We start from the raw sequence: 72,089 nt of genomic DNA on the forward strand, positions 1-72,089 counted from the left end.
TCTCCATAGCTATGTAGAATGTGAGGCAGTTGTGGTCACTATCACCAAAATGCTCTCCCACCACAAGATCTGATACCTGCCCCGGCTCGTTTCCGAGCACTAAGTCTAGAATGGCCTCTCCCCTCGTCGACCTGTCAACGTACTGAGTTAGGAAACCCTCCTGAACACACCTTACAAAAACAGCTCCATTCAAATCTTCTGCTCGAAGGAGGTTCCAATCAATATTGGGAAAGTTAAAGTCACCCATTACAACAACCCTACTAGGTCCACACTTTTCCAAAATCTGCCGAGCTATGCTTTCTTCCATCTCCCTGCTGCTATTGGGGGGCCTGTAGTAAACCCCTAAAGAGGTGACTGCTCCCTTGCTGTTCCTAATTTCCACCCATACTGACTCGGTAGGCAGATCTTCCTCGACAATGGAGCTTCTGTAGCTGTGATACCCTCTCTGATTCGTAGTGCTACACCCCTTCCTCTTTCCTCCCCGCACCCCCCCCACCCCATTCTTTTTAAACCCTGGAACATCCAGCAACCATTCCTGCCCCTGAGAAACCCATGTCTCTGTTATGGCCACAACACCATAGCACCAGGTACTGATCCTTGCTCTAAGTTCATCACTTTTATTCCTGATACTCCTTGCCTTAAAGCAAACAAACTTTAACTGATACCTTGGTTCCTTGCCAGGAAAACTCCTTCCCACTAGCTGGTCTACCTCTTGCTACTGCCTCATCTGCATCAACTCTCATCTCCGGTTTACAGCTCAGGTTCCCAGCCCCCTGCCAGAGTAGTTTAAACCCTCTCGAACTACTCGTGCAAAACTTCCACCCAGGAGATTGGTCCCCTTCCAGTTCAGATGCAACCCGTCCTTCTTGTACAGGTCCCACCTTCCCCAGAAGGCATCTCAATTATCTACATATCTGAAGCCCTCCCTCCTACACCAGCTGCGCAGCCACGTATTAAGCTGTGCCCTCTCCCTGTTCCTCACCTTGCTATCTCGTGGCACCGATAGTAAACTAGAGAACACTACTCTGTTCGTCCTGCTTTGCAGCTTCCATCCTAACTTCCTGAAATCACTTTTTATATCTTCGATCCTTTTCCTGCCTATATCATTAGTGCCAATATGTAACACGATTTCTGGCTGTTCGCCCTCCTCTTTAGAACCTTATACACCCGATCGGAGACGTCCTGGACCCTGGCACCAGGGAGGCAACATACCTTCCGGGAGTCCCGATCCTGACCACAAAATCTCCTGTCGATTCCCCTAACTATCGAGTCCCCTACCACGAGTATTTCTATTCTGCCCCCCTCCTTCTTTGCCACAGTGTCAGGCTCAGTGCCAGAGAACTGACTGCTATGGCTTTCCTCTGGTTGGCCATCCCCCCCCAGCAATATCCAAAACGGTATACTTATTGCTAACGGGAATATCCATAGGGGATCTCTGCACTGTCTGACTGTCCCCTTTCCTCCCCCTAACTGTAACCCATTTATCCTTGTCTTGAGCCTTCGGAGTGACCAACTCCCAGTAACTCCTCTCAATTACCCCCTCAGCCTCCCGAATGATCTGTAGTTCATCCAGCTCCAGCTCCAATTCCCTAACATGGTTTTCAAGGAGCTGGAGTTGGGTGCACTTCCCACAGATGTCACCAGCGGAGACATGTGCCATGTCTTCCACCTGCCACATTCTGCAGGAGGAGCAAGCAACTGCCCTAGCATCCATACCTGACTTATCTGAACACCCACTCAGTACTAAAGTAGAAAGCTTAGTTCAAGTTGCTATAAAATTAAGAACAAATTTATATTCAATAGAGGAAGTTTAGAATGAATGTTACCTTATTAACTAAGTTAGAGGAGGAGGGCGGGTGGGAGACTCTACAGTAGTCGAGTCTCGGGTTTAGCCGCCTTGCTGATATATATGTTCACTGGTTATATATGCTTATTCTATCAAGAAGATCTTGGTGACTGGAGTATCTCATTTTACTCCTTCTTAATTCTCCACAGCCACTGTCTTTTATTCCTTTCCATTTCTCATACATATTATAAATGCAACATTTACTTTTGGGTTAAGGTAAGAATATCTGACAAAAGAAAAGGCATCTGAATTGTGCAATAAGATGTCTGCAACTTTAGAAACAAATCATTGAAGTGCATTGTATTCGAGATAAAACATTGTCTAATTTAAGTAATGAGAAGGAAGTCCAGAGAAATCCACACTTCCTGTATATGTTCAGTGCAGTTGTGCCCAGAGACAGCTTTTAGATTGGCAGTTGTTGTGGTGGAGAAGATGTCAGTGGAGTAGCAATCAGGAACGCAGTGACATTGAGCATTGTCTGTGGATAACACAGCAGCGGCATTGAGCCTGTGAAGAGAAACCATCGCCTTTCTCCTTCACCTCTAACATTGTTAGATTAATTGGAGATGAGCTATCAGAAAAATAGTAGGCGATGTCAACATCCCATCCAGACCCATTATTGATATTACATTAAACATGAAGGCAGTTATCTGGAGCTATTTGTTCAGGAACTGTGGTTGATCTTTACCTCCATAGATCCTAAGTATGACACTGGAGGGTTTCCCTCGCCTTTCAATAAGGGGTTTATTTCAGTGTGTTGTCCCATAGTATCAGCAGCAGCAGCGTCCTTCACAGGATTGGGAACAGCAGCTCCAGAGAGAGGGAGAGATCAGAATCTGAGAAAGTTTGACTAAAATGTTACAACGGTGTATCGGAATCTCAGAGTGATAGATTGGAATGTCACAACCACGGACAAGAGTTTATACTCTGATCTTTACTATCTTTCTGTGGATGAGAAATATAGAGAGCATGATTAGCAGGTTCGTGAATGACACCGAATGATGGAAATGGAGTAATCAAAAAGTCAGGGCAGGCAGGAACATAGCAGAGAACAAGGTGAGACTCATCAATTAAACTTCATTTATTTCAATGCAAGAGGGCAAACAAGGAAGGCAGGTGAACTCAGGGGTTGTTGAGGAACATGGGACTCGGATATCATAACAATTACAGAGACGTGGATCAAGGACAGAAAGCACGGGAAGTTTAATTTTCCAGGATATAAATGCCAAAGGAGTGGTAGAAAGATAGGCAAGGGAGGTGTTTTTGATAAGGGATAGCATTACAGTTGTATATTCCTGGGAATATATTCAGGGAAGATATTTGGGTGGAAGTGAGAAATAAGAAAGGATGATCACCTAGTTGGGAATTGTATTATAAACCACCTAATAGTCAGCGGGAAATTGAGAAGCATATTTGTAAGGGGATTTCAGTTATCTGTAAAAAGAATTGGGCGGCTATCGTAGTGGATTTTAACTTCCAAATATAGTTTGGAATGACCATAGTGTTTGGCTTAGATGGAGAGGAAATTATTAAGTGTTTACAATAACATTTTCTGATTCAGTATGTGGATGTACCGACAAGAGAAGGTGCAATGCTAAACCAACAATGGGAAACAATGCAGTGCAAGTGACTGAGGTGTCAGTGGGGAAGCACTTTGGGGCCACTAACCATAATTAATTTTAAAATAGTGTTGAAAAAGGGTAGTGCGAATCTCAAATTTGATCTTCTAAATTGAAGGAAGGTTAATTTTGATAGTGTTAGGCAAGAACTTTCAAAAGCTAATTGGGGGCAGATTTTCGCAGGTGAAGGGGTGAATGGGAAGCCTTCAAAAGATAATGAGAGTCCAGAGATAGTAATATTCCTGTTAGGGTGAAAGGAAAGTCTGGTAGGTTTAGGGAATGCTGGATCACAAGAGAAAGTGAGGTTTCAGTTAACAAAAAGAAGGATGCATGTATCAGGTACAGGCAGGAGAGATTGAGTGAATTCTTAGAAGACTTTAAAGGCAGGAGAAGTATACTTAAGAGGGAAATCAGGACAGCAAAAAGGGGGTATGAGATTTTTTGGCAAATAGGGTTAAGGAAAAGCCAAATAATTTTTATAAATACATTTGAGACAAAAGGGTAACTAGGGAGAGAATAGGGTCCTTCTAAGATCAGCAAGGCAACCTTTGTGTCGAGCCACAGGCAATGGGGAGATACTGAGCATGTGTTTTGCATCAGTGTTTACTGTGGAGAAAGTCATGGAAGATGTAGAATGCGACGTAATAATGGTGATATCTTGAAAAATGTCCATATAACAGAGAATGATGTGCTGGATGCCTTGAAACGCATAAAAGTGGATAAATCCCCAGGACCTGATCAGATGTACTCTAGAACTCTGTGGGAAGCTGGGGAAACAATTGCTGGGCCCCACATTGAGATATTTGCATCATGGCTAGTTACAGGTAAGGTGCTGGAAGACTGGTGGTTGGCCAACGTGGTACCACCAAGAAAGGTGGTAAGGCAAAGCCAGGGAACTACAGACTGGTGAGCCTGAATTCAGTGTTGGGCAAATTAATGGAGGGAATCCAGAGGAACAGGATTTACATGTATTTGAAAAGACAAGGACAGAGTCAGGATTTTCGGCATGGTTTTGTGCGTGGGAAATCATGTCTCATGAACTTGATAAAGTTTTTAGAAGAAGTAACAAAGAGGATTGATGAGGGCAGAGCGGTTGACATGATCTATATGGACTTCAATAAGGCATTTGACAAAGTTCCCGATTGGGTAACCGGTTAGCAAGATTAGATCCCATGGAATACAGGGAGAACTAGCCATTTGGATACAGAACTAACTCGAAGGTAGAAGACAGTGAATGGTGATGGAGGGTTGCTTTTCAGACTGGAGACCAGTGACCTGTGGTATGCTACAAGGATCAGTGCTCGGTCCACTACTTTTTGCAATTTATATATATATGAGTTGTGAATATTATGAACACAGGAGGTACAATTAGTAAGTTAGCAGGTGAAATAAAAATTGGAGGTTTCGTGGAAGCAAAAAAGGTTACCTCAGAGTGCAGCGGGATCTTGATCGGATTGGCCAATGGGCCAAGGAGTAGCAGAAGGGGGTTAATTTAGGTAAATGCAAGGTGCTGTATTTTGGGAAAAAAACATGTTAGAGCAGGACCACTTGGTGGTAATGTCCTAGGGAATGTTGCTCAACAAAGAGACCTTGGAGTGCAGGTTCATAGTTCGTTGAAAGCAGAGTCGCAGGAAGATAGTCTAGTCAAGAAGGCGTTTGATTAGTTATCTTTTATTGATCAGAGCACTGAGTATAGGGGTTGGAGTTGGGAAGTCATGTTGTAGCTGTACAGGACATTAGTGAAGCCACTTTTGGATTATTACGTTTAATTCTAGTCTCCCTGCTCGAGGAAGAGTGTTGTGAAACTTGGCTGTTCAGTAATGTTTTGCAATGATGTTGCCAGGGTTGGAGGATTTGAGATATCGGGAGTGGCTAATAGGCAGGGGCTTTTTTCTCTGGTGCATAAGAACCTGATAGAGGTTTATAACATCAAGAGAGGAATAGATAGGATAAATAGACAAAGTTTTTTTCCCTGCGATGGGTGAGTCCAGACGAGAGAGCATAGGTTTATGTTGAGAGGGGAAAAGATATAAAAGGGACATAAGGGACAACTCTGTTACACAGTGCATGGTGCGTGTTTGGACTGAGCTGACGGGGAAAGTGGTGGAGCCTGTTATAATTACAACATTTACAAAAACATCTGGATGGTACATGATTAGGAAGATTTTAGAGGGATAGGGTCCAAATGGAGTAGCTTAAGTTAGGATATCTGGTCGGCATGGACGAGTTAGATCTGTCTACAGACTGTGAAACTCTATGAACCTAGGATTCTGTAAAATTGGCTGGATAGTGCAGGGTGATGATTGAAGTTATTTTCTTGGAGTGGACGCCTGTAACGTCCATTGTGCTACAGGGATCAGTGCTGGAACCTTTGTTGTTTATTATTTACATAAATGATCTGGATGTGAATGTCCAAGCCACGATTAGCAAGTTTGTGGTGACACAAAATAAGGAGTTATCATTGATAGTGAGCAAGGTGATCAACGATTACAGAGGTATATTGATTTGATGGGGTTTTGGGCTGAAGCTTTGCAAATGGAATTCAACACAGAACTGTGAGGTCTTGCAATTTGTAAAGAAAAACAAGGTAGGATTTATGCAGTGAATGGTAAGGCGGTGAGGAGTGTCATTGAACAGAGGGAAATGCTGCACAAAGCAACCAAAGCTTCAGGTCTTTGTAAATATCAAGGCCACAGTTTGTGGGCCTCCTGAAGTGGGGAGGGTCTTTTTAAACTGAAGGGAGAAGATGAGGGGTTGGTAATATCATTCCATGGGCTGAGGGGTGGCCGATGGAATGTAGTTCAATAAATTCAAGATATTGAATTTTGGTAAAAGAAACAAGGGGAGGAAAATACAATTCGAAATCTGGCCATTGTAAGTGTTGAAGAGACCGAGGGGCTCAGCTATAATTATTTGAAGTTTGTGTCACATGTAGACAATTTGGTTAAGAAGATGTTCAGCTTGCTTGTTTTCTTTGATCACACTTTTGAAGACAGGGGTTGGGATGTTATCTTCAAGTTGTACAGGTCATTCATGAGGCCTGTTCTGGAGTACTGCATGCAGTTCTGTTAGCCCTGTTAAAGGAAGGATATTATTCAGCTGGAGAAGATTCAGAAAAGACTTGCCATCATGTGCTAGAAATGGGGCGGTTGGATCGGCTTTACACACAGTGTAGTGGGTGTCAGGAACACCTTGCCAGCAGAGGTGGTAGACACAGGCGCGGCAGATTAATTTATGATGGGTCTGGATGGATGCATGAGTGGGGGGAAGCAGAAGGATACAGATGCCTAGGGATTCAGCGACAGGTTTAAACAGTAGATTTGGATCGGCTGAGGTTCAGAGTGCCGAAGGACCGTTTCCTGGGCTGCAAAGTTTCTTTGTTCTTTGGGATTCTTTCCAATATCCTTAGAGCAAAGGAGGTTGAGATTTGACATTATGAATGTTTATAAAACAATAAGAGATAGAAGAACATAAGAGATCGGAGCAGGACTGGGCCATCTGGACTGTCGAGTCTACTCCGCCATTCAAGACGATCATAGCTGATCTTTTCATGGGCTCAGCTCCACTTTTCTGCACTCTCACAGTATCCCTTGATTCCTTTATTTAGTTCCTTCAGTTCAACAACAACGATCTTAGCTTCAAAATGTTCACTGAACAAGCATCAACTCTGGCAAGGAATTCCATAGATTGACCCTCTTAATTCTGTTCCTTCTCAGTTTCTTCTCAATTCTGTCCTAAATTTGCTCCCTCTAATCTTGACGGGATGGCGTCTTGTCCCAGTTTCACCTGCCAATGGAAACATCCTGTCTTCATCTATCTTATCTGTTCCATCCATAATTTTATATGCTTCTGTAAAATTTCTCCCTTCATTTTTCTAAAGTTAAATGATTGAAGCTGCCGATTACGCTGCAGCTCAGTAGTGTCCTGGTTAGGCCAGACTTGGAATATTCCATTCATTTCTGGTCACAGTGCTACATATAAAACTCTGACAGGGTGAGAAAAATTGGAAGCAGGGATGATAATTCCCCTGTCTGGACATCTAAAAGAAAGGGCCACAGTATTGGGTAGAGGCAGGCCACCCTACATCGTAATAAGAATCTGCACTCAGAGTCTGCACTCAACCTGTAGAATACTTTAGTACATAAGTCTGTGGATGCCAAGGCAATTAGTTAAAGGGGAGCAAGACTGATGAAGCATTTTCCAATGATAATCAGGTGGAGGGAAGTGTACATACCATAGTAAAAGTGCATTTAGATGGTCATCAGCCATGAATGAGAATGGGGAGGCTCACTGATCTGAATGTCCTACTTTTTTCCCGATGTTTTTTACGCAGTCTGCAGGATAGCTCTGTAAATGTTGTCAGAAGCTCACTTGCATTATAAAGGAGACCTCTTCAGGTTGATATGACTGTCTTTCCATTTTCCGATAGGGAGACCAGATGTTCTGTCTTATATTTTCCATTAAAACTTTGGAGCAGATTGATAAACTTGAGTGTCTTGCTTCGTCGTTTCAAAGACCATTGAAGAGTTCATCACATGTCTGTGTGTCTGGAGTCACTTTTAAGGAATAAAGAAGAAGAAAGACTAATACAGCACAGGCTTTCGGTCCTCCGAGCCAATGCCTTTCCATATTGAAACTCTCTTCACTTCCATGATCCGTATTCCTCTAATCCCTTCCTATTAATCCATTCGTCCAGTAGCTTCTTGAATGCTGCAACTGTGTTTGCTTCCATCACCTTTTTTGGCAATGAATTCCAGGCACTCATCGAACTTCATGTGAAAAAACATGCCTCGCACATCTCTTTTAAACTTTTCCTCTCGCGCCTTGAAAGGTCCTTGGAAAAAGCCTTATACTTTCTACTCTATCCATGCCATTCACAATTGAATAAACATTGATCAGATTTTTAACCTCCACCAGGTCATTAGCCCGGTCTGGATTAGTAACCCAGTGACATTTTCACAGCAGCACGTAAAGATTTAGCAGAATCACACTGAGTTGGTTATTCTTGTTCTGCTTGACAGCTGTGTCAAAATGTACTTCCATCTATTTGATTATCGCAATGTGACTGATGATATTGTAGTTGTCAGATTGTAATTATTCTCCGCTTATCAGACTGGACAATTGTTCACATTGCCTGAAAGCTGTCCGAGTAGATCTAGAATGAAACAGCTCCCCCAGTGTTACGTCTTGTTATGCAGCACAAGTCTTGAGTCAACAGGCCCTGACACCATTCCTGCAAGAGGACACAAGACTTGTGCTGCATAACTAGACGTAACCCTGGGGGAGCTGTTTCATTCCAGATCCACTCTGACAGCCTTCAGGCAATGTGAACTTAGAACATAGAAAAGTACAGCGAGGAGCAGGTCCTTCGGCCCACGATGTTGTGCCGAGGTTTAATCCTAATATAAGATATAATAAATTAACCTAAGCACCCCTCAACTCACTGCTATACATGTGCATGTATGTCCTGCTTGTATGTCCCTAATGACTCTGCTTCCACCAACACAGCTGGCAACGCATGCCATGCATTCACAACTCTCTGCATAACGACCAACATCTGATGTCTCCTTTATACCTTCCTCCTAATATCTTCAGACTATGACTCCTCGTACCAGTTCATCATGCCATGGGGAAAAGTCTCTGGTTATTGACTCTATCTAATCTACCCATTATCACGTATACCTCGATCTTCCTCCTTCTCTCCTGAGAGAAAAGTCTGAGATTATTCAACCTTTCTTCATAAGGCAAGCTCTCCAGTCCAGGTAGCATCCTAGTAAACCTTCTCTGCACTCTCTCCAAAGCCTCTGTATCTTTCCTATAGTAGGGCAACCAGAACTGGACACAATATTCCAAGTGTGGTCTAACCAGCGACTTGTAGAGCTGTAGCAAAACATTGCAGCTCTTAAACCCGATCACCCTGTTAATGAAAGCCAAAAGACCATATGCTTACTTAACAAATCAATCCACTTGGGTGGCAACTTTGTGTGATTTATGTACGTGTACACTCAGATCCCTCTGTTCCTCCACACTACCAAGAATCCTGTCTTTAATCCTATATTCAGCATTTGAGTTCGACCTTCCAAAACGCATTACTTCGCATTTATCCAGGTCGAACTCCATCTAACGTTTCTCAGCCCAGCTCTGCATCCTGTCCACGTCGTGCTCCAGCCTGCAGTCGCCCTCGATACTATCGGCAACACCTCCAACCTTTGTGTCATCTTCAAGTTTACTAATCCACCCCTCAACCTCCTCATCCAAGTCATTTATAAAAACTAAAAAGAGCAGAGGCCCAAGAACAGAGCCCTGTGGGACCCCAATCAACACTGATCTCCAGGCAGAATACTTTCTATCTGTCACCACCTCTCTGCCTTCTGTGAACCAGCCCATTTTGAATCCAGATAGCCAAATCTCCTGTATTCCGTACTTACTGATGTTGTGAATGAGCCTACCATGGGGACACTTACAAAATGCCTTGCTGAAGTCCATATACACCACATCCACTGGTCAACATTGGTCGACCTGTCTTGTCACCTCCTCAAAGAACTCAATATGATTTGTGAGGTATGACCTGCCCGTCACAAAGCCACGCTGACTGCCTTTAATCTCACTGTACTATGCTTAATAGTCATAAATCCTACCGCTCAGAATTCTTTCCAAAACTTTGCTGACCACAGATGTAAGACTGACTGGTCTGTAATTACCAGGGATTTCCCTATTACCCTTCTTGAAAAGAGGAACAACATTCACCCCCTTCCAATCCAATGGTACGACTCCCGTGGAGAGTGAGGAGGCAAATATCCTCATCAGCGGCTCAGCAACCTCCTTTCTCACTTCCCAGAGCAGCCTTGGATAAATCTGGTGTCATCCTGGGAACTTATCAATCTTAATGTTTTCTGAAAATTCCAGCTCATCAATTTCATCAATCTTGTTCTGGTCAAGACTGTAAACCAGCTCCTAAAAGTTTCCATTTCAAACAAGGTCCCTTTCCTTGGTGAAAACCGAAGCAAAAAACTCATTTATGGCTTCCCCTATCTGCTCAGACTCCACGCACAAGTTCCCTCCGCTATCCCTGATCGGCCCTACGTTCTCCCTGATCATTCTCATATTCCTCACGTATGAGTAAAATGCCATTTTATTCTACCTAATCCTTCTTGCCAAGCCTTCTTCCTGCCCATTCATGGCTCTTCTCAGTCCATTTCTGAGCTCCTTTCTAGCAAGGCTGTTATCCTCTAAAACTGTGCTACATCCTTGCTACCTCCACCTTACATAAGCTGCCTCCTTCCTTTTGATGAGAAGTTCCTTTGTTCTCATCATCCAAGGTCCCTTAACCTTCCCCGTTCTTACCTGTCTCAGAGGAACAAATTCATGCATCACTCGCAACAAATGTTCCTTAAGTAGCCTACACATGTTTGTTGTGCACTTTCTGTGGAACAATTGCTCCCAGTCTGTACTTCCCAACTCACAACTTATATCGTCATAATTTCCTTTTCCCCAGTTAAATATCTTCCCTCGGTAATTGCTCCACTCCCTCTCCAAGGCTATGGTAAATGTGAGGCAATTATGATCACTGTCACCAAAATATTCTCCTACCGCGAGATCTGACACCTCTCCTGGCTCATTGCTGAGCACCAAATCCAAAATGGCCTCTTCCCTCGTCGGCCTGCCGACCACTGCAGCAGACAGCTGGAACTGACAGCCCGAAACGGCAGATTCAAATCACTACAAATGCCGTAGGAAAGATCACAGAAGCGCTTCACAGGAGGCTCCCAAGCACTGAGGATGTCACCTAGACAGGGGACGAAACGTCTGCAACACAAATTCCCAGCTCGGCAAACAGAACCACAACAACGAGCACCCGAGCTACAAGTCTTCTCACAAACTTTTCCAGAATCTGCCCGCCTATGAGTTCTTCAATCTCTCTACTGCTATTATATGTCTGTAGAAAACCTTCAATTGTGGTGGTTGTTCCCTTGCCATTCCCTGTTGTTTATAAATGTTCTAAACCCTGGAGCATCAAGCAACCATTCCTGCCCCTGTGAAACATATCTCCGTTATGGCCACAACATCGTAACCCCAAGTACTCATCCATGCACTAAGTTCGTCAGTCTTATTTTGGAAACTCCTTGCATTAAAGCAGACACACTTTAACTGAGCCCTTTGTTTCATCGCATGAGAAACCTTCCTAATAGATTCAATGCATCCTGTTACTGCCCCATTTGTAACTATTACCATCTCAGACATATGGGTCTGATTCCCACCCCCTGCCAAACGGGTTTAAACCCTCGAGAATCACATGTGGAAATCTCCCACCGAGGACATTTGTGCCCCTCTGGTTCAGGTGCAATCCGTCTTTCATGTACAGGTCCCATCTTCCCCAGTAGGTATCCCAATGGTCTAGGTATCTGAAGCCCTCCCTCCTGTACCAGCCTTGCAGCTATGTTTAAGCTGCATTCGCTGACTGTTCATAATCTCACTACCTTGTGGCACCGATAGCAAACCTGAGATCACTCCTCTGCTCGTCCTGCTCTTCAGCTTCCAGCCTAATTCTCTGTAGTCACTTTTCTGATCGTCAATGCATTTCCTGGCTATATCATTGATGCCAATATGTACTACGATTTCTGGTTGCTCACACTCCTCCTTCAGAATCCTGTAACCCCGACCGTGACCCCTGACATCCCAGACCGTGGCACCAGGGAGGCTACACACCATCTGGGAGTCCCGTTCCTGACCACAAAATCTCCTGTCAATCCATCTAAATATTGAGGCCTCTATCACTAGCTCTTTTCTATTTTCTCCGCTTCCCTTCTGAGCCACAGTCCCGGGCTCAGTGTCAGAGACCTGACAACTATTGGTTTGCCCTGCAAGGCTATCCCCACCAATATATCCAAAATGGTATATTTATTGCTGAGGGGAACGGAGACAGGGGTTCGCGGCTCTGACCGTCAGTTTCCTTTCCTCCTTACCGACAGTAACCTAGCTGTCCTTGTCCTGTGTCTGGGGAGTGACCAATTCCCTGTATGTCCTCTCAATTTTCCCCTCAGACTCCCAGATGATCTGTACTTTGTCTGGCTACAGCTCCAGTTCCCTAACTCGGTTTTCGTGGAGATAGAGTTTTAGATATAGTCGGTAGAGACATATGAAGTGTCTCTCGCCTGCCACATTCTGCAGGAAGAACATGCAACTGCCCTAACCCGCTACTCTGAAAGCCCGCACAGGACTCAACAAGGAAGAGAATAAGGATACACAAAAAAAAATTTCTTACACACGATAGCAGCTCATAGTGTGGCAGGTAATGTACTAGCATAGAATGAGGATTAGTTAACATACAGAAGATGGAGAGTAGGGATTAATGTGTCTTTATCAGGTTAAAAATATCAGTCCTATGGCAACAATTATTTCCAATCTGTATTGATGGCTTGAAGGTGTGGACTGAGTGCATTGTATACACGAGTTTGCAGATGATGCTTACAAACGTGGAAGGGCATGTGCAGTAAAATGAAAGTAATCTGGAAAGGAATACAGATATGGTCAGGAAGTGGACAAATTCTTGACAGATAGCAGATATTTAGACGTTTCTTCATTGTAGTTAAAATGAATAAGGGTTGATATTACTGAAGTATAAAAGGTACAGATGGGGTTGGACAAGGTAGACGTTGAGAAGATTTCTAATCCTGGGCGGAGACTTGACATTGAAGACATTAATCAGGAATAAGGGACATTGATTTAAAAGTGAGATGCAAACAAATGTCTTCTCTCAGAAGGTCGTGAATGCTGGGAGTTCACAAACCAAGAGAGTTATATTACTAATTAGATTCCCTACAGCCTGGAAACAGGCCCTTCAGACCAACAAGTCCACACTGACCGTCTGAAGAGTAACCCACCCAGTCTCAATGCTCAACATTTACCTCACACTACGGGCAATTTAGCACGTCCAATTCACCAGGCTTGCGGGACGAAACCGAAATACCTGTAGGAAACCCATGCAGACAAATGCAGAAAGTGCAAACTCCACACACAGGCAGTCACCCGAGTCTAAAATCAAACCTAGGTCCCTGGGGCTGTGTGGCAGCACTGCTAACCACTGAGCCACCGTGCCGCTCTTGTTGGGGAAGTTTGATCACTGGATCTGTTTACAGCGGATGTGATGGGCTGTTGACATATTGGCAATTTGAGGGATGCAAGGAGTTGGCAGGAAAGTGGGGCTGAGTCTTGGAGTAGATCAGCCATGTTCTTATTAATGGGATGAATATCTACTCCTCTCTCTATTAGATGTTTTCTTACATTCTCTCAATGAAAACAAGCTGGTTATTTTCTTCAAAGTCGTTTTGTGTAATTTTGCAGTCAGGGAGAGCAGAGGATTCGGTTGAGTTAACCATGCGTGAGGTATGGGGGCTGTATTCACGGTGAATCTGAGAATGCAGCATGACCAACATCTAGAGCAGAAATTGCAGATTGGGCAATCCTGGATAGTGGGATTATTGGGTGGGAGGCTCTTCCTGACCCAGCCTAGATTTTCCAAATACATTTTCCCAACCTACATTTCACCATCAGAGTGGCCTCAATGTGCTCCTTCGGTAGCAGTTTTGAGGGGCAGAATGGAACATCAGAAGACGGGACACAGGAGCACAAATGGTACTTTCAACCCTTTGTCACAACTCCACCAGTAAATAAGTTCGTGGATCATCTCATTATGGTCCCAGCTGCACTTTATTGTCAATACCACATTATCCCTGATTCACTTGTCTATCAAAAAATAAACTAAGTCAGCTACAATATAATTTAAAGATCCGTCCAGCATAAACCTCTGGAAATGAGAATGCTGACTTGAATGAATTCCAAATTTTTCAATTTCTCCTCATCCCTGTACTGCCCATGCTTGGATGGGTCACTATTTCCTTTTCTAGTCTCACTTCTTCACTGGTCACATCAATTTCTCAATATAACCAGGTCAGTGATGTGGCCAATGGTATAGCTCTCAGACTGCATCAGGTTTTGTGATAGGAACAGTTCAGGCAGATTTCTTTGGTCAGCCACAAATAACTGGTTTATTCTTAAAATATGTTTCCTCAACACAGATGCAAAACTTGATGACAACAAGTCATGGTTGACACAGAGACCCTTCCGCTCTCCACCCGACCCACTTGTTTGATTCAAGATCTTGTTTGATTCAAAAAGCTCATCTCTCATTCCAGGGTAACTTGTTAAACCTCCAGAATACAAGACCTCCACCCCAGGAATAAATGAAGTAAAACATGTCTGAACTGCTTCCAATGTAATTATATCCTTTCTCAGGTAAGGAGACAGAAAAAATACCTTCACACACAGCCTTCCATTTCTCACTCAGACTGGGTACAGTACAGCAGAACATCCTTTCTCCAAGATTTGGAGATGCCGGTGTTGGTTTGGGGTGTACAACGTTAAAAATCACACAATACCAGGTTATAGTCCAACAGGTTTAATTAGAAGCACGCCTTCCAATTAAACCTGTTGGACTATAACCTGGTGTTGTGTGATCCTTTCTCCAAAGTTGATTCAAAGTCCTGTAGTGGGCACATTTAAGGTCTTCTGTTGTCATTTAAAATTTCTTCAATTTATTGCAAAGTTGAAGATATTTATTTTCGTAGAGTGTTGTGAGATTTTAGAATGCTCTTACTTAGAGACCATTGGGAGCAGAGATGTTGAATTCTTTTGAGGCTCATACAGGTGGAATCATTTATAAAAACAGATTCAAAGATTGTTAAGGGGTGAGCACTAACTTACGATGTGAGGGGGAAATGCTGACAGTAGCAACAATTGAAAGCATGGCTGTCTGGAACATCCGAGAACACAACAGGAAAAGAAATGTTAACGTGGAGAAAAATTTTAAAAATATTAACAGTGATAGAGTAAAACCACTGCAATCACAAAAGACATGGGGCTGCTCTCTCATTAGAGAAAAAACACTTCTGGTGTTTTATCCTCAGGGTCACTACACCTTGGGCGACATGGTTGAGATTGAGAAAGCGGGCCCTTCATGGTAACCTCCGTCAGTGTGGGGAATTGAATTTGCACTGTTGGACTTCTGCATCACAAGCAGCCACCCACGCAACTCAGTACAAGACTATGTAACTGTGACAGACAGAAATGGCCACAGACAAAGAACAACAGAAACTTTCATAAGAAGGAAGATGTTACAGTTCAGGTAATGTTCAAGGTAACGGCTAGGGATGAAAAAATGTTGTCTGCTATAAATTGCATTTTATACTGAGGCAAGTGTTTAGATGCTGGCTTTAGCTAAATACAATAAGGTGAGACAAACAAAATAACCAGAATGACTACCTGTGATTGGAAATCGAGAAGCAACTGATCATTTTTAATTGGTCTATGTAAATTGTTCTTACAAATACATGAAAGTATGAAGTTGATGGAATATATTGTTTGGAGAGTCCGTCCAGATGGGAAATGGATCCCAAACACACGCTTGAAGGAAACAGATGTAACAAGCATCTGAGTGACGTCGGTTCACTGACAGGAACCCAGGGAGCTGAATGATTGAAAGTTCCTGTAGCATGGAGCTCAGGTCACAATCAGATCAGGTCCGATCTTATTGAATGGTGGAGTGGTTTGAAGAGCTGAATAGCCGCATGATGCACTTCAATCGTGTGATTAGAAAATATAAAACTCTGCTCCCTCCCCTTATGTGCTACTCTTTGTAGGACTAATATTTTCCCGCACATGGGAGTTGTTTGGACAATCATCTGGAACATTCTCTAAATGACATCCTTCGCAACATTTGAGAAGTGGCATTCTTGGGGACATTCAATAATCGTGGGGGTATTGCATTGGTGAGAGTTTAGGAGTATTAGCCTTGTACAAGGGTACATGCTACAGTGGGTGTGAGAGAGCACACAGAATACGATGACATTTATCCTGGCAGATGGAGGAGGTTACTGACACTTGTTATTGCTGGCCATCTCTTTGGATCACAGATTCTGCACTGAGCTGGGTGGTGAGCTCAGACCATGATCAGTGGGTCTGGTGGTGTGTCTTCCTCTGGGAGGAGAATGATCTTCCTTTGTACTAGCCCATCGACGTGTACAGCCGTACCACTCTCCACAAATGGTGGTGCAGTTGCCCCTTATCTGCCATGCTTGGGGAAAATCAATCAAGGCAACTCTGAACTGAGAAAGCACAACCGTGTGCCCACTGGCTTTTTGAAGATGGTACCAGTGCGAGAGATTGCAGAATATCCAGTTGCATCCAGGCTAGATTAGATTACTTACAGTGTGGAAACAGGCCCTTCGGCCCAAAAGGTCCACACTGACCCTCTGAAGAGCAACCGACCCAGAGTCATTCCCCTACATTTACCCGTTCACCTAACACTATGGGAATTTAGCATGGCCAATTCACTTTTTTGGACTGTGGGAGGAAACCCATGCTGACATTGGGAAAATGTGCAAACTCCACGCAGACATTTACCTGAGGCAGGAATTGAACCCAGGTCTCTGGCACTGTGAGGTAGCAGTGCTAACCACTGTGCCACCATGCCGCTATGGCGGGCACCTCCAGCTGCGATGGAGGAAATTGAATGAGAGGGAAACCATGGGGTGGGGGTAGAGAGTTAATGGGGTGAGTTTGATGAGAAAACTAACTTGGCTTAATGCAGACGATCTCTCTGTCACATCCAATGACAATGACACTGAGACAGGCCTCTTCCTTTCCCTCTGTAAGAGGCTTGAGAGGCTGAATGGCCTCCATCTGTCCCTCTGTAACAGGCTAAAGAGGTTGAATGGCCTACTCCTGTTCCTCTGTAACATATTCAAGAAGCTTAATGACCTCCTCCTGAGCCGCTGTAACAGGCTTGAGTGGCTGAATGGCTTCCTGCTCGTCCTCTACACGCAGTATCGAGTGGCTAAGTCGACTCCACCTTTCCCTTTCTAACAGAATGGATAAGCTGAATGGCCACCTCTGGTCCCTCTGTAATAGGGCCTGAGACAATATGTGACAGAGCAACCCATGGATGATGAGCAGCTGGTAAATTGTGTCTGATGGAGTTCCTCATCAGTTTCAGAAACACAAATAACATAACGGACTCAAGGTGTCCTCTCAGTAACACCTTGTACAGCTGCAGTCACACTTCTGTATGCTTTGCAAAATATGCCAACAATCCAGCTTTCTACCTCTTCAAGTAATAAAAGGCTGGTGTGGGATAAATGATCTCCTCCTTACTCTCTGTAACAGGCACATGGGGATAGAACTGCATCCCGCTGTTCCTGAGCAGCAGTCTCAATGCACTGAATAACGTCTCAAGATTATGACAGGATCTGATGAAAAGGTACTTAAAACTAGGGGTAGCATTACCTAAAGTCGATGGGCAATAAATATTGTAACCTTGGTTTATAGTTTGTGGAAATTTCCCAACCAGTGAGTTTATGCAGCTCGTATATTATTTTATCACTGCATCCTTTTGTAAACAGGGTGGAACATGTACAACCATGCAGTGTTCTGGTACTACTCCCAGATAAAAGAAATAAAGGTTAACAAAATTGAAAGAGTTATGGTCCATCCCTCAGCAACTCCATCCAGACCCATTCCTTTTATTTAGATTACTTACAGTGTGGAAACAGGCCCTTCGGCCCAACAAGTCCACACCGCCCGGCCGAAGCGTAACCCACCCATACATCTACCTCTACCCCTTACCTAACACTACGGGCAATTTAGCATGGCCAATTCACCTGACCTGCACATCTTTGGACTGTGGGAGGAAAGCGGAGCACCCGGAGGAAACCCACGCAGACACGGGGAGAATGTGCAAACACCACACAGTCAGTCGCTTGAGGCGGGAATTGAACCCAGGTCTCTGGCGCTGTGAGGCAGCAGTGCTAACCACTGTGCCACCGTGCCGCCCATGATATTATTGTGATAAGAAAAGTACTGTAAGGAAGGGTTAAGTGAATCTATTTTTTTTTTCTGTGGCTATGATTAATGGATTCTAATTATCGCAATGGGAACTTTCCATCTTCAACAATAAATGGGCTCCATTTAATGTTTATCCCAATAGTATGAGCAGAAGCATCACCGACACACTAACATGGATCAGCAGCTCCAGAGAGAGGGGGAGGAGAGATGAGAATCTGAGAAAAGTAGACTCAACTTTTTCAACAATGGACAGAAGTTTAGCGTATGATGTTTGGTACCTTTCTACATATTACAATCAATTGTCATTACCACGGCGGATCAAAAATGCACTTTACATTATTCAATATTTTTATTATCCTCTCCTGGCGATCATTGGTGTCCCTGGTAAGTCTCACAGTCCAGTTACTAATTATATAAACTATGCATAAATGTATCACTGTACTTTTCATTTACTGTACACTCCTTGCATCCATTATGATTCCTGCTGAGACTCCGAATCCAGATATTCAATCTACAAATCACTGCATCCGTGAGATTGTTCATTCACTCTGGCCCTCTTTGCATCTGTCAGTGTCCCTCATGGATCTCTATGTTGACCCACTCAGTTTCAGCTGTGAACCATGATTCATTTTGTCACTGGCCTTGTTATTTAAATATTGGGAGCACGGAGGTGGTCTTCTGTTTTCGTTACAAACTCCATTTCCTTCCTCTGACTCCATCCCATTCCTGGTCAATATCTGAGGCTGAAACAGACGAATCCTAACTGTGGTGATCCTTTGGCCATGAGCTAATTCCTGACACCATACTTTAACTGTTCCAAAATTTAACTGCTGACACCTTAGGAATATACTCCACTGGCTCATCCCATTTTCATTTAACCTTGAGCTAGTAAATACAGCCTTAATGATGCCCATTATCTGCTGCTGACAGTCCCAACATCAAACCTGCATGACTAAATCTGTGTTGATATTCCATGGCTCATATCAAAACTTACATCAAACACCATCTGTCCGTCATTCCTGTGCACACTGATCTATACCGTTACTGGGTCTGGAAATATCATAATTTTAATATTCTCAAGCACATTCTCACATCTGTCTATGAAATATCTCTCAATCTCTCTCTTTCTGTTCATTACCCAAACTATTACCGTTTGAATTGATTTGCTCATTGTCATCATATATCCCTGAGTGCAGTGGAAAGCTCTGTTTTGCAAGTAGGACAGGCAACTTTTGTTTTTCGTAATTCATTCATGTGATGAGGGCATTGCCAGCTTAGCCAGCATTTATTGTCCATCCATACTTTGCTCAGAGGGCAGTTCAGAGTCAACCACATTTCTGCGGGTCTGGAGTCACATGTTAGCCAAAACAGTTTAGGATCGCATATTTCCTTCGTTAAAGGACATCGGTGAACCTGATGGGTTTTCCAACAATGGATTCATGGCATTATTAGACCGTGTATTCCAATTTTCAAATTCAATTGCATTCAAATTCTACCACCTGCCATGGCAAGATTCGAACATTCAATGATCCATTGACTGGATCTCCGGATTAACATGATGCCAGTCGGCCATTGCCTCCCCTGCTCACAGCTCACACGGATATGCAGATTATAGCATGGCCAAACACAGGGAGGTGCGACAGGTTTCAGCTGCACACGAGATGCAAAAAGCAACATCAACATTAACAAGATCAACATTAATTGAAATTGGACAGTCGAATAACATCAGGGAAGACACTGTTCCTGAAACAGCTGGTGTGCGTACTTAGGCTTCTGTAATTTCTGCCTGATGGAAGAGGATATAGGAGATCATTACGGGGATGCAATGAGTCTTTAATGATGTTGGAGCCTTTCAGTGGCAGCAAGCCATGTAGTTGGAGTCCATCAATGGAAGATTGGCTCCCATGATGGTCTGGTCTCTGCCCTCAACATTCTGTAGTTCCTTATGATCCTGGACAGAGCAGTTGCCATACCAGGCAGTAATGCACCCAGACTGTATACTTTCAAAGGTGCATCTGTAAATGTTGGTGAGTGTCTTTATGGGCACGCCAAAGTTCCTGAGCCGCCTGACGAAGATGAAGCATTGTTGTGCTTTCTTGTTCATTGCATCTACATGAGAAGTCCAGGACAGGTTGTTCATTATTGTCACTCTGAGGATTTTGACCCTCTCAACCTCTGCTCTGCTGATGCAGATGGGGACGCATTCTCCTCCTTTCTTTCTGAAGTCAATTATCAGTTCCTTAGTTTTACCTATATCTAAAGGGAGGTTATTCTTATTGCACTACATCATCAGACCCTCTATCTCCTTTCTGTATTCTGACTCCTTATTGTTCGATATCTGTCGGTATGTCGGTAGGCAAATTGTAGGAGATCGAAGCTAGCTGGGAGACTGGAATTGATGTGGGCCATGACCAGCTTCTCGAAGCACTTCATGATTATTGAGGTCAGAGCCACAGGGAGGTAATCATTCAGGCACATTTCATGTGTTTTCTCAGGTATTGGGATGATAGTCGTCTTCTTGAAGCAGGTGGGGACCTCAACTTGTTGGGGGAGTGGTTGATGATGTTTAGAATATCTCCACCAGTTGGTCTGCACAAGATCTAAGTTCTCAGTGTTGTGCCTCTCTGTGTCTGGGTCATCTCAAGGTTGTGTCTCTGTGGGTCTGGGCCTTCTCAAAGTTATATTTCTGTGGGTATGGGCCTTTTCAGGGTTGTGTCTCTGTGGACCTGGGTGTTCTCAGGGTTGAGTCTCTGTGGGACTGGGCCTTCTCAGGGTTGTCTCTTTGTTATTCCTTGCATTCTTACAGTCACTGTCAGAGCTGTTGCTGTTCTGGTTCGTGCCATAACAGAGTCAGATTTCTGCAGATTCAGAGTTCAAGCCTTTATTCTGGCAATTGTCCTGAGTCCTGCAGGAAGCTGGTAGATTTGCTCTGCGCCTGTAAATTCAGTATCAATTGTCCTATGGTGCAGACGTCCGCAGGATCTTCAGACCTGTAATTAGATTTAACCGAACATTATTTGTCATTTCTTTACACTTAGAATTTAGGTTAAAATGTTTGTAATGGTTATAAGAAATATCACAATAAGATCTGCTGTAGAGAGTGCACAAATACTCGTCCGGTTTTGGCGCCATCTTGACTCCAGTTGTTGATACTGAAACTGGTTTTCACCATGCATGTTCTCACGTAAACAATGATTCTCACATGTGCGGCCTCCAAACCACCTCTCCCCCCCACCAGACACACACACACACACACACACACACAGATGGAATTGCCCACAGCCCTTGCTTAGCACTTACCGCAGTGGATATACAGAGTTATAACTTTGTGGGAGCTCCGTATAGTGTTACTTGCAGCATGGGCTGCAGATTTCCCTGGCTAACCTTGTTACTTCATGAAAATATAGCCCTAATACACTGGCAAAGGTTTTTGATGGTCCCCATATTGGGCAAATCATGCAGATTATCGAGCAGCAAAACAGCATAGTTTGCACAGCTCTCCATGCCTAGCTGTCAACTTGTCCCAGTTTATATTCTCAGGCTGGTCCTGTCAGGTAGGTTTAGACCATAACAAACCATTTCAACTGATCTACCAATGCCTTCATTCAATGTTCTCATTCTTGTGACTTGGACCCTCCAAAGAAAATTTTCTCCAGTTAGTTCTTCCTGCCCTAATCCTCATGTTTTGACAACATGATCTCAGATGAATTACTTGCGTCTTTCTCTCTTGAATGTATTGTACAGCATGGAAACAGACTTTTGGTCCAATTCTTCCAAGTTGGCCAGATAATGTACATTGCTCTCATCGCATTTGCCAGCAGTTGACCCATATCCCTGTAAAAGTTCCTATTCATGTATGCATCCAGATGCTTTTTAAATGTTATGTTGTACCCGCCTCCATCTGGCAGATCAGTCCATTGGTGCAGTTCCCTCAGCATGAAAAAGTTGCAACTTTTCTATCTTTCCACTCTCAGCTTAAACCTACTTCCTCTAATTCTCGTCTCCCCAGCCCATGGAAAAGACCATGATCATTTAAATCATCCATGCCCCCCATCATTTTATAAAAGACTAAAATGTCACCCCCAGCCTCAAATGATCCAAAGATAACAACCTCAGCTTATTCACTCTGCCATAAACTCACCACCCTGGACAATATCCTTGCAAATGTTTTCTGAAGCCTTCCAAGTTACACCACATTTTTTCTGTAGGAGGAAGACTAGAATTGCACACAGTGTTTCAAAGTGACCAAACCAATGTTGTTTATAGCCACAATATGACCTCACAACTTTACTTACTCAATGCTCTGACCTTTAAAGGAAAGCTAATCAAACGCCTTCTTCACTGTCCTATCTCCTTGTGACTACACTTTCAAGAAAATATGAACCTGCACTCCAAGGTCTGTTTGATCAGCAACACTCTCCAGGACTTTACTATTAAGTGTGTAAGTTCTGCCCTGATTTGCCTTTCTAAATTGCAGCACCTCACATTTATCAAAATTAAACTGCGTCTGCCACTCCTTGGCCAATTGGCCCAACTGCTCAAGATCTGAATACTGTACTCTGAGGTAGCCTTCTTCGCTATCCACTACATCGCCGATTTTGGTGTCACATGCAAACTTACCAACCATGCCCACTGTGTTCACATTCAAGTCATTTGTACAAATGACAAATAACAGTGGACCCAACACTGATCCTTGAGGCTCATCACTGGTCACAGGCCTCCAGTCTGAAAATGTACTCTCTACCACCACCAACCTCTGCCTTCTACCTTCGAGATAATCCAAGTGGCATCTCCAAATCTTGAATTTGATTGCAATTGTTTGTCAATCCAGCACTGGTAATTGCGTGACTCCACAGGTTACATTCTGTCAAACTGATCATGAATGATTTATCCTGACTGTCTGTTCCTGTGTGATACCCAGTCCTCCCCATTCCAGTGTATCACATTCGAAAGGCTGAATAGGAATGAGGAACATCAGTCTGCAATGCAGCCCCTTGAGCCTACTCTACCATTATACATGACCACGACTGATGTCAACTTGACTCAGTTCCACTTTCCTGCCTGCTCTCCATAATCCTTCATTTACTCAATTCCCTAGTATCCACCGCAATCTGATGAAGTGAGTTACACAGGTCCACAAACCTTTGAGAGAAGTAGGTCCTCCTCACTCCTGTTTTTAAACAGCTCTGTCTTATTCTCAAACTGTGATCTCTTGATTTAGACTGGCCCACATGAGGAAATATTCACTCCACGTCGACATTGTCAATCAACTTTAGCATCTTACAGACCACATTTCTTATATCTTCATTGTAACCTACCTTCCTGTCTAAGATAATGTCATCTGAAAAATTGCCTGCGGTATTTTCAATCCAGTCAATCAAGTAATAATATAGATTACAAATAGTTTGAGCATGAGGGCTGAACTCTATGGTACCCCAAAGGTTGCCAATTAACAATCCACCCATCTATCCCATAACTCTGCATTTTGTTGGTTTGTCAATCCTCTATCCAAGACAATAAGTTACTCCTCACACACGTGATCTTACTTTGCAGGTTAGTATCTTGTGTAGTTTCTTATTCAATACCTTCTGGAATTCCAGATTTATTACATCTCCAGGATCCTTATTCTCCATCACGTTTGTCGCATCTTTCAAAAACCCAAGCAAGTTATTTAAAGATGATTTACCTTTTGTAAAACCATAGCAGTTCAGGCAGCATCCAAGTAGCTCGGATGCTGCCTGAACTGCTGTGCCTTTCCAGCACCGCTCTAATCTAAACTCTGGTTTCCAGCATATGCAATCATTGTTTTTACCTAAGTAAAACCATGCCGATTCTGGTGGTTTGTAGTTTGACTTTGCAAATGTCCTGTTAGTAATTCCTTAATAATGGATTTTCCAAATTTTCCTCACATCCCACTAGCTTGTTCATGACTGTGTATTCCCTACTGAAGAAGATTGTTCTAATCTCCCCTTTCTAAAACCTCCACGTTTCCTTTCAATTTCTGTGTAATGGGCGTAAGTCATTAAAAGATCTGCTCTGGTTGCTGCAGAAGGAGCATGTGTGGCTGATTGGACACATTCTGGTCCTGGTTTATGCATTCGATGGGTTGAGTGTCCTCCTGATGTTCTGACATTCTAGTATCGGTGGCCAGAATGTCTTGATCCAGTTCCTGACTAAAAGTTTGAAAGTCTACTTGTCCTCCTTCTGTTGATGTGTAAGAGGTTTGAGGACTTATGGAATTTCCTATTGCTAAGTATCAGTTTGAGGAACTGAAGAGTCTACTCATATACCTCCATAACAGACTCGAGATGCTGAACTATTTCCTCTTGTATCCGTGAAATGGGATTGATAGAGTGATTTGTCTTCAACCCTTCCCATACAACAGACATACTTCTGAATTAAATCCTCTTTTCAAATATTAAGTTTGAAATAGTTTTGTGTCATCTCCTTTTCCTGTGCTACAGGCTCAATGGAACGAATGACATCCTCTTATTCCAGGGAACTAATCTCCAGTCACTTTGTGGCCTGGGATGTTAAGCATATGACAATGCTGAATGGACTGATTCTGTTGTTGTGTAAAAGGATACTGGTGCTGCATGGCCTCTTCTGGGTAAGTATGATAGGCTCAAGTGCTGATTGGCCTCCTCCTGGAAGTGTATGTCAGTATCCAGGGGCTGAAAAGCCTCATCCTTTTCTCGTGTAACAGTATCAAACAGTATCAAAATTACTTCTTCTCTTCCTGTATAACAGGCTGGAGAAACGGAATGGATTCCTCCACTCTCCAGGGGACTGGAGAGTGGTGAATGTTGTGCCCCTGTTCAAAAAATGGAATAGGGATAACCCCGGGAATTACAGGCCAGTTAGTCTTACTTCGGTGGTAGGCAAAGTAATGGAAAGGGTACTGAGGGATAGGATTTATGAGTATCTGGAAAGACACTGGTTGATTAGGCGACAGCCAGCACGGATTTGTGAGGGGTAGGTCTTGCCTTACAAGTCTTATTGAATTCTTTGAGGAGGTGACCAAGCATGTGGATGAGGGTAGAGCAGTGGATATAGTATACATGGATTTTAGTAAGGCATTTGATAAGGTTCCCCATGGTAGGCTCATGCAGAAAGTCAGGAGGCATGGGATAGAGGGAAATTTGGCTAGTTGGATAGAAAACTGGCTAACCGGTCGAAGTCAGAGAGTGGTGGTAGATGGTAACTATTCAGCCTGGAGCCCAGTTACAAGTGGAGTTCTGCAGGGATTAGTTCTGGGTCCTCTGCTGTTTGTAATTTTTATTGATGACTTGGAAGAGGGATTCGAAGGGTGAGTCAGTAAATTTGCAGACGATACGAAGATTGGTGGAGTTGTGGATAGTGAGGAGGGCTGTTGTCGGCTGCAAAGGGACTTAGATATGATGCAGAGCTGGGCTGAGGAGTGGCAGATGGAGTTCAACCCTGTCAAGTGTGAGGTTGTCCATTTTGGAAGGACAAATAAGAATGTGGAATACAGGGTTAACGGTAGGGTTCTTAGTAAGGTGGAGGAGCAGAGGGATCTTGGGGTCTATGTTCATAGACCTTTGAAAGTTGCCACTCAGGTGGATATAGATTGCAAGAAGGCCTATGATATATTAGCATTCATTGGCAGAGGGATTGAATTCAAGAGTCGTGAAGTGATGTTGTACAGGACCTTGGTTAGGTCACATTTGGAGTACTGTGTGCAATTCTGGTCGCCTCACTTTAGGAAAGATGTGGAAGCTTTGGAGAGGGTGCAGAGAAGATTTACCAGGATGTTGCCTGGAATCGAGAATAGGTCGTATGAGGATAGGTTGAGCGTGCTTGGCCTTTTCTCATTGGAATGGCGAAGGATGAGGGGTGATTTGATAGAGGTTTATAAGGTGATCAGAGAAATAGATAGACAGTCAGAGACTTTTTCCCCGGGTACAACAGAGTGTTACAAGGGGACATAAATTTAAGATGAAGGGTGGAAGGTATGGGGGGGATGTCAGGGGTAGGTTCTTTACCCAGAGAGTGGTGGGGGCATGGAATGCGCTGACTGTGGGAGTGGCAGAGTCAGAATCATTGGTGACCTTTAAGCGGCAATTTGATGGGTGCTTAAGCTTGGACAAATGTTCGGCACAACATTGTGGGTCGAAGGGCCTGTTCTGTGCTGTATTGTTCTATGGTCTACGTTCTATTATTTGTGTTAAATAGCTTCTGATGCTGACTCCTTCCAGTGTTCAATGTAAAAATAAGATCATCTTTCATTCTTGTAAATTCCAATGGGTATTGGACCAGCCTGATCATCCTTTCCTGAGAAGTTCACACCTTTATTGCAGGAATCAGTTGAGAGGACCATCTCTGAGCTTCTTCCAATGTAACGATATTCTTTCTTCAGTCAGCAGACTAAACCTGTACACACGATTCCAGATGAGATCTCACTATGATCCTGTACAGCTGCAGGAACACTTTAAAAGCTGCTGTAAGGTTCCCACTCAGGTTAGTGCAGCCTCAGCTCTCTGAGGGAATCACAGCATTGTTGAAAGATTGTTGTCCTTCTCTACTCCACCAGCATAATGGATGATGTGGTAAAAATGTCACAATGACGCTTGTATGGAATAAATAACGTGGCGAGATAATCACAATGTCACGATATACCGGGATAGAGCTCGCCAAACATCTCTCCTGAATCTACAATTAATCTCCCCAGAGCCCAAATCACTGAGATTACACAGAATCTGGTAAGATGGAGCATAGAAACAACAATGAGAAGCATCAATTTTTACATAAACGTGAAAACTGGTATACAAATGTTGGGCATGTTTCAAAACAAGAAATGAGAGGTCTGTGGGTCGAGAAATGAGAGGTCTGTGGGTCTGCAGTAGTAATGGATATATTTAACTTGCATCTGAATTGTGTGAACTTAAGTGAGTGCTAATGTTGGGGAAAACGGATTTCATAAGTGTGTTTGAGATAGTTTGCTTTAACAGTATGTTCAGCACCTAGCCAGAGAGCAGCCTAATTTGGAATTGGTGTTGTGTGATCAGAAGTGCTAATTGACAATGTTGCTGTAAAGTCGCTTTTGGGATTAGTGATCATAATCTATTGACATTGGAGACATGGAACCGCAGATTAGTTAACTTGAAGTGGAGAACTAGAGGAAATGGTACAGTTGGATATTCAAGAGGATTTTTTTTTCATGAACTCACACATTTCGGGGCAGGTAAAATGGTAAGGTGAAAGCGAGGTAAAAGCTTCCTTATTTAAAGGGAGTCAAAATATAGATGTAAATATATCCTGTATTGATTGTGTACAGTGTTCGTGAGAATATACCTGAAATATTGTGTACAGTTTTGGTGTCTCAATCCTAAAAAAAATATACTGACCACAGAGAAAGTGCAATGTACTTTCTCCAGATTAATCCTGCAAGATAGCCTGATGAGGAAACTCAGCCCGTGTTTCAAAGAATGAGAGGTGACCGCAGTGAAACTTAGAAAATTCACACAGACATGACTGTGTAACACAGGGGTTGGAGACATGTTGACAGGCAAGGTCAACGAGAATCGTAAAATATTGTGCATGTGCATCAAGTGGAGCAGAATAACTAGGGACCAATTAGGGCCAGTTGGAAACCAGGAGAACAATCTGTGTTAAGCTGGAGAACGTTGATAGATGGTGACATGAATGCTTCATATCAGTTTTACTTGGGAGAAGGAGGATGCAGGTACAGAATTCGAGAAGATGGACTGTGAAACTCTTGAGCAGATTGATACAATGTGTAAGCAGGAATTGGTGGTTTTGGCTCTTAAAAATTGGACAAAACCCCAGGTTCAGATGAGTTTTATCCCAGGATGCTGTTGGAGACGAGGGAGGAAAGGCCCTGACCCAAATGTTTAAGTAGTATCTGTCCACAGGAGAAGTGTCAGAGGACAGGAGAACTGCTTATGTAGTTGCACATTACAGGAAGGGTGGTGGAGATAGACGAGGGGATTATAGACCTGGTCTATCAGTGTTAGGGAAACTACTGTAGAAAATAGGGAAGGAGAAAATTGATCTCCATTTGTCAATGCAAGGTTTGATCAGGGAGAGTCAGCATGATTTTATCAGAGAGATGCTATGCCTAACAAATTTGAATTAATCCTTTCAAGGAGTTTGGTTATATGGTTTTTCAGCAAGCCCTTTGGCAAAATTCCACACAGGACATTGATAAACAAAATGAAATCTTGTGGTATCAACAGTTATTTTCAAGTTACATCCAAAACTGTCTTAGTGGCAGAGACAGAGTGTGGTAGTAGAAGGCTGTTTGTGTGACTGGAGACCAGCGTCAGATGGCGTACCACAGGGGTCATTGCTGTGCCCCTTATTATTTGTGGCATGTATTAATGATACAGATGTGAATGTGGAGGGGAGTCAGTGTCGAGTGTGACAAGTAAGTTTGTGTTTCACACAAAGATTAACCGGGTTGTTGCAGTGAGGAGGACAGTCTTACGTTAAAGGAGGATACAGATGGAAAATATATATTGGAATGGTGTAGCTGAGATGGGCGTCAGATTATTTCACAGGTTGGTGCAACATTGTGTGCTGAAGGGCCTGTACTGCACTGTAATATTCTATGTTAAATGCTTTGTGAATGGTCAAATGGTCAGATCAATAGCAGATGGAATTTAAACTTGATAAATGTGAGCTGATCCCCTATGGAATGAGGAACCAGGCAATGAATGACAGCACACTAGGAGGCTCAGACAGTGCTTCTCCACAGGTCCCTAAATGTGACTGGACAGTGCAGCTGATGAGTAAAAAAGAGCACAGGGGACTGTAGGCATAGACCTTATTCATCAAGGTATAAATTATAAGACAATCACATTACAGAGAGGATGTAATTGCTCTGAAGGGGGTGCTGAGGAGATTCATGAGGATGTTCTCTGGGATGGAGCATATCAGCTACAGAAGATGCTGGAGAATTTCAGGTTTGTTTCTTTGGAACAGAAAAGGCTAATGGGGATGTAATTCTGAAATATAAGGTTACAATGGGCAAGGACAGGATGGATAGACAGCAACTGTTCCTTTTCGTCAATGTGCCAAGAACAAGGGTGCAATTTTTTAAAGCAAAAAGTTTGTTTTTGGGAGAAGATTCAAAGATTGCTTTTCAGCCAGATGGTGCTGCTTCTGGAATGCAGTTTCGCAGGGGGTAGTTGTCATGGCTAACCTCACAACCTTAAAAAGTACTTGGATGAGCACTTGTGTCATAGTTAAAAATCACACCATACCAGGTTAGAGTCCAACAAATTTAATCGGACGCACTAGCTTTCAGAGCGCTGCTCCTTCATCAGGTGGTTGTGGTGCATAAGGTTGTGGAGACATACTCCACAACCACATGATGAAGGAGCAGTGCTCTGAAAGTTGTTGCTTCCAATGAAACCTGTTGGACGATAACCTGGTGTTGTGTGGATTTTAACGTTGTTCACCCCAGTCCAACACCGTTATCTCGAAATCTTGAAGTGTCATAACATTCACGGCTAAGGGCCTCTTGGAGGAAAGTGGGAATAATGGGGATCATGTTGTATTTCTGACAATTAAGAGCCTGTGCTTCTGTGGTCGTATAGTTGTGGAAGGTCAATCATTGAGCAGCTTAAGGCAGGCATTGATGGGTTTCTGGACTGAAAAATTATCATGTGATCAAGGCAGGTTTTTGAAATGGGAAACAGTGAGAAGGTCAGAGTTATTCCTACAGTCAAGAGAAAGTGAGGACTGCAGATGCTGGAGATCAGAGCTGAAAATGTGTTGCTGGAAAAGCGCAGCAGGTCAGGCGGCATCCAAGGAACAGGAGAATCAACATTTTGGGCATAAGCCCTTCTTCAGGAAAGACTGTCTATTCCTACAGACAGTGTGGAAGTGTTCCTCAAAGCAGTCTTTGTTTGGAGACCGCATTGTGAGCAGCAATGGCAGGAGATTGGATTGAAAGAGTAGAAGTGAAATGCTGCTTCACCTGGAAGGTGTGTCTGGGGCCTTGGACAGTGAGGAGGGAAGAGGTGAATGGGCTAGTGTTGCAGCTTCGTCAATTGCTTGGGAAAGTGCATGGGGGCGTGGCGAAGTGTTCAGGGTGATGCAGGGTGTCACAGAGGGAAAGGTTCCTGTGAAATTCTGACAGTGAATGGAAAGGGAAGATATGCTTGCTTGCATTGTCCTGCTGGAGATGATGGAAGTGGTCGAGGACGATACTTTCAATGTGGATTCGAGTGTAGTGGAAACTGAGGACAAGAGGATTTCTGTCATTCTGCAGGAAAAGAGGGCAAGGGCTGAGGGCAGAATCAAGGGCAATGGGTGAGTCACAGATGAAGGACATGGGACCAAAATTGTGTGGATTTCTTGTAAATGGAAAGGGAGGTCATGTTGGAGGCTCCCATCAGGAATGTGGTATCACCAACAGAAATGACAGAGAGAGAGAGAAACTGGGAATTACTCTCAGATGATCATTTAATGTAGAGGATTCCACAAGTAAAGTGCAATACAAAGGGATTGAAGCCATTGCCACAGAAGGCTGTGGAGGGCAAGTCATTGGGTATATTTAAGACTGCGATAAATAGGTTCCTGAGTATCAAGGGAATCAAGGGTTATGGAGCAAAAATAGGAAAATGGGGTTGAGAAACTTATCAGACATGATTGAATGGCGGAGCAGACTTGATGGCCTTCTTCCTGCACCTGTGTCTTAGCGGCGTTCCTGCGTTTGAAACATAAAATTAAAATGCTGGTCCGGCAAGTAACTAGGTGGATTCATTTGGCTGATTCCTGCAATGGATGTGTTGACTTTTCAAGAATGTTTGAAATGGTTAGCTGTTTATTCACTGTCATTGAGTAATACAAGATACAGAGGGGGTTTGACATGGTAGATGTTGAAAATGCCGCTTCCTGAGACAGGCCACTATAAATGCCGGAGGAAACAGCACAGAAGCGCTTCACAGGAGTCTCCCAAGCACTGAGGATGTCACCTAGACAGGGGAACGAAACGTTTGCAAGACAAATTCCCAGCTCGGCGAACAAAACCACAACAACAAGCACCCGAGCTACAAATCTTCTCCCAAACTTTGAATGTGTTAATACTCCTGGGTGCAATCATGAACTCGGGGACATAGTTAAAGAATAATGGATATTGATTTAAAACTGAGATGCCATGAAATGTATTCTGTCATAAGGTAGTGAATGGCTGGAATTCCCTCACCCAGAGAATTTTGGAGGCCAGCTCATTAGAAGCATTAACAGAGGAGGTGGATGGGCTTTTGATTCATCAGTGAGTTGAGGGTTAGGGAGGAAAGTGGAGTTGAGCCCTGGAGTCGATCAGCCATGTTTTTATTGAATGGCAGGGCAGTCTTGAGGGGTTGAATAGTCTAATCTTGTTCCTTTCCATGTTGGAAAGAAACTGGTTATTTCCCTGGAAGTTGTGTTATGCAATGTTGCATTCAGGGAGAGCAGAGGATTTGATTGAACTAACCCTGGGCGAGGTCTGGGGGCTGTATTCACATTGAATATGGGTCTGCAGCACTGACTCAAACCTCTCCCTATCTGAGTGTGCCGCACTCCTGTCCCTCCACGCCAACCCCAACCTCATCATTAAACCAGCTGACAAGAGAGTGCAGTGATATATTGGTGCACTGCCCTCTACCTCGCCGAAGGCACATGCCAACTCGCTGGCATCACCTCATACCGCCCGCTAAATTATGACCAGACCATCATCGCCAAGATAATGCATGATCTCGTTGTCTCCCATTCCCACCCGTTACTATGTTCTCTCCAAAGTTCATAAACCTGACTGCTCCAGCCGACTGATCATTACTGTCTGCACCTGCCCCAATGAACTCGTCTCCTTTTATCTCCACTCTGTCCTGTTCCCGTTGGTCCACGAACTCTCCACCTACATTCAGGACATCATCTACACCATTCACCTTCTCCACAGCTTTCAGTTCCCTGGCCCCTACAATCTCATCTTCATCATGGACATCCAGTCTCTTGACATCTGTATCCCCCATGAGGAGGACCTCAAGGCCCTCCATCACTTCCTCACTCACAGACCCACCCAGTCTTCCTCATCTGACACCTTCCTGAGAGAATTCGTCCTTGCCCTTAACAATGTTTCTTTTCAATCCTCCTACTTACTTGCAAACCAGAGGGGTGGCTATGGACACCTGCATGGGTCGAATCGATTCCGATCTCTTTGTAGATCACATAGAACAGTCCCTCTTCTGTAGTTATCCCGGCACTATTCCCCACCTTTTCCTCTGCTGCATTGATGACTGCATCAGCGCTGCTTCGTGCTCCCACAAACAGCTTGAATACTTCATTAACTACTCCAACACCTTCCACCCTGTCCTCAACTTCACCTGGACCATCTCTGACACCTCGCTCCTCTTCCAGGATCTCTCTGTCTCCATTTCCAGCAAGCGACTTACCACGGACATGTATTAGAAATCCACCATCTCCCACAGCTGCTTTGATTCCACATCGTCCCAAATACCCTGCTGCAAAAATGTAATCCCATACTTCAAATTCCTCCAGCATATCTGCTCCCAGGATGAGCAATTCCACTCTAGGACATCCCAGGTATTCTCCTCCATCAAGGACTGCAACGTCCCCACCAGCATGATCATCAATACCCTCAGCCACATCTCCTATATTTCCTGCAGCTTTGTCCTCAAACAGAATCCTCCCCAGATACACAAGGATAGATTCCACCTGGTCCACATATTCCACCCCACTCATCTCCAAATACAGTGCATCATCCTCTGCCACTTCTACGATCTGCAATCAGATCCCACCAACAAGTTGATATTCCCCTCCCCGCCCAACTGAACTCTGCAGGGTCCAATCAATCTGTGACACCGTCTTAAGGTCCACAATCCCACCAACCCCTTGTCCACACTTGGAACGTTCCCCTCCATCTGTACAAGGTGTAAAACCTCCCACTCACCACCATCCAAAGGCCCGGAGAATCATTCCAAATGCAGCAAAGATTCATGTGCATTTCCTCTAAACTAATTTATTGCCTCTGTTGCTCCTGATGTGGTCTCTTCGGTGAGACTGAGCACAAATTCTGGAACCAGTTTAGGGAATATTTATCATCCATACACTCCAATTGACCACACTTTCTGGTGGCCGTCCATTCCAACTCCCCCTTCCACTCCCCCGGTAACATGCTTATCTTGTGCCTCCTCCATCGTCAACATAAAGCCACAAGCAAAGTGGAGGAAGAACACCTCATCTTTCTTCTTGGCTGCTTACAATCATACGGCCTTGATATAGAATTCACCAGCTTCTTAATTTCCCTGCCCCACACCTCATCCCAGGTCCAGCATTGCTTCTCCACCCTATCTCCTTAACCAGACCCTACCTGTCCATCTTCCTTCCCACCTATCCGCTTCACCCTTCCCATTGACCAATCACAGTCATTTCCTATCAGCATTGCTAACCCATTTATCTCTTCCCCAAGTCCCAACCCATCATCTGTTAATGTCTCAGCCCCTTTCTCCTTCCCGTTCTGGTGAAACGTTCCTACCTGAAACATCAACTCCTTTCTCTTTTGATGTTGCTTGATGTGCTTTTTCTCCAGCTCTATACTTTATCCACTCTGAATCTCCGACATCTGCAGTTCTCACTGTCTCCAAGTTAGTGAGACGGGGTGGTATATACAGCTCCACATGCTGGGAGGATAACTGCTTCGGGCTTACAGCTCAATAGCTCGGTTTTACCTGCACAAGTCCCTGTGCTGGACTTCAACAGAGTCCAGGTTTATACATCAATGCACTGGAATAGTCTGCACAATTTTGCTGTCTGGACAGATTGCCGGGTTATACTGAGGGGTTCACCAGCCTGGTTTGCACAGTGCTCTGTGCTGAACAGACAGCTTATCCTTTTGGTGTCGAGTCTGGTTCGGTGACGTGGAATGAGAATGCGATACAATTAACAACTGCATATGCTCTGGCAATTCCTTTATTTTATGTTCTCATTTCTGTGAATATACCTTCCAAACTCTCACTCCATTAATGATGCCATGTGAGTATTCATAGAATCCCTACAGTGTGGAAACAAGAACTTTGGCCCATCAAGTCCAGACTGACCCTCTGAAGAGTAACCTACCCAGACTCATTCCCATTACCCTACATTTAACCATGGCTATTGCATCTTACCGACACGACCCGAAATACTATGGACAATTTACCTGAGCCAATCTACCTAAAGTGCACATCTTTGTGACCACGCGAGGAAATCCACACAGACACGGGGAGAATGTGCAAACTCCACACAGACAGGCACTACAGGCTGGAATTGAACCCGGGTTCCTGGTGCTGTGAGGAAACTGTGCGAACCACTGAGCCACTGTACCACATATTCATCATGTTGGTGAATATCCCTGTCCTTTAATCAACCACAGCCTCTTCATTCAGAAGCAGCCAGCCAATTCCATCATCTTCGGGTCTCCACATGGAATGAAGGGATTGTCTCTCGGATAAAGTTAATCTCCTTGTTGCATGGCACAAAACACCTCTTACTGCTCTCCACCGACAACCAAACACATCAAAACATCCCATGTGCACTGAGAGCAATGGAGACCACTGGGAATATCAGGAAGCAGACCATCAGGGACATGGAGCAACACTTCCAATGTCTGAATGGGTGAGACAGAATCGTCCCATAAACAATGTATTATTAGATTAGATTATTTACAGTGTGGAAACAGGTCCAACAAGTCCACATCGACCCACCGAAACACACCCACCCAGACCCATTCCCCTACATTGACCCCTGCACCAAACACTACGGGCAATTTTGCATAGCCAATTCACCTAACCTGCACATTTTTGCACTCTGGGAGGAAACCGGAGCACCCGGAGGAAACCCACGCAGACACGGGGAGAATGTGAAAACTCCACACATTCAGTTGCCTGAGGCGGGAATTGAACCTGGATCTCTGCTGTGAGGCAGCAGTGCTAACCACTGTGCCACCGTGCCGCCCACAATTTCTGTAATCTCCTGGAACACTCTATATCCAAAATTCTCTGGTCATTCTATAACTGACATTGTCTGGAACGTTCTATAACCGATATTCCTCGGAACGTTCCATAACTGGCATTCCCCAGAACATTTGATAACCAACATTCTCCAGAGCATTCTGTAACTGAGGTTCAATGCAACAGTTTGAAAACAACATTCCCTGGAACATTCTATAACTGCCTTTCCCTGGAATCTTCTGAACTGACATTACTTGTGAAAGGCCGGATGTCAGTAATTTGACCAAAACATAAGATCCCGAGGGAAGAGATCCAATTCCAGGGAGAAAGAGATACTGTTTCGAAGTCTCCTCAGGCAGTTAAAGGGGTGAATACGTTTTCCCGGCATTTACATTTCTGCACGACAAAGGATCAACTACAATGTCAACGAAAAGACAGAAATTTCCAACTTCCATTTGCCTTCAAGGAACTGGGAGAGAATCCTTCAGGACGGCAACATTTTCACCCTATATACTTGAAACTGTCAATAAGTGACCTGTGTCTGCTCTTGAGTGACTGAGTGTGTAGGAATGTTCTAGAACACAGCAGTTCTTATGGATGTGTGTCCATGTGTCTGGGGAAAGTTGGTTCCTGTGTTTTATGTCACATTGTTGTAAGTAATTCAGATCTTACCAATTGTTATTTCAGCTTCAGCTATTTCAATTAATCTCTGGATACAACGACACATTTGAAAATCTCACTGGGTCTTCAATCCAACTGATAACTTTGACTCCAGGCTGATGTATAATTTGTTTGTTTCCATTCTTCACAGTTAACGTAGTGACGATTTACGTCCTGCTTTATAAAGATTGTGGCTTGTCTCCATGTGTCAGACGTTGTGTTGAGACACATTCCTATTGTTTATAAGGAAGAGTTTGATTTCCTGTGGGCTATCCATATGTGTAATATCCATGCTGTCATGCTTTATGCAGCCACTGAATGTTCTGTCTGGTTCACTGTCACTTTCACCTTTGATCGATTTGTGGCCATTTGTTGCCAGAAGCTGAAAAGTAAATATTGCAGTGAGAAAACGGCAGCTGTGGCTCTGGGAACAGTCACTGAGCTGAGCTGTTTAAAGAACATTTTCTGGTATTTTATGCTCACAGCTCGGTATGCGCTGGGGAATTACCCCTGGTTTTGTGAGGTAACAGATGCTGTTCGTTACTCTCATGTCTGGGTTACAATCGAGTTCCTCCACAACATTCTAAACCCGGGCGTGCCATTTTTCCTGATTTTGCTGTTCAATGTTTTCACTGTCAGACACATTGTAGTGACCAGCAGAGCCCGCAGGAGACTCCAGGCTCACGTTAAAAAGGATCGGCAGTGTGACACAGAAATGCAAAATCGAAACAAATCCATCACTTTACTGTTTGTGGTCTCCGCCAATTTCATCATGTTATGGTCAACGTTAATGATGTATTTGATATGGTTCCGGATGTATCATATTGGACATCGGGCTGTGTTTCTGCATTGGTTTGTGCGGGAATTGGGTTACATGCTGCAGCTCCTCAGTTGCTGCACAAACACTGCGATTTATGCTGTGACCCAGACTAAGTTCAGACAACTGTTGAAGAGTGTGCTGAAATATCCCTTCGCCCAAATTCATCAATCAATCAAAATCACTCATTAACCAATCCATCCAGGATTTTGTCATTTCAGTTCAATGTTGCTGTAATGAATCCACCTGTCACTATGGTAACAGATTGAGGGTAGTGTTGGTTTGTCCAAGATAAGCACTGCTGTCTTACAGCGCCAGAGACCCGGGTTCAATTCACGCCTCAGGCGACTGACTGTGTGGAGTTTGCACGTTCTCCCCATCTCAGCGTGCGTTTCCTCCAGGTGCTCTGGTTTCCTCCCACAGTCCAAAGATGTGCAGGTCAGGTAAATTGGCCACGCTAAATTGCCCGTAGTGTTAGGTTAGGGGTATGGGTCGGCGTGGGCTTGTTGGGCTGAAGGGCCTGTTTCCACAATGTAATCTAATCTAATCCAAATGTGTGGATCATGGCTTATTAATTGAAGTAATCTCATTTTAAACACCGTACTGAATTCTTTCTTTGGAAATGCAAATATATTTCATCTATTACTTTCCCCTTTATCTAGCTTGTTTGTTACGTCCTAAAACTATTATAATAAACTTGCCAGCTATGCTTTCCTGTTCAGAAAGCCGTGCTGACTAAACTCGATTCTGTATTACATTTCTAATTGCTCGATTATTCCAACTTTAATAACAGCATCTGAATTGGTACGAATGACAAGAGTAGGTTGTGAAATTGAGCCGATTTTGTGGGACTGTGCACTCACAAAAATTGATTATGAAAGCTACCAATTATCAGAAAAACCAAAATGTTTCACAATTCTTCTTCAGAGAGGGACCCTGCAACCCGTTCTGTTCAGAAAGGCTCCAGCCTCCATGAATTGTGGCGTTTGGGATTCAAGGAGAAGAAAGAAATATAGAAGGTAGGAATTGTGAATGAAAGGAGTACGATCAATAAACGGGTAAACCATAGCTTTCGCAATATTTCCCAAAGCAGCCCCTTCCACCACCATGATGGATCACAGGAGGAGGCCGATATGACTCCCAACACCTCGCAGTTCCTTCTCACTCACAATGCTCCGACATCCAGTGCTGTATGCATAGAGATTTCCTCCAATTTAATCTTGAACTTGGAAGCATATTCTGTGCAAGAGAAATGTTTGGAAACACCTGTTCACAAATGATGGTAAAGGTTTGGAACTATATTCCAAAAATGGCAGTTGACGCTCAATCACAGTTTGTTTCAAATTTGTGACAGATAAACTTTTATTTACTAAAGGTATTGAGCGGTATGGGCCAGAGTTAAGCCCTTGCGACCACGTGACTGAGTGGTCCTAACACACTCGTGATCCGCCTTCTAATTTCATTCTCACTGCAGTCATAATCACACCCAACACTCCGCTGCTGTGTGCTCACTCACTCATGTTCTCCTCACCCTGATCTCACTGGCCTGAGCTTGCCATTTCTAAAAAAAGGAAATTAGCATTTAAATAAAAGGTTACTGCCCATGTTTGAAATTCCTCTACAACAGTGATCATTCCCATCTCTCTCATCTCCACCTGAAATTCTTTCAGTGGTCAGGGACAGGAGGTTGTGACTATGAGTTAGGCAGGTAGAGAGGCACACAGAGTCGTCCTGAAGGAGTCTTCACCCTTCAGGATTGAGAATATTGCTCACAGTGTGAATGCGAATTGCGGCTGCAGGGAGGATGGACAAACTGACCACAGGACTCCCGTGGGGTGGGGGGGGGGGCATTCAAGAAAGGGGTAGAAAGATAAATTTAGGTGTAATCGGGACGGTGTAGGAAGGGAAATAGAAACTGTTCCCTGTTGCCAGAATCAAGAGTTCGTAAGAGTATGTTACCTGCCTGGTGCCCGGCTTCAGGTTATTCACCTGGACTCAGAGGAATTTGGTGTTGGAGGGAAACGATCCATTTATTAAAAAATGTTGATAGAGGAAAGAGGTTCTACTAAAGGAATATGAAAATCTCTGTGCTAAATTAGAAAACAGAACGAAATAATTAATAACTCGTTGATTACTGATGATCCAAAACCAAATTGGCAAAGGGAGAGTAAATCTAAAAAGGTAAATGTGTTCTAAAGAGCTAAAAAGATTGATGTCTGAGAGTTGGTTTTCATTTCATTGGATATTCGCATCAATAATGTGGAAGGGCGAAGTTATTTCGATGGGATGGGCTTCACCCAAATGATGTTGAGAGCGAGCCCTGGAGAATCGGATTACGAGGGTTGTGGATCGGGATAATAACTAAATTCTGGGAGTTCGTGTCAGGCACATGGAAAATTATCAGAAGTCTTAAAGGGGGGGAGGGGGGGCGGGGGGAAGGGCTCAGAACCGGCTAACTTTTCCACATTAACTTAAAGGAAAGAAAATGTGCAAAGTGTCAGGATAATAACTCCACACACAACAGATAAATGGACAATTGTGTGAAGAGTGACAATCACTGCAGGACTGTGAGTTTGTACTTAACTGCAGCAGTGTGTGGAATAAGGTAAATGAGCTTCTGACACAGATTGAAGTTGGCGTGTAGAATGCTGTATGTATCACAGATACATGGCTGCAAGGGAATAAGGGTTGAGAACTAAATATCCAAGAATGCATATTTTAAGAAAAGACAGGGAAATGGGAAGATGGGTCGGAGCTGCCTTGTTTGGAAGAAATGAAATTAAATTAATGTAAGAAGGGAAATTGAGTCAGAAGTGTAGAATCAGCGTGTGTACAGTTAAGGGAATAAATAGGCAAAAAAGACTGTTGGAACTTGTGGAGAAGCCTATGAGAACAAACATTGGAATATCTACGAGATTGTTGTTAGAGCAGATCGTGGAAGAGCCGAATTATGGGTTTAGTGATATTTGATGAAACAGATTGGATTTGGGAAGTCAAGGTAAAGGAACCCCACTGGGAAAGTGACTATAAACATAATAGAGTTCACAATTCGGTTTGAAGGTGAGAAAATTGAATCTCATTTAATGCTATTACAATTTTGTAAGTGTAACTGCAAAAGTATGTGTATGTAGTTGGCCAAAGTTGATTGTAGGGGGGAGCCTAGCATCGAAGATAGTGAATCATAGAATCTCTGCAGTGTGCAAACATGCCATTTGTCCCAACATGCCAATACCGACCCTCCGAAGTGTAGCCAACTCAGACACTATCCTCTAGACTATTATTAAACATATGCCATGACTAATGCAAGTAACCTTCACATCACTGAACACTATGGGCAATTTATCATGGGCAGTTCACCGAAACTGCAAATGTTTAGAATATGGGAGGAAACCGGAGCACCCAGAGTAGAGCCACGCAGACACGGGGAGAATGCGCAAACTCCACACACGCAATCGCCCAGGGCTGGAATTGATCCCAGGTCCTTGGCGCTGTGAGGTAGCACAGCGAAATGGTGAGCCGTCATGCCACCACAGTGGAACAGAAATGGCAGCGTTTCCTTAGATACTTCAAGAGATGCTGCAGAAATTCATCTCAATGAAAAATGAACACGCTAATGGGGGCACCAGGCAACCAACGTTGACAGTAGAAGTCAGGGAAAACATAAAACAAAACAAAACGCACACAATGTAGGGAAGCCAGACGATTGGGAATTCTTCAAAAACAGCAGAGGATAACTTCAAAAATAACTAAAGGCAATAAATGAAATGTCACAGCAAGTCCACATCTAATATTACAAGAAGAATCCAGGCGAGATTCTTGGATATCTAAAAGGTTAAGAGTGGACATTGGTCAACTGGATTATGAGTCTGGAAAAGTAGAAATGCGGAACAAAGGATTGGCAGAGGATCTGAACACGTACTTGGCATCAGTTTTCACCGTGGAAGGCACCAGCAGCATTTCAGAACTTCAAAACAAGAATGGGGCAGAAGTGATTGCGCTGGCCCTCAGGAAAATGAAGTGTTGGGAAACTGAAGGTGCATAAATAACCATGACCAGATGCACCAAACGACAGCTAACAGACGGATATCCCTAAAGAGGTTTTAGAGGCATTGGTAGTGATTAATAGAAATCAGTCAGGAAGGGTCCTAGATGACAAGAAAATTGCTAATGCAAAAAATAAAGAAGGTGGGGCCAGGAAGCTCTGGGATGGGCAGCCTGATCTCAGATGTTGGTAAGATTTTAACTCCCTTATTAAGAAAGGTACTGCCACTTAGCCATTTATGGTAAAATCAGGTAAAGTCAGCACGGATTTTTATAAATGGGACGTCATGCCTGAAAAGTCTGTTGGATTTTTTTTGAGGAGAAAAGAAAGGAGTGAGACAAGGGAAAGCTAGTTGACATGATCTGTTCAGAATCCCAGAATGTATTTTATATGATACCGCACAGCAGGCTGTAAGATGAGACAACAGCATAGGGTTAGTGGTAATGAAGGAGAAAGTGAGGACTGCAGTTGCTGGAGATCAGAGCTGAAAAATGTGTTGCTGGAAAAGCGCAGCAGGTCAGGCAACATCCAAGGAGCAGGAGAATCGACGTTTCGGGCATGAGCCCTTCTTCAGGAATGAGTGAGGTGTGTCAGGCAGGCTAAGATAAAAGGTAGGGAGGAGGGACTTGGGGGAGGGGCGTTGGGAATGCGATAGGTGGAAGGAGGTTAAGGTGAGGTTGATAGGCTGGAGAGGGGGTGGGGGCAGAGAAGTCGGGAATCTTCTTCGTTAACTTGCCAGTGTTGGTTCCACAGTTATTCATGTTCTATATTAGCGATCCAGGCAAAGGAACTGACTGCATTTCTGTCAGGTTTTCAGATGACACAAGGTTAAGAGGAGGGACAGGTAGTATTGAGGAAGTGGGGAAAGGGTACAGAACGATTTGGACTGGCTGAGAGGGTGCGCAAAATGGCAGCTGGAACACAATGTGGGAAACTGCGGTGTTCTGAACTTCGGAAGAAAGGGAGATATGGATTATTTTTTCTGAACAGGGAACTGCTTCAGACATCTGAAAAGTTAAGAAGCTTTGCTAGTGGCAATTCCAGAATACTCTTCGGGTTAACATGATGATTAATTTGGCAGCTGAGAGGTCAAATGCGATTTTAACATTTATTTGAAGGGAGTTATAATGCACAAGCAAAGATGTCCAGCTGAGATTGTGTCAGCTCTCGTTCGATAATTGGGAGTGTTTCAAAGGTGTGATAGGCAGAATTCAGAACCATCAAATGAGTATGGGACATTGGAATAGAAATGAGGACTTTCGGCTAATTAAGTTTGCTCCGGCATTCAGTTATGGTTGAGTTTTTCAAATCCATTCACCTGCTTTCTCCACATGACCTGCATTCAGTGACCTGGCCTCCATAACCTTCTGTGGTAGTTAAAGTCCACAGATTCTCTGACTGATTACATTTCTCCTTCTTTCTGTTCTATAGGGTGTTCCCTATATTCTAAGGTTGTGCCCTTGTGTCGCAGATATTCCTGTAAATGGAAACACTTCGCAATCAGCACTTTGTCCAGGTCATTCAGTGGTCTGTGTGATTCAATCAGGTCCACACACATCCTTCTAATCTCCACTGAGTACCGCCCCACTGTCTTCATACATTCCTAATAATTTATGTCTTTCATTAATGAACCTCATTTAATTCTCATGAACCTAATCTGGAACTACGCCAGGGACAGTACACAATTTCTGAGGTAAGAAGCCAAAAACTGTTCATAATAATCTTAAATGCGGCCTGACCGGAGCTTTATAATTCCTCAGAAATACTGTACATCCTGGCTTTTGTATTCTAGTCCTCCCGAGATGCACGACAGCGTTGTTTTTGCCTTCCTAACTTCTGATGCAATCTGCAAGTTTCCCTTAAGAGATACCTGGACTAGGGTTCCCAAGTTCATTTCCACCTTGTCCCTTCGTGGTCAAGGCACAGTGTCCCTCAGGTTAAAGCATCATCAGTCGTATTACTCTCTGTCTCTCTGTATCTCTGTCTCTCTGTCTATCTGTCTCTCTATCTCTCCGTCTCTCCCTCTTCCTCTCTGTCCTGCACTGAGAAGTGAATAATTGACAATCTAGCTGTGTGAGGCCCGTCGAGCGACACTAAACAAGGCTGAATGATGGAGAGTGAAATCATTGATTCGGAGACGTGGAAAATATTACGATGGTATGAGACACAACCAGGCTACCATAATTTGGGGAACGTAAATTAAAGGATTTACAAGCATTGAAACAGAACTTGGAGGGACTGCAAATGATTTTCAATCTTGTCTGGCAAAAAAAGGAGGAAATGTGACCCTGCCGTGGATAACAAGGAATATTAGGTAAAGTATTGGATCGAAGGAGGAAGTGAGCAAATTAGCTCAAATGAGAAACAGGCATGCAAACTGGTGGCAATTCAGATTGCAGAAAAAGATGAAGATGGGATTAATCAAGTGGAATAAACAAAGTGTGGGCGGAAGTTTAAGGAATACATATGAAGTAATTGTTAAAGCTCGAAAATATATGTGAAGAGAAATAAAACATTAACGAAAGCAAACTCCATACATTCAAGCACGATATGTTATAATGTGGAACAAAGATATGGCACATCCATTACAGGAATATTTTGGTTCTACCAGTGACGTAACAGTGACGTAAATTATACCCTTAAAATGTCGGGGGCACACACATTTGAGGAAGTGAAAGAAATCAGTATTAGCAGAGAAATTGATGGAACGACAAGGCAAATATTAGCATATTTTAATCTGTACCGCGGAGTACCCTTGATAAAGTCACCCTTGATAAAATGGATGCATCGTGAAAACTACAGCCTTGTATCTCAGTACAGTGAAATGGTCATTATCTTTCAAGATTCGACAGACTTTGTAACAGACTGTATGGCTTGGCGGGAAGTTAATGTCAAGCCAATAGTTTTATAAAGGAGGTAGAAAGAATATTTAGAATAATCAGCCAGCTCGCCTCACATGAGAAAACGGTGACAGGATTCGACACAGTCAGCATAGATCTGCTAAAGTGAAATGAGTCACTGAGAAACCAGAATTGATGTCCATGTACACAAGTATCTGAAAGTAAGGATGCAGGTGCAGCTGGAGGTGATGACCACTGTAGCGAAAATGTTTTGAGGACAAGAGCAGGGACATTTAGCTTAAAGTTGATATTGTCATGGTACCTAGAATGTTGAGTGCGCTTTTTCAATACTTTCCTCATAAAAGTTGTTCTGCCAATTGAAGCTGTATAACAAATGTTCAACGGATTGACTCCTGGGATGGTAGGACTGACATCTGAGGACAGGACAGATTGATTAAGTTGAAACATGCTGGAGTTTATTAGAATGAAGTCGAACGTCATAGAAACTAATAGAATTCGATAAAGTCTCACAAGGTAAATGCAGGAACGATGTTCTCAAAGACCAACGAGTCCACCGTCCCAGTTTAAAGGTATAGCAGTGGGTCATGGGTTAACGAATTCTGTTTTTATTTTCTTCAGAGACTGTTGATCCTGCAAAACTTGCGGCCAGAGAAATCAGTTTAGTCGAGAATGGCATGGGTTTGAAGTGGTAGAAGACTGAAGGTGAAGGATCAGCTATTTTCACACTAAATAGCACAGCAGGATCAAATATCACAACAACCTACTCCTGTTCCTATCTTCTATGTTTCTCTTCTGTTGAAAGAGTAACTGACACAGATATCAATATTACCCGAGCACTACTGGATGAAACTCGTCCAAACCCTTACGGAACAGCAATCTGTGGCAGTCTAACGACACGGACTGCAGCAGTTCGAGAATGGGCAGAGTGTTTCTGGAAGCTTATTGACCGGCTGTTCTCTCTGCCCCTTTCGTTTCAATTTCCAAATTGAGAAAAAAATCAATATTGTCCAGAGGAAATACGAAAACATTTTTGGAAATTTGCTGACACTAGAGGAAGGGAGGGGTTTGAGATAGGTTTGGGTGAGGGGATATGGGTGGGGAAGAGGAGCAATAAGAGAAAGATCGGCGTGGTTTTTGTGGTGGGCTGATTGGCAATGATCGAAACGAATTTCAAACCCCACATTCTCCATCCTGCTTAGTTCTATCCCTCCACTACATTCTACATTCTCTCAGCCTCTGTAACATTGACATCAACATTTGAGAGCTCAGGGACAAAGATATTCAGGGGGACTCTTTCCCATCAATATCATTCACCAACGCACACAAAAAGGTCTCCCATTACCACAATCTTCTCAGGGAAAAATTATTTAAAACAGTGACCTTTTATTTTCCACACCATTCACACAAAAGATTGATAAATAAACAAGGAAGCTATAAATCAAAAGAACTGAACCAAGAAACACGGCTGCTGCCCCGGACCTGTTTCTATGAAGAAACATGAGTCTCCCAGTGACTTAAGTTACTGTCTTGGAAACTGTCTAGAGCCCTCCACTGAAAAACCATGAAACCTCTAATCAGAATACTGCTCCTGGCGTTACTCTGTTATTTCACCCATCCTCACTGCCTGGGGATGGGAGACAACAACATTTCGTTGCAGCCTCACTTGCGGTAAGCATGCTCAGAACCCACATTAACTACGAGCATGCTCCAGCAGACGGCCCATCTCAAGCTTGACGTTACACGGCCAATGGCAAGAAACGGTCTAAGCTGGAGTACAGAGCTCGAACTGCTGGTGGATTTGTGTACAATCCTCTATGGGGGTGAGTTTCATGAGGGACTACTGGGAGTCTTCCCTGGAGTCAGACATTGTATTAGAGGGAGGGTTTATTGTCGCGTGTTCTCATGTAAAGGCTCCAAGAGACAGGGAGAAGAGGGCAACGTCCCCACACACAGCAGTGTTCCATGGACAATGTACGCTGGTACAAAATCTTAGTTACAGAAATTGGTAAATAAAGAAATCAGTGAAAATATTAACACTACAGTTTTCTCAATATAAAAGTGAAAAAAAATCGAAATAGAGTTCAAATGTCAAATATTCCAATCCTTCTTGAAGCCATAGGCCTGCAGACTCTTCAAGCAGGTGTTTTCCCAAGAGGGCTCGCTCCTCCCTGCCATGAAGATCCCTTGCTGGGCTCTGACCTGCCTATTTTTCACCAGCTGTCCTTATCGCTGACCTTTGCTGTCGACCTACAAAATGCACACCGGGCCCCACCACTGCAACCATCCTTCTCTGCCACTGTCACCATCCGGGCCGAGGCTGGGCTCATTCTGCTGCCATGCTCCATTGCCATGTCAGCTATCTCATGCAGAATCCAGATATAGCCATTGATGCAGTTGTGACGCTGCTAATGCTCACCAAACAATTTTCTGCACAGAAATACAGACACACTAATTCCCTTGCTCCGTTATTGGCAGACAGCGATTGAGCCAATGAATCATATAGCATAGAAACATACTCTTCTGTTGAGCCAGTCCACGTTCGTTTCGCTTTTCCAATCTCCATTCACACATTTCTATTCATCTAATTCAATACTCTTTATTCCAACGGCTCTTCTAGTACTCAACTGTCTTTCAAAAGTTGTAACTCTGCTCACATCTATTCCTTCCTCGTGAATTTCAAATCCAAATACAAAGTACACTGTGAAAAACAATTAACTCTTTAAATACTCCTCCTCTCTCATTAAAAATATTTTTGCGAGACTTGAAATTCCTCACCGCAGGGAACATAGGCCATATTTATACGGGATGACATGATTATTTTCTAAACCTCGATAAGGCTATCACCCAACCTTCTGCGCCCCCATTAAAAAATTTAGATCCCATCCCGACTCTCCTTGTAACACAAAATCTCCACTCCCAATTCCATCCTGACATTCCATTTCTGAAATTTCGCCAGCTCACATGATTAATTATTAACTTGATTAATTATTAACAATCATTAACATGATTGCACGCAGTTCTCCAGGAAACGCCCCAACTCCAGTACTCAAATGACTGAGCCATGGAGGCTAGCGCGCTAAATACCTTCCTTTCCGACCCTATCAGCATGCAGCACGAACGTCAAAGAATTGTGTACCTATATCCTGAGGTCTCTCTGTTCGAAAACAAGACCCTTAGTATCTACTTTTAATTGTATAAGTATTTATCCTCGCTTTATCAAAAATAATCACGACGTACCACTCCTCAACTTATTGGTCTAAATGTTCGAGGTCATTTTGTAATCTTAGACAATCCTTTCCACTGTCCATTCTGCAACCAATTTTGCAAACGTACTTACCATGCTTTCGATGTTCTCACTTAAATCATTTACCTAAATTAAAAACAAAATCCACAAAAGTGAGCTATCACAAATCACTGTGGAACACTGCTCGTAACAGGTCTCTGGTCTCAAAACGGCACTCCAACATCAGTCATTATCTCCTTCTATTAACATAATTTCATTTCGAATTGGAAAGCTGATCTTGAATTCTCGGTGAACTAAGTTTAAGAATTGATCTAACATGTGCAACTTTTCAAAATGATTTATGAAAACCCAAGTAAATAATGTCTACAGCTTTACACTCATCAGTCTATTATCTGTCTGAGATATCTGCATAAACTCTAAGCCCAACCTCCTAAACATTCTCGAATTTATCAGTTTCACGTCTCGTCCCTTCAAACTTCATCTACCAAAGCTATAGACTGAAATTTCTTCATAAAGTTGTTCACTCAATGCCATTACGTCGGAAGATACTCAGCAAGTGATGAAGCAAGAAATATAATACGTGTTGAAATCAATGATGTATGTTTGATATAAATGTGTCTTTCAGATAGTGGAAACTTCCAAGTTGTTTCTTGGGAGGGTTTATTTTTGCAACTTTTGATCTTAGACACATAACGAGATATTCGCAAGGTGACAAAATGTTGTATGGTCAAATAAGTAGCTTTCAAGGAGTATTTTAAAGCACAAAACTCAGATGGCATCACGAACCTCGTGTGATCTCATTTATTATGCAAGATGTCATTTTTTTTCTGTATTAAAACTTGCGCCTTGTTACGGATTCCCGGGCTCAGTGGTTAGAGCAATGGTATTGCAAACCCGTGATTGTGAGTTCTATTCCCACTGCGGTATTACAGTTTTTATTTAAACCTACTGCAACAAACACATAAAGGTGCATTATAAACGTTGTCTGGAATTATTTATAATGGAAAAGCATGAAATCAATTTCTACACAGACTAGGATTCATCTGTTTGAGATTGGAATTCCATATTCGTGTTTCTCCTTCGCGGCACTTGAGGACATGAAGCAGTAAATGCGAGCAAATTTCCGGTTGGACAGGAAGAACAAGGTGAGGCAGTTAAACCTGCAGGTAACGGGTTAAAAATGGGAGATGAACGCCAACAGGGAAGCTGCTGAAGCTTTCTTTCTGAAGTAACCATACTCTGGTTTTAATATCTGAAGTGAGACAATAAGAAGCCAAATGGGCAAAATCCTGATATGGAGAGTTGGTCACTCCTGAGGCCTCTGTCAGTCTCGGAGGAATGTGACACGACCATTTTGTAGGAGAAACCTCACTCCTTCAGAAAAGAAGCCTATGCTATTAAAAGTCGATACATTTGCACATGCTGTCCTAATGGGACAATCGTTTGTTATGATTCAGCATACTCTCTGCTGTGGTTTGGTTTCACTTGCTTCCTGTTCATGATTGTTCCTGATCGTGACAACAACAAATGAAGTGCAGCTCGGATGGGAATATTTACATTGGTTCGGATCAGATAATATCACACGGAACATCACAGTCAGTATGACCTAACCCCTGAAAGGTGCTCAGTCAGACAGTTCAAGTTTCATTCTGGCTCCTGACGATTCATAAACCTGAAGACTGATTGATTTCCCTCGATTGCGAGGAGCCACAATGAGCCGCTCAAGGGGTTTGGGAAATTACATGTTGAACAGAACGCAGCATTTGGGATTATTTCACCATCCGCTTCCTTAATCCCGCTGAGATATTGCGTCGAATATTCTCAGGGACAGGAAATAAATGATAGAACATAGAACATAAAACAGTGCAGCACAGAGCAGCCTCTTCAGCCCACGATGTTGTGCCGACCATTTATCCTCATGTAAGGTAAAACTAATGTACGAACCCTCAAATTTCTGTGACCATATGCATGTCCAACAGTCTCTTAAATATTCCGAATGACCTCGCTTCCACAACTACTGCTGGCAACGCATTCCATGCTCCAACAACTCTCTGAGTAACGAACCCACCTCTGACATCTCCTCTATACTTTCCATCAAACAGCTAAAAACTATGACCCCTCGTGTTAACAATTTCTGCCCTGCGAAAAAATATCTGGCTATCAGCACTATCTATGCCTCTCAAAATCTTGTACACCTCAGTTAGGTTCTCTCTCTTCCTTTTTTCTTCCAATGAAAAAAGTCCGAGCTCAGTGAACCTCTCTTAGTAAGATAAACCCTCCATTCCAGGCAACATGGTTCAGAGCAGGTAAACCTCCTCTGAACCAGAGCGAGCAGAACTGGACACAGTATTCCAAGTGCGGTCTAACCAAAGTTTTATAGAGCTGCAACAAGATCTCATGGTTCTGAAACTCAACCCCCTGTTAATGAAAGCCAAAACACCATATGCTTTCTTAATAACCCTGTCTACTTGGGTGGCAATTTTAAGGGATCTAACTGCGCACCAAGATCCCTCTGTTCCTCCATACTGCCAAGAATCCTGTCTTTAATCCAGTACTCAACTTCCAAGTTCGACCTTCCAAAATGCATCACTTCGCATTTATCCAGGGCGAACTCCATCTGCCACCTCTCACCCACCTCTGCATCCTGTCAATGTCACGCTGCAGTTTATAACAGTCCTCCATAATGTCAACGACACCACCAATCTTTGTGTCGTCTGCAAACGTGCTAACCCATCCTTCAATCTCCTCATTCAAGCTATTAATATAAATTAGAAAAAATAGAGGCCCAAGAACAGACCCCTGTGGAATACAACTCACCATTGACTTCCAGGCAAAATACTTTCCTCCTCTACCACTCGGTGTCTTCTGTCGACCAGCCAATTTTGTATCCAGACAGCTACATTTCCCTGTATCCCATTCCTCCTGAATTTCCGCATAAGCCTACCATGGGGAACCTTATCAAATGCCTTACTAAAGTACATGTACACTACATCCACTGCTCGACCCTCATCCGCATGCTTGGTCACCTCCTCAAAGAATTCAATAAGACTTGTAAGGCAAGATCTACCCCTCACAAATCCGTGCTGGCTGTCCCTAATCAAGCAGTGTCTTTCCAGATACTCATAAATCCTATCCCTCAGTACCCTTTCCATTACTTTGCCTACCACCGAAGTAAGACTAACTGGCCTGCAATTCTCGGGGTTATCCCTATTCCCTTTTTTAAATGGGGCACAACATTCACCACTCTCCAGTCCCCTGGCACCACCCCCATTGACAGTGAAGACGAAAAGATCATTGCCAATGGCTCTGCAATTTCCTCTCTTGCTTCCCACATAATCCCAGGATATATCCCGTCAGATCCGGGGGACTTGTGTATCCTCAAGTTTTTCAAAATTCCCAACACATCTTCCTTCCTAACAAGTATCTCCTCTAGCTTACCAGTCTGTTTCATACTCTCCTCTTCAACAATATGGTCCCTCTCATTTGTAAATACTGAAGAAAAGTATTCAAGACCTCTCCTATCTCTTCCGACTCAATACACAGTCTCCCACTGCTGTCCTTGATCGGACCTACCCTTGTTCTCGTCATTCTCATGTTTCTCACATATACATTTGGCTTTGGGTTTATCCTTGATCCTACCCGCCAAACATTTTTCGTGCCCTCTCTTAGTTCTCCTAATCCCTTTCTTCAGCTCCCTCCTGGCTATCCTGTATCCCTCCAACCCTCTGTCTGAACCTTGTTTCCTCAACCTTATGTAAGCCTCCTTCTTCCTCCTTACAAGACATTCAACCTCCCTTGTCAACCAAGGTTCCCTCATACGACCATCTCTTTCCTGCCTGACAGGTTCCTACACATAAAGGACACGTCGTATCTGTTCCTTGAAAAAGTTCCACATTTCAACGATATCCTTGCCTGACAGCCTATGCTCCCAATTTATGCTCCTTAGATCCTGTCTTGCAGCATCATATTTACCCTTCCCCCAATTGTAAAATCTACCCTGTTGCACGCACCTATCACTCTCCATAACCAAGGTGAAAGTCACAGGATTGTGGTCACCATCACGAAAAAACTCACCCACTAACAAGCCCATCACTTGTCCCGGTTCATTACCGAGTACCAAATCCAATATGGCCTCCCCTCTGGTCGGACAATCTACATACTGAGTTAGAAAAGCTTCCTGGACACACTGCACAAACACCGCCCCGTCCAATCTACTTGATCTAAAGAGCTTTCAATCAATATTTGGCAAGGTGAAGTCTCCCATGACTACTACCCTGTGGCTTCTGCACCTTTCCAAAACCTGTTTCCCAATCTGTGTCTCCACATCTCTGCTGCTATTGAGTGGCCTATAGTAAACACCCAACAAGCTGACTGCTCCTTTCCTATTTCTGACTTCAGCCCATCCTACCTCTAAAGGCAGATCCCCCTCGAACTGCCTTTCTGCAGCCGTTATACCATTTCTAATTAGCTACGCCACACCCCTCTTTTTTTTTACCATCCTCCCTAATCTTACTGAATTATCTGCAACCAGGAATCTCCAACAGCCATTATTGTAGAAACTAAGACTCTCTTTCTTTATTATCAGGGGAAAAAAAACAGTGAATTCCTTTGTTAGCCAGACCAGCAGTCCATGCCTTTCTTATAAACGCCAGCAGTTCCTATTATTGTTTAAGAGAATAGCAGCCCCTGTCTTCGCCATGGAGAACACCAGTCCCTGTTGTTAATACAGAAAATAGCAACCCCTGTTGCTGATATAGGTTGTAGCACTTTCTTTTCTTATTGCCGAGAACTCGACTTTCTTTTGGGCATTACGGAAGGATAGGGAATTGAAGTAAAACTGGGGAACACTTTTGGGTCTCTTGATCATAATTCTATCAACATCAAAATGGCCTGCAAAAATTGCCATGGGAAACGACAGGCCTTCCATAAGAGTTACAGGATTTAACTGGAGTAAAGCAAAGTTTAACGTTTAATAAGAGAAATTTCAACTGTTGATTGTAGTAGAGTGTTCACAGGTAAAAGAACGTCAGACGCGAGTGTGAGATTGAGATTTTAGGGACATTTTGTTCCCGTTCGAGTGAAGGGTTAGTCTGGCAAGATGAAGGAACAATGGCTGAATAAAGTTATTCATGAATGAAAGAAATCTCAATTCAGACAAAAACAACGTGGTTCAATTGAACGCCTTAATCAATATTCAGAGTGTACTGACATTCTTAAGAGAGAAATCATGAAGGCAAAGAAGCAATATATAATAGCAATGGCAGATGAGAAAGGATAATCCAACGAGATTCCACAAATGAATTAAGAACAAAAGGGCAACTGAATAGTTGATTGGGCCTCTTAAATATCAATGAGTTCATCTTTATGCTGAACTCTGGAAATGGGGGAGATACTAAATGAATATTTCACATCAGTTTTTACTGTGGAGAAAGAACTGGAGTGTTGAGAGTGCAGAGAAATAAACTGATGATTTTAAAAGAGTTCACATCACAGAAGAGGTGGTTCAGTACACCTTAAAGAATGTACACATCGATCAATCTCTGCAACTTCATTTAATGTATCTCAGAACACAGTGGGAAGACAATAGTCGATAGGTGTAGAAGTAGGCCATTCGCCCCTTCGAACTCGAACCATCATTCATTTTGGTCATGTCTGATCATCCACTATCAGTGTCCTGTTCCTACCTTATTCCCATGACCCTTCATTCCACTATCTTTAAAAGCTCTATCCATCATGTCCTTGAAAGTGTCCAGAGACCTGGCATCCACTACCTTCTGGGGCAGAGACTTCCATGTATCCACCACTCTCTGGGTGAAGCAGTGTCTCTTCAACTCTGTTCTAAATGGCCTACCCCTTCTTTTTAAATTGTGTCCTCCGGATCTGGACTCAACCATCAGCAGAAACATGCTTCCTGTCTCCAATGTGTCAAATTATTTAATAAAATTATCGTCTCATACTTCTAAACTTAAGTATATGCAAGCCCTGACACTCCAATCTTTCTACATGTGATACTGCAGAATTCCAGGAATTGACCTCGTGAAACTACGCTGCATTCCCTCAATAGTCAGAATGTCCTTCCTCAAATTTGGAGACCAGAACTGCACACAATACTCCAGGGCCCTGTACAGCTGCAGAAGTTCCTCTTTGCTCCTATATTCAATTTCTGTTGTTATGAAGGCCAGCAAGCCATTAGCTTCCTTCACTGCCTGCTGTAACTGCATGCTTGCTTTCATTGACAGATGTACAGGAACACCTAGATCTCGTTGTACTTCCACTTTACCTAACTTGACTCCATTTAGATAGTAATCTGCCTTGTGGTTCTTGCCACCAAAGTAGATAACCACACATTTATCCACAATATACTTCATCTGCCATGCATCCATCCACTCACCTAGCTTATCCAAAACACGCTGTATTCTCATAACATCCTCTACATATTCACACTTCCACCCAGCTTTGTGTCATCAGCAAATTTGCTAACATTACTTTTAATACCTTCATCTAGATCACGAATGGAAATTGTAAATAGCTGTGGTCCCAGCACAGAACCTTGTGTTACTCCACTGGTCACCGATTCCCATTCCAAAAGGGAACCATTTATCACTACTGTTTGCTTCCTCTCAGCCAAGAATTTTCTGTCCAAGTCAGTACTTTGCCCCCAACAACAAGTATCCTAATTTTGCTCATTAATCTTCTATGTGAGAATTTATCAAAGGCTTTCTTGAAAGTCCAGGTGCACTACATCCACTGGATCTCCCTTGTCCATCCACATAGTTACATCCACAAAATAAACACCAAATGAGGCAGCATGGTGGCTCAGTGGTTAGCACTGCTGCCTCACAGCACCAGGGACCCGGGTTCAATTCCCACCTCGAACAACTGTCGAATCAAATTCTTTAGACAGTCAGAAACCTTTTCCCCGGGTACAACAGAGTGTTACAAGGGGACATAAATTTAAGGTGAAGGGTGGAAGGTATAGGGGAGATGTCAGGGGTGGGTTCTTTACCCAGAGAGTGGTGGGGGCATGGAATGCGCTGCCCGAGGGAGTGGTAGAGTCAGATTCATTGGCGACCTTTAAGCGGCATTTGGATAGGTACATGGATGGGTGCTTAATCTAGGATAGAAGTTCGGCACAACATCGGGGGCCGAAGGGCCTGTTCTGTGCTGTATTGTTCTATGTTCTATGTTAGTCAAGTTCGATTTCCCCTTCGTAAGTCCATGCTGACTCTAATATATCCTGTTACTGCTATCCAAATGAGTCGTAACATCATCTCTTATAATTGAGGTCGATCTTTGCCAGAAAATCTAACAATGCTCTGAAACACTTTCAAGCTGAAAATGAAGAAACAAAGCCTCACATTTCTGTGCAAGTGGTGCGAACAGATAAGGATAGCACTCCTCCTTCCTAATGCTCAGCAATTAGTGGGCTTTGTGGGCTTTGCCAACACTCTGAAGATATTTCGGACAAACCCCATTCTGTTCCCCGAGCAACGCTTGGCAACCCCACCCTCTCTGCTTCGCTGGCAATGGTCTGTGGACTGAAATCTAATCGTGTTCCTGGAGCAACAGTCATTTGTTGTACACGCACACTGTTACCCTATTTTCCTGTTTCGCTCACACTAGACTGAGCTATGAAACCCAATCTGTTCGCTTCGCAATGACTCGTGTTCCCAATCCCTCACTTCTCCCCTATATATGGCCAGTTACAAAATGGCTAAATTACATAACAAATGACCTGCAGACACATTCCCATTCTTCTCGCCAAGCAACAGTCTCTGGCCCATCCCCAAGCAAAGTCCTGTTTCATTACCCACCTTGTTTCGAGCAATTCCTGTGAACTAACCCACCACACAGTTCTCCGAGCAGCGGACAGTGGTCCCGCAACCATATTCTTCCCCTGGTAACAACTGGCAATGTAACGCCACATTATGTCACCTGGCAATAACCTGCAGCGAACACCAACTGTGTTCACCAAGCAATGCCTGTGTACGTACCCACAATCTGTTCTCTTATCAATGGATTATGGACCCATCACACTCTGTTCCTCATGTAATGACAATTTTCCCCACTTTGATTTCCGAACAATAGTCTGTCGACACAGCGAGACTCTGAACTCCGATAAGTCGATTGTTACAACGCACAACTCTGTCTGCATGGCAATACCAGGACCACCACCTTCTTGTATTTCCCTGTACAATGGCCTGTGGTCCCATATCCACACCTGTGCTCAATGGGGGAACGACGGAACGTGAAGAAGAGAGAGAAAAATGGATTTGGAGAAAAAAGGTACATTGTGGGACAAGGAAGGAGATATGGATGGAAAGGGACCAAGGGAAAGATTTGAATTCTGCTGAGTCCAGATCGGAGTGGATGGCCCAAATGTGAAAGGAAGGACAGAGTGACTTAAACCCAGTTCCTAGCTCAGCTCCACTTCCGCACCCCCCCCCCCACCCCCCCCGCCAACCTTCCCTGAGGACCAGGAATTGAGGCCGAATGTGTCTCTCCCCAGTTCAGCGTCGCCAACACAAAACCGAAGACCAATATTGTTCACTGCTGGTTCATTTCCTGAAGGAGAAATTCCTGAATGTATTCATTAATGAATGAAGCTAATTGATTGATGAATTTGAGTAAAAGGATGTTTCAGCACATTCGGCAGCTGAGGTCTGAACTTAATCTCAGCCACGGCATAAATTTCAGCGTTTGTGCTGCAGCATGATGCCCAATTCCTTGAAAAACAAACTTATATAAATGGACTTATACCCAATTCATTGCATTCATTTCCATATAGAATGCACCATATATGTTGACCAAAGCAAAATAAAATTGGCTGAACTCACAAACAGTAGAATGATGGATGTTTTCCGAGTTCTCATTTTTTTTTCGTACTGAGCGTCCTCATTGCTGTGAGCCCGGAGTCTTCTGCGGGTTCTGCTTGTCACTAAAATGCGTCTGATGGTGAAAACATTGAACAGCAGAAATATGACAATTGGGAGAGCCAGGTTTAGAATTGTGATTGATTATTGTCCAGACCCCAGCGAAAACAAAAACAAACTTTACACCTCAAATCCAGGGTCAGTTCCTCAGTCAATTCAGATCTGTGAACATAAAATACCAGAAAATGGTATTTAAAGAGCTCAGCGCAGTCATTGTTTCCAGAACCACAGCCAATGTTTTCAATTGGCAATATTTACTTATCAGTTTTAGGCAACAAATGGCCACAAAGTGATCAAAGGTGAACGTGACAGTGAAGAACACGGAACAGCCATTTGCTGCATAAAGCAGGATTGCGTAGATATTACATGCGGTGATAGACATCCGGAAATATAACTGTTCCCGATATACAACGGGAATGTGTCCCAATATCAGGTCCAGTATAATGATCAATTCTCCCACCAATGCCATCGTCCCCAGGTAACGTCTGACACATGGAGATAAACCACAGTCTTTATAAATAACGACGAAGATTGGCATTGCATTAACTGTAAGGAAGGAGAACAGGACTCGCAGCGTGGGTTGGTACCTGGGACTTCGATGTTATGGCTATTACGGAGACGTGGCTAGATCAGGGACAGGATTGGCTGTTGCAGGTTCCAGGGTTTAAATGTTTTAGTAGGGTCAGAGGTGGGGGTAAAAGAGGGGGGGGTGTGGCTTTGCTTGTCAAAGATAGTATTACAGCGGTGGAAAGGAAGATGGACGAAGATTTGCCATCTGAGGTAGTTTGGGTTGAGGTTAGGAATAGGAGAGGTGAGGTCACCCTGTTAGGAGTCTTTTACAGGCCTCCTAATAGTCCTAGAATCGTTGAAGAAAGGATTGCGAAGATGATTCAGGAGAAGAGTGACAGTAATAGGGTGATTGTTATGGGAGACTTTAACTTTCCTGATATTGATTGGGAAAGCTATAGCTCAAGTTCGTTAGATGGGTCAGTGTTTGTGCAATGTGTGCAGGAGAGTTTCCTGACACAATATGTAGATAAGCCAACAAGAGGTGAGGCCATACTGGATTTGGTTCTGGGTAACGAACCAGGCCAGGTATTAGAACTAGAGGTAGGTGAGCACTTTGGGGACAGTGACCACAATTCGGTGATTTTTACTCTCGTGATGGAGAGGGATAAGTGTGTACTACAGGGCAAGAGTTATAGCTGGGGGCAGGGAAATTATGATGCGTTGAGGCATGACTTAGGATGTGTGGATTGGAAAAGTAGATTCCAAGGCAAGAGCGTAATTGATATGTGGAACTTGTTCAAGGAGCAACTATTGAGTGTCCTTGATAAGTACGTACCTATCAGGCAGGGAGGAAAGGGTCGTGTGAGGGAGCCGTGGTTTAATAAGGAGTTGGAATCCCTTGTTAAATGGAAGAGGGCGGCCTTTGTAAAGATGAGGTGTGAAGGTTCAATAGGGGCGATTGAGAGTTATAAGGTAGCCCGGAAGGACCTGAAGAGAGAGCTAAGAGCAGCAAGGAGGGGACATGAAAGGTCCTTACTGGGTAGGATTAGGGAAAACGCTAAGGCTTTCTATAGGTATGTTAGGAATAAAAGAATGACTAGGGAAGGAATAGGTCCAATCAAGGATAGTAATGGGAAGTTGCGTGTGGAGGCTGAAGAGATTGGGGAGGCGCTGAATGAATACTTTTCGTCAGTATTCACTCAGGAACAGGATATTGTTGTCGATATGAATACTGAGGCACGAATAAGTAGAATGGATGGCTTTGAGATATGTAGAGAAGAGGTGTTGGAAATTCTGGCAAGGGTGAAAATAGATAAGTCCCCTGGGCCTGATGGCATTTATCCTAGGATTCTCTGGGAAGCAAGGGAGGAGATTGCAGAGCCATTGGCCTTGATTTTTGTGTCCTCTTTGTCGACGGGAGTAGTGCCAGAGGACTGGAGGCTAGCAAACGTGGTTCCCTTGTTCAAGAAGGGGAGTAGGGATAATCCTAGTAACTATAGGCCAGTGAGTCTCACTTCTGTTGTGGGCAAAGTCTTAGAGAGAATTGTAAGGGATAGGATTTATGCACATCTGGATAAGAATGATGTGATCAAGGATAGTCAGCATGGTTTTGTGAAGGGCAGGTCGTGCCTCACAAACCTTATTGAATTCTTTGAGAAGGTGACTAAGGAGGTAGATGAGGGGAAAGCGGTAGATGTGGTATATATGGATTTTAGTAAGGCATTTGATAAGGTCCCCCATGGTAGGCTACTGCAGAAAATACAGAGATATGGCATTGAGGGTGAGTTGGAGGTTTGGATTAGGAATTGGCTCTCTGGAAGAAGACAGAGGGTAGTAGTTGATGGCAAAGGTTCATCTTGGAGTGCCGTCACTTGCGGTGTTCCGCAAGGATCTGTTTTGGGACCATTGCTGTTTGTCATTTTTATAAATGACCTGGAGGAAGGGTTAGAAGGTTGGGTGAGCAAGTTTGCGGATGATACGAAAGTCGGAGGAGTTGTAGACAGTGAGGAAGGATATGGCAGGTTACAGCGGGATATAGAGAAGCTGCAGAGCTGGGCAGAAAGGTGGCAAATGGAGTTCAATGTAGCTAAGTGTGAAGTGATTCACTTTGGTAAGAGTAATAAAAAGATGGATTACTGGGCTAATGGTTGGATACTTGGTAGTGTGGAAGAGCAGAGGGATCTTGGTGTCCATGTACACAGATCTCTGAAAGTTGCCACCCAGGTAAATAGTGCAGTGAAGAAGGCATATGGCGTACTGGCTTTTATTGGTAGAGGAATTGAGTTCCGGAGTCCTGAGGTCATGCTGCAGTTGTATAAGACTCTGGTGCGGCCGCATCTGGAATATTGTGTGCAGTTTTGGTCGTCATACTATAGGAAGGATGTGGAGGCACTGGAACGGGTGCAGAGGAAGTTTACCAGGATGTTGCCTGGTATGGTAGGAAGATCCTATGAGGAAAGGCTGAGGCACTTGGGGTTGTTTCCATTGGAGAAAAGAAGGTTTAGGGGTGATTTGATAGAAGTGTACAAGATGATTAGGAGGTTAGATAGGGTTGACAGTGAGAACCTTTTTCCACGTATGGAGTCAGCTATTACAAGGGGGCATAGCTTTAAATTAAGGGGGGGTAGATATAGGATTGATGTTAGGGGTAGGTTCTTCACTCAGCGAGTCGTAAGTTCATGGAATGCCCTGCCAGTAGCAGTAGTGGACTCTCCCTCTTTATGGGTATTTAAGCGGGCATTGGATAGGTATATGGAGGATAGTGGGTTAGTGTAGGTTAGGTGGGCTTTGATCGGCGCAACATCGAGGGCCGAAGGGCCTGTACTGCGCTGTATTCTTCTATGTTCTATGTTCTAACAACAACAAAAAAATATATACATCCGCCTGGAGGCAAAGTTACATGTTTGATTTTTGAGATTTTCAAATGAGTAAATTGACAGAAACATTGAAATGTGTACCTGTGACCCCCTGTGGGAACATACAAGCATTTATTGTAATAATTTGAACTGAAGTAAAAAATGTTAAATTCTGAATTACTTACAAAAATGAAATGTAAAGCTAAGGTATGATGCACATCCATAAGAAGAGATCATTTCTAGAAAGTTCTCACACAATCCAATTCTCGAGAGCAGACACAAATCCCTTCTTCATAAAACCTATTACGGAGGATGAAAATATTGCCTTTCTGAGTGATTAGTTTGAAGATAGACAGAGGTTGGAAAATTTAGTCATTTAGTCTAAATCATGTTTGATTCTCTGTTGTGAAGCAATGTAAATGCCGGGGAAATGTTTTCAGACCTTTGACTGCCTGAGGCCTTGGATAAGCTGTCTTCTTCTCCGTGGGATGGGAAATCTTCCTGTGTGATTGTATCTTTTGCTCAATTATCTGATGTCCAGCTATTCAAAAATATTCTCGTTTATACAATATCATAGAGTCACAAGGATTGACTGAAAAATCTCTATCAAGTAACAAAGAGTTTTAATGAGGGCAGAGTGGTAGATGTGATCTATCTGGACTTCCATAAGGCATTTGACAAGGTTCCCCATGGGGGACTGGTGAGCAAGGTTATCATGGAATACAAGGAGAACTCACCATTTGGATACAGAACTCAAAGATTGTGAGACGATTTGTAGCTCGGATGGTTGTTGTGGTTCTGTTTGCCGAGCTGGGAATTTGTGTTACAGACGTTTCATCCCCTGTCTAGGTGACATCCTCAGTGCTTGATAGCCTCCTGTGAGGCGCTTCTGTGATCTTTCCTCCAGCATTTGTAGTGGTCTGAATCTGTCATTTGTGGTTGTCAGTTCCAGCTCTCCGTTGCAGTGGTCGGTATATTGGGTCCAGTTCGATGAGCTTATTGATTGAATCTGTGGATGAGTGCAATATCTCTAGAAATTCCCTGGCTATTCTCTGTTTGGCTTGTCCTATAATAGTAGTGTTGTTCCAGTCGAATTCATGTTGCTTGTCATCTGCATGTGTGGCTACTAAGGATAGCTGGTCGTGTCGTTTCGTGGCTAGTTGGTGTTCATGGATGCGGATCGTTAGCTGTCTTCCTGTTTTGTCCTATGTAGTGTCTTGTGCAGTCCTTGCATGGGATTTTGTACACTACATTGGTTTTTCTCATGCTGGGTATCGGGTAGGCATCTGTTGATGAAATTGCGTGGGTATCCGTTTTTGGCGAATACATTGTATAGGTGTTCTTCTTCCTCTTTTTGCAGTTGTGGTGTACTGCAGTGTGTTGTGGCGCATTTGAATAGTGTCTTGATGCAACTTCTTTTGTGTGTTTTGGGGTAGCTGCTTTCGTAGTTCAGGACTTGGTGCGTGTGTGTGGCTGAATTCTCCATTAGGTTTACCCTGTACCATCTAGGAATGGGAGTTGGTTGTCCTTTTCTTCCTCTCTGCTGAATCGAATTCCTGTGAGCGTGGCGTTGATGATCCGGTGTGTGTATTTCTGTGTTTTTAATGATTACAAAGGTGTCATCCACATATCTGACCCAGAGTTTGGGTTGAATTTGCGGTAAGACTGTTTGTTCTAATCTTTGTATTACCGCTTCTGCAATGAGTCCAGAGGTGGGTGAGCCCATGCGTGTGCCGTTGATTTGTTCATACATTTGGTTGATGAATGTTAAGTGTGTTGTGGGGCACAGGTCCAGTAGTTTGAGTATTCCGTCTTTGTTGATAGGTTCAACATCCTGTTGTCTGTTCTGTATGTCCAGCAGGTTGGCTATTGTTTCTCTGGCTCGGGTTTTGTCGATAGAGGTGAACAGTGCCGTTACATCGAATGAGACCATGGTTTCTTCCTTGTCTATGTGAGTATTTCTGATGATGTCCAAGAAATCCTGTGTCGATTGTATAGAGTGTCTGGATCTGCTGATCATCTGTTTCAGTTTCTGCGGTAATTCTTTAGCCAGTTTGTGTGATGGTGTCCCTGGTAGTGATATTATGGGTCTGAGTGGATGTCTGGGTTGTGCACTTTAGGTAGTACATAGGATCTGGGGGTGTTGTTGCTTTCAGGATTCATTCTTTGTAGGTAAAACCTGGTTATCTGTCCGTTTTTTGTCGGTTCCTCAGTGTGTTGTTTATCCTATTGGTGAGCTGTGGGGTGGGGGCAAACTCCCTCTTTTGGTAGGTGTTGGTATCTGCAAGTAGTTATTGCGCTTTTGGGATATAGTCTACTTTGTCCAGGATGACTGTCATTCCGCCTTTGTCTGCTGGTAGTATGATTATGTTCTTATCATTTCTTAGTGATTTTAGTGCTTCCCTCTCCTTGGTGTTGAGGTTATGTCTTTCTCTTTTCCTTGTTATCAGAGGTACGATTCTTTGTCTCACTGTTTGTTGTGTCTCTTCTGTCAGTGCATTGTTCCTGAGTGTGCGTTCTAGTGCTCCTTGGAAGTCTGCTGTCTTGGCGTCCCTGTGGCTGTAGTTGATTCCCTTGGCCAGTATTGTTCTTTACGTGTCTGTGAGCTGTCTGTGGGAGAGGTTTCTAACCCAGGTGTGTGTTGTGGTGTCCTCTCTGTTGTGTGTTAGTTTGACCATTTTATCTTTTAGTGCTTTTTTTTGTGATGTGTGCTCCAGTTCTGTCCCATGGTGACGGACTGTTCTATGGTCCGGGTCCATTTCTGATTGGTGGTTTTTGAAATTAACGATTTTTGGCACGCAATTTCTTGTCTGTATTTGTGAAGTCTGTTGTGAGCGTCTGTAATCATTACCTGGTTCATCCTGAACTCGTTCTATCTGGCTGTGTCCCTGGCTTGTGGGTTGTTGACTGGTGGTCTGTATCTGACACATATTGGAAGGATTCGATTCTTTCAGCATTCATGCAGGAACCGGATTTGTTCGTATGTGGCGCTTAGGCGGTTGGCACAGGATTCCCATTTCGGACTTGGCTGAGCCTTTCTCGCCCATAGGTGTTCAAAGTTTGTGAGAAGATTTGTAGCTCGGGTGCTCGTTGTTGTAGTTCTGTTCGCCGAGCTGGGAATTTGTGTTGCAGATGTTTCAACCCCAGTCTAGGTGACATCTTCAGTGCGCAGAAATATACACATAGATAAGGAAGAAACTATGGTCTCATTCGATGTAACGGCACTTTTCATCTCTATCGACAAAACCCTAGCCAGAAAAACAATAGCAAACCTGCTGGACATACAGAACAGACAACACGACATTGAACCTATCAACAAAGAAGGCATACTCAAACTACTGGATCTGTGCCTCACAACATACTTCAAATTCAACAAACAAATATATGAACAAGTCATCGGCACACCCACAGGCTCACCCATCTCTGGACTCAGAGCAGAAGCGGTAATACAAAGATTAGTACAAACAGTCTTACCACAAATTCAACCCAAACTCTGGGTCAGATATGTGGATGAAACCTTTGTAATCATTAAAAGCACAGAAATAGAGAACACACACCGGATCATCAACGTCACACTCACAGGGATCCGATTCAGTAGAGAGGAAGAAAAGGACAGAGCTAAAAATATGATGCTGGAAAAGCGCAGCAGGTCTGGCAGCATCCAAGGAGCAGGAGAATCGACTTTTCGGACATGATTCCTGAAGAAGGGCTCATGCCCGAAACGTCGATTCTCCTGCTCCTTGGATGCTGCCTGACCTGCTGCGCTTTTCCAGCAACACACTTTCAGCTCTCATCTCCAGCATCTGCAGTCCTCACTTTCTCCAGGAAGAAAAGGACAACCAACTCCCATTCCTAGACGTGATGGTACAGAGAACACCTAACGGAAAATTCACCACAAACGTATACAGGAAAGCCACACACACACAACAAGTCCTGAACTACAAAAACAACCATCCCAAACACACAAAAAATAGGTTGCATCAAGACATGACACAAAAGGGCCACAACACACCGCAATACACCAGAACTGCAAAAAGAGGAAGAAGGACACGTATACAATGTATCTGCAGATACCCGCACAATTTCATTGACAGATGCCTAAGGAAAAGACAACGGACCGAGGACATGCCGCAACCCAAAGGACTAGCCGCACTACCATACATCAAGAGCATTTCCAAACTGACAGCCAGACTACTGCGAGCACTAGAATTCATAACAGCACACAAACCAACAGCCACTCTCAAACAACAACTCACCAGAACGAAGGACCCGATACCCAGCATGAGCAAAATTAATGTATTGTACAAAATCCCATGCAAGGACTGCACAAAACACTACATAGGACAAACAGGAAGACAGCTAACAATCTGCATCCATGAATACCAACTAGCCACGATACGACACGACCAGCTATCCTTAGTAGCCACACACGCAGATGATAAGCAACATGAATTCGACTGGGACAACACTACTATTATAGGACAAGTCAAACAGAGAACAGCCAGGGAATTCCTAGAGGCATGGCACTCATCCACAGATTCAATCAATAAGCACATCGACCTTGACCCAATATACCGACCACTGCAACGGAGAGCCAGAACTGACAACTGGAAATGGCAGATTCAAACCACTATGAATGCTGGAGGAAAGATCACAGAAGTGCTTCACAGGAAGCTTCCAAGCACTGAGGATGTCACCTAGACAGGGCACGTAACGTCTGCAACACAAATTCCCAGTTGGGCGAACAGAACCACAAGGATATAGGACTGGCTCAAAGGTAGCAATCAGCGAGTGGTGGTTGAGGGTTGTTTTTCAGACTGGAGGCCTGTGACCAGTAGAATGCCAGAACGGTCGGTGCTGGGTCCACTCCTTTTCATCATTTATATCAATGATTTTGATGGGAGCATAAGAGGTATAGTTAGTAAGGTTGCTGATGTCACTAAAATTGGAGGTGCAGTCGGCAGCGAAGATGTTTACCTCAGATTACAAGGGGATCTTGATCAGATGGGCCAATAGGCTGAGAAGTGGCAGATAGAGATTAATTATATATAAATGTGAGGTGCTGCATTTTGGGAAAGCAAATCTTAGCAGGACTTATTACACTTAATGGTAGTGTTGCTGAACAAAGAGACCTTGGATTGCATGTTCATAGCTCCTTGAAAGTGAAGTGAAAGGATAATGAAGAAGACGTTTGGTATACATTCCTTTATTGGTCAGTGTTGACTATAGGAGGTGAAAGGGCATGCACACGGCATTGTTTAGGCCACTGTTGGAATATTGCGTGCAGTTCTGGTCTGCTTCATATCGGAAAGATGTTGTGAAACTTGAAAGGGTGCAGAAAATATTTACAAAGATGTTGCGAGTGTTGGAGTATTTGAGCATAGGGAGAGTTTCAATAGGTGAGGGTTGTTTTCTCTGGAGCGTCGGAGGCTGAGGGGTGAGCTTACAAAGGTTTACATAACCATGAGATGCATGGATACAAGAAATAGCCAAAGTCTTTTCCCTGGGCTGGGTGAGTCCAGAACAAGAGTGCACAGGTTTGGGTGAGAGGAGAAATATTTTAAAGAGACCTAACGGGCAATTATTTTGTAATTTGGTAATTGTTAATTTGGTTTCATGATTTATGATTCTCTCCTGGCTATTTTGTCTTTTTAAAATCGACATTGTAAAAATAAATGATAAGGAACTGAAGTTGAATCTGAGACTGGAATTAGCGTTAAAAGTGTGGTAGTTTTATGGATTCACCATTATCACTCTTCAATTTCCTGTGACCTTACTGAAAGTATGTAAAATTCTTTTTAAAAATAGGGATTTAAAAATCATATAATTTCTCTGCAAATTTTGAGCTCTATTAGTAGCATGTTATAGCATTTATAAGACCACAAAATCTAATTGTAAATGAAAACAATATTGAAGTTGATGTAGAGTTTGACTGCTGTTACTGGTAGATGTTTGAAGATTATGATTCTTTTTTAAAGTATTTGTTCATGGATTGTGGGTATCGCTGCTAGACCAGCATTTCTTGAACATTCTTAAATATATTTGAGAAAGTGATTGCGACCTGCCAACTTGAACAGTCAATGAGTTGTAGGAATGCCCATAGTGCGAATGAGAGTTACAACATTTTGACCCAGTAACAGTGAAAGAAAAGCAGAGCCATACCACATCACGACAGTGCATGCCCTGGTGGGGATATTGCAGGAGCTGGTTGCATCCACAGCCCTTGTTGTTTTAGATGATAGGAGCAGTGGATTTGGAAGGTGTTGAAGTAGGATGTTTGCTGCAGCCCATCTTGTATTAGTGGTATGTGTATGTAATGAGCCGCCAGAGTAAGTGGTGGAAGCTATAGAATTGCAACATTAAAAATGAATCTGGGTGAGTGTATGAATAGGAAGGGTTTAGAGGGATATGGGCCGGGTGCTGGTAGGTGTGACGAGATTGGATTGGGATACCTGGTCAGCATGGATGGTTTGGACAAAATGGTGTAGTTCCATGCTGTATATCTCTACGACTCAATGACTCTATCTGTCTACATCACACCAGCACAATTACCTAACTATGTCACAAACATCAACCATGTTCAGGACACTACACTTGAGGTAGAGCAGAGCCATTTTGTTGCATTTACAGGAACATACCATTTAGCTTCTTCAGATGGCCAGTTTGCCCTATAAAGGCGATAGGCTGCTCAATAAGGTTATGGCTGATCTCCTTGAATTCTGAGCTCCAAATGGTCGCTCACTCCCCCAGAACTATTGAGGCTATTCTTATTCATGATCTCTCTGGCTGTAATTCAAACATATTCAACGATTCTGTCTCGACGGCCCTCAGAAACAAACTATTTCAAAACACACAGCACTCTAAAAATTTAAAATAATTGTCCTGAACTCTATAAGAAATCAAATACGACTTGTTCTAAACAAATATGTTCGCCCCAACTGTAATCTTACCACTTTGTAAGTTTAACAATGTGATTAGATATAGTCCTTGGCAGTGTTTGTGATTCAAGTGTGGTTCATCTTCTTAGTTATGCTCCTTTTCTGACCAGAATAAGGTTTGCTGTGTGTCATGAAACTTTTGGTTAAATATCTGCCTCTGTTCCTAACATGAAAAGATGTAGGAGCAGATTTAAACCATTTTGCTAATGGGTACTATTCTGCCATTCGATCATGGCTGATATATTCTTTAATCTCATTGTCCTGCATTCTCTGTGTTCTTTTAAGTGTATTGTCACACCCCACTTTAGACAGGGCATAACCCAATAGCTACAGTTTCTCTGTAGCTGGTTCTCTCTAACCTTTCAGCCTGCCCTTCCCTATTTAAGTGATCACATGATCAGCAGAGAGTGACTGCATTCTCTCCAGCTTATCTGGATTTGTCACACCTGTTCGTATGATGTCGAATTCCTATGTAGTATCTCTGATACGACCTCCTCTTCCTTCATTTGAACATTCAACCACCAACCATTCCTCAGAACTCTGATTTACAGGAACTTCAGCTATGATTGACCAATCTCCTCTACTTCTCGTTTCCAGATCAAGTCCACGATTAATTCAGCATTATACAACATACTTGCCTAAATAAATAAAACAAACTCAAAGCTGCGGATGCAGAAGATTTGAAACAAAAACTGTCTGAAGCAGAGTACCGCATTTGAAATGTTAATCTGCTTTCTTCCTAAAGATGCGGATAGACTGCGAAGATTCAGCGGCAGTTTCTGTCCTGACATAATCAATTCCCTATTTATAGCGTGCCCTGCAGTATTGAAACTCCCAAAAGAATTGGCTTCTCCTTGATGTGTCTAAATTCCTACTAACCCGTTTCTGATCTGAATGACATTGGCAGTGACGAGATTAATTATAGATTCATCTAAATGGTTTGTAAGGTCTATCTTAATGTTGACTTAAACTTGCTAATATTTGTTCGTTCTTCTCAAGAAGGAATGTTTGAGATTTTAACTGGGGCTCCACTTATACTGACGGAGTGGAAAAACACAGTGATTCGGGATTGGAGCGGAGCTGAGTGGTAGCGAGCGGAGAAAAACCTGGGACGGTAAGTAATATGAAAGTTAACTCCGGGATTTACGGCCTTCCATTCAGTCGAGGAGCTGAGCAAAAGTAAGCAGAGTGCATACAGGCAAGTTAATTGATTGATTCTGAGGATTCACACTGACGGGAATCTGAAAGTTAACGTCACAGGAGGACTGTGATTTGCTTGGCAAGTAAGGGTTCTGATAAATTGAAAGTGGTGTTGAATTGAATCTTGTTAATTTGTCAGTCACAGCTTATATATTGCTTACTACTTGCATTCAGATTCAGAAAATACGAGAGATACAAAGACAATTAAAAATGAAAGAAGAACAAATTAAAAATCAATTAAACAAATTAAGGATGGAGTGTCAGTTGACGTAGTGTTTCTGCATGTTGTTGCAGGTAGTGGACCCCATTGTGGTTCCCAGTAACCATGTATGCAGTAAGTGCTGTTTGCTGGAAGAATTCCGACTCAAATTCAATGAGCTGAATTCTGAGTTTCAATTATGGCGACACATCAGGGAGAGGGAGCGTGACCTTGATGCTGTGTTTCAGGAGACCGACTGATTAGCTCGAATTTGAACAGTGGTTAGAAATAGAGGCGTGTAATTCTGAGTGAGGCCGTAGAGGGAATTCGATGTAGAGTTTCAGGAGTTTCAGCCCTTGTCCCTGTCCCTGTCCAACAGCTTCAAGAGTTTTGCTCCTTGTGTGGACGGGAATGGAGACTGTCGGGAGGATGAACCTATTGACTGCAGCATTGTGATGCAGAGAGCAATTCAAGTCGGGGAAAAGAAGAAAAAGAGTAATGACGGATAGGAATGTTAGTGGCATTGACACTGTTCTGTTTGACCCGAACGTTGTCTTGCCTACCTGGTGTTTGGGTTCGGGATATCTCCTCTTGGCTGCATAGGAAATTGGACTAGGAGGATAAAGATCCAGTGATCGTAGGCCATCTAGGTATCAACGATTTTGACAAAACGAGGACAGAGGTTCTGCTAAGGGAATATGGGCGGTTCAAGCTAAATCAAAAAGAAGAATGAAGAAATATAATTTCTGGTGTAATAACTGAGTCACGAGTTAATCGGCAAAGGAGCATAGAGTGACAGAGATATACAGAACAGAAAGAGAACCTTCAGTCCGAATCATCCATGACAACAAGATTCTTAATTTAATCCATTCCCATTTGCCAGCATTTGGCCATTGCATCTTTAAACTCTTCATATTTAAATACCCATTCAGATGACTTTTAAACGCTGTAATTGTACGAGATTCCTCAACTTCCTCTGGCAGCTCATTACATACATGCTCACACTTTGCATGAATAATGTGTCCTTTAGGTTACTTCTAAATCTTTCTGCTTTCACCCTGAACATATGCCCTCTAGTTCTGAACTCCCCCAAACCAGGGAAGACAGACGTTTATTTACTCTATGCTTTCCCCTCATGATGTTATAAACCTGTTTAAGATCACCCCTGAGCCTCTGATGCGCCAGGGAAAATAGGCCCAGCTATTCATGCTCTCCCTATACCTTAAACCGTCCAACCATGGCAAACATCTTTCCTGAACACTTTCAAGTTTCACAACGTTTATTCTGTGGGAAGGAGAATAGGATTGAACATAATATTCCAAAGGTGGCCTAACTAATATTCTGTACTGCCGCAACATGTCCTCCCAACTCCTATACTTAATATTCTGACCAATAAAGGAATGCATATTGAACGCCTTCTACATTAACCCATCTAACTGATACTCCGCTTTCAAGGAACTATGAACCTGCATTCGAAGGTTTAATTTTCAGCAACATTCACCAGGACCTTACCAATAGTATTCAAATTCTGCCCTGATTTTCCTGTCCAAAATACAACATCTTACATTTATATAAATTGAAATTCAACTGGTACGCCGAGGCTCATTGGCCCACATGATCAAGATCCACTAGTCAATAAAATTAAGCAGTTAAGTTCGTAGCTTAAAGATTGGTTTGGGAGAAATTAAGTCAAACTCATGCACATTGGCACCAGTACTGAGAAGGAAGGGATCTATGCCGACGGGACTGCCTTCCTCTGAACTGTGCTGAGAGCAGAGTCCTGGGGAACTGTTTAATTAGCACTTTAAACAGTCCATTAAACTAAATGAGTTCGAGTGTGGGAGGGTGCAATTAAATTGGAAATTAAAATTCCTGTGGAGAAAAGAGTGTAGATTTCAGGGAATATTATTAAAATGTCATGCACAGTCAAAAATAAAATAATGTGAATGGAAAGTTTTATCAATCAAACTAAAGCACAATTGAAGTTTGACTATGATAAAAGTGGGGGATTAATACAGGTATTGGTGGTCTTATATCTGAAAGCACGCAGTATATGGAATAAGTTAAATGAACTTGTGGCACAGATCGAAACTGGCAGGTGTGACGTGGTGGGCATCACGGAGACATGGCTGCAAGGGGATAAGAATTGAGAGCTGAATATTCAAGGACGTATATTCTACCGAAAGGACAGGCAGATGGGTAGAAAGGGGTGGGATTGCCTTATTAGTAAGATATGAAAGTAAGTTAACAATGAGAAATGAATTAGGGCCAGATATGGTTGAATCTGTGTCAGTAGATTTGAGGAACTGCAGGCATCCAAACAGTAGTCAGAAGATAGGATGCAAGATACATCAGGAGATTTGAAAAAAATATGTGCAGGAATGGTAAAGTTACACTGGTCATGACGGATTTCAACAGGCTAGTGGACCGTGAAAAAGTTTTGCAACAAAAAGAATCGGTGAAATATTTAGGAAATGGCTTTTTGGAGCAGCTTGTGATAGAGCCCACTAGGAAATAGGCTACACCGGATTTAGTGTTGTGCAATGAGGCAGACTTGGAAAGGGAAATTTACGTGAACGACCCCTTAGGAGGCAGTGAGCATACCATGAATAAATTTACTCTGCAACTTGAGAGGGCGAAGATACAATTACAGATAATGATATTACTGCAATTATAGAGGCATGAGGGAGGTGCTGCGTAAAATTGACTATGAGAGGAGCCTAGCAGAAAAAAAACAGTAGAATGGCAAAGGCAGGAGTTTCTGGGAGTAATTCAGGAGACACACCAAATATTCACCCAAAGAAAATGAAACATGGTACAGGGAGGATGAGGCAAATATGGCTGACAAGGGAAGTCAGGGAGAGCATAAAGGCAAAGGCGAATGCTTATAATGTGACGATAGGCAGTTGAAAAATGGAGGACTGGTAAGTTTCCATAGATTAACAGAATAGAAAAAGATGGTGCTGGAAAAGCCCAGCTGGTCAGGCAGCATTTGAGGAGCAGAAGAATCGATGTTTTGGGCATAAGCCCTTCATCAGGAAGATGCTTTTCGAGCACCACACTGTTCGACTCTGATCTCGAGCCCCTACAGTCCTCGCTTTCATCAAAGTCTAACAGAGTCAACAAAAAAATGTGAGGTCCATCTCGCCAGTAATATGAATGAAGACTATGTGGGCTTCTTTCAATACATAAAGGACACAAGTGAGGCAGAAGTCATTGGTCAACTGGAAAAATGGCGCAGGAGAAATCGAAGTGGGGAACAAGGAAATGGCTGAATAACTAAATAATGACTTTGAGTCAGTCTCCATGGCGGAAGACATGAGTAATAGCACAAAAAAAATCAAGACAGTGAGGGAGCAGAGCTAAGTCTGGTGGCTATTTCTAAGGAGATGGTACTAGAAAAACTGAATGGCCTGAAGGTGGGTGTATCACCTGAAACAAATGGACTACACCCGAGAGTGCACGAGGTAGTGATGAATTGTCAGGAGTCGCTATAACCTTGGTGGGTCCCAGACCACTGGTAAGTTTCTATCGTTACACACCTGTTTAAAATCAGAGTAAGGCGAGAAAATGGAAAACTACTGACTGATTAGCCTAACCTCAGTTGAAGTCTGAGATTTCTGAATACTTGGAAGTCTGTGGTAAAGTAGAGCATATCAGCATGGTATCATCAAGGGAAGGCCTGACAAATCTGCTTGAATTCTTTGTGGAAGGAACGAGCAGGTTAGACCAAGGACAGCCAATATCTGGATCTCAAATGGGCCTATCACGAGGTACCACACAGCAGGCTGCTGAGTACAATAAGGGTTCATGAGTTAGAGGCAAATTTTCTAGAATGGATAGAAGACTGACTGTATCACAAAAAGCATAGAGTGACAATAAACGGGTCTTACGCATGAATGCAGCAGTTGTGTCAAAGTTGGGAAGGTTCTGCAAGGATCAAAGTTGGGACTACAACGTTTCACTTTCAGCATTTGTGATCTCGATCAAGGACCTGATGGAATTCCGGCTAATTTTGGAGATGATACAAAGATAGGGAGAGGGACACATAGTATTGAGGAGGTGGGGAGGCATCAGAAAGATTTGGACAGGTTAGGAAACTAGACAAAGAAGTGACAGATAGAACATATGGTTGGAACATATGAAAAAATGTGCTTTGGTACGAAGAATAGAGACACGGACTACTTTCAAAAAAGTGAGAAAATTTAGAAGTCAGAAGTGGAAAGACTTGGGATTTCTAGTGAAAGTTATTCTCGAGATAAATTTGCATGTTCCGTCAGTAGTGAAGAAGGCAAATGCATTGATGGTATTTAATTTGAGGAGATTTGAATATAAAAGCAATGATGCACTTCTCAGGCTCGATAAGGTTCTGGTCAGACCATATTTCGGGCTTCATATCTCAGTAAGAATGTTATGGTTCTTGTGCATGTTCAGAGAGGTTCACGAAGATGGTCCCCAGAATTAAAAGCTTAACGTTTGAGGAACATT

This window comes from Chiloscyllium punctatum, chromosome 45, assembly GCF_047496795.1.
Source record: "Chiloscyllium punctatum isolate Juve2018m chromosome 45, sChiPun1.3, whole genome shotgun sequence".
In the NCBI taxonomy this organism is placed as follows: domain Eukaryota; kingdom Metazoa; phylum Chordata; class Chondrichthyes; order Orectolobiformes; family Hemiscylliidae; genus Chiloscyllium; species Chiloscyllium punctatum.